Here is a 72,089-nt window from a genome sequence, read left to right as displayed (position 1 = left end):
GAACCTTTCTTGTGTCTAGTGCAGACTGTGAGCAAGGCTTTAGCCTAATGAATCAACTCAAAAACAAGCTGAGAAACCGTTTAGGTGAATGTCATTTGGATATGTTAATGAGAATCAAAAGCTATCAAGTGGATGGAAGTTCTATTAGTCTAGATAGAGTTTACAAAGAATGGGTAAATGCCAAAGACAGGAGAGAGAAAAAATAACTGAGTGACTTAAATATGTATGTTATTTTTTTGTAATTCCGTGCAGTTTTATGTCAAATATCTTGTAAACCTACATAAACTGTGCCATGTGTGCATTCAGTGCGCACATACTTCTGTCACAGGAAAAAAAAATTGCACAACATAAGATTTTTGCACACACTGACTACTAAAAATTAGAGAGAACATTGGCTACAACCGGTTCTCCCCAGCATCTTCTCTCTTTATTTCCTCTCCAACTAAACAACATCAAGCTCAACTTTATTGTCACTCACCAAGAAAACCTCCCGCTAATTGGATGGTACTCATTCCACATCATCCCTTATCTTCAACAATAATCCATTCAGGCTGAAAGCAGAACAGAGCTGCTAAATGAAATAGCTACAGCATGGCAGTAAAGATGTGAACCAGGGCATTGCACTAAGTATGCTGAATATTGTAATTTCTTCACTGTATCGTCTTCAGTACAGTACTCCTCTCTCCTCCCTTACCCCCTCCGAACACATTGCTCTCCATTCTCTCTGCACCAATCCTGAAATTACCATCAAGCCTGCAGATGAAGTGGGTGCAAAGACTTCCAGCTTGCTGAAGCCAGGCAGCAACTCTCAGACACCACCTCATACCTATCCCCCTCCCCGCCGAGGAGGATCCCACTCTACACCATCAGAAAACTGTCTCTGACACAATCTCTGACTTCACCCACTCTGGAGAACTCCCAGCCACTGCCACCAATCTTATAGTTCCCTTACCCCACACTGCTCGCTTCTACCTCCTACCCAAGATCCACAATCCGGACTGCCCAAGTTGACCCATTGTCTGTGCCTGCTCCTGCCTTACTGAATTTGTGTCCTTATATCTCGATTCTATTCTATCCCCCTTGGTTCAGCCCCTTCCCACCTACATCCGTGAAACTTTTCATGTCCTCGATCTCCTCAATAACTTTCCATTCCCTGTCCCTGACCGCCTCATCTTCACCAAGGATGTTCAGTCCTTATGCACTTCTATCCCACATCAGGAAGACCTCAAAACTGGCCACTTCTTTCTTGATGAAAGAACCAACCAATCCCCCTTCAACACCACCTTTCGCCGCCTGGTCCTCACCCTAAACAACTTTTTCTTTGGCTCCTCCCACGTTCTTCAAACCTGAGGGGTAGCCATGGGCACTTGCATGGGCTCCAGCTATGCCTGTCTCTTTGTTGGTTGTGTAGATCAGACCATGTCCCAAGCCTTCTCCAGTTATACTCACCAACTCTTCCTCTGCTATTTTGGCAACTGCATTGGTGCTGCTTCATGCACCCTTGCTGAGCTCATCAATTTTATTAGCTTTGCCTCCAACTTCCACCCTGCTCTTAAATTCACTTGGTCCATTTCTGACACATACTTCCCCTTTCTCGATCTCCCTGTCTCCATCTCTGAAGACAAACGGTCATCTGACATCTTTTATAAACCTACTGGCTCCCACAGATACCTCGACTAAACTTCTTCCCACCCTATCTCCTGTAAAAATGCTATTCCCTTTTCTCCGTTTCTTCGCCTCGACTGCATCTGTTCCCAGGACATGGCTTTCTATTCCAGAACATCAGCGGTGTCCTCCTCCTTTAAAGAACAGGGGTTCCCTCCCTCCACTATTGATGCTGCCCTCACCTGCATCTCCTCTATTTCCCATATATCCGCGCTCACCTTATTTTCCTGCCTCCTTAATAGTGATAGAGTCCTTCTTGTCCTTACCTACCACACCATCAGCCTCCACGTCCAATACATTATCCTCTGCTAATTCCACCATCTCCAAAGAAATCCAAACACTAAACATATCTTTACCTCCCCTCTCCCCACTTTCCTCGGGGATCGCTCCCTCCACGATTCCCCTGTCCATTCGTCCCTCCCCAATAATCTTCCTCCAGGAACTTATCCCTGCAAGTAGCCTAAGAGCTGGACCTGCTCATACATCATCTCCCTCACCTCCACTGAGGGCTCCAAACAGGTCTTCCAGGTGAGGCAACACTTCACATGTGTATCTGCTGGGGTTGTCTATTGTGTCCAGTGCTCCTGATGCAGCCTCCTCTACACTGGTGAGACCCGTCGGAAATTGGGGGACCGCTTTGCCAAGCACCTCCGCACCATCCGACACGAGCGGGACTTCCCAGTGGCCAAACATTTTAATTCCCTTTCCCATTCTTGTTCCAACGTGTCGGTCCATGGCTTCTTCTCGCACCAGATAAGGCTACCCTCAGGATGAAGGAGCAACACTTTATATTCTGTCTGGGTACCCTCTGACCTGATGGCATGAATATCAACTTCTCCTTCTGGTAAACAAGTTCCCCTCCCCCCCGTCCTCTGTTGCCCCATTCTGACCTCACCTGCCTATTACTTCACCGTGGGTCCCCATCTCCTTCTCTTTTTCTATTGTTCCACTCTCCTCTCCTATCAGATTCTTTCCTCCCTAGCCCTTGATCTTTCCCACCCACGTGGCTTCACCTATCACCTTCCAGCTAGTTTCTTACCCCTCCCCCACCTTTTTTATTCTGGCATCTTTCCCCGTCTCTCTCAGTCCTGAAGAAGAGTCTCGGCCCGAAACATTGACTGCTTATTCACTTCCACAGATGCTGTCTGACCTCCTGAGCTGCTCCAACATTTTGTGTGCATTGCTTTGGATTTCCAGCATCTGCAGTCTTTTCTTGTGTTTACAACTTCATATAAGCATTTTACAACCCCTCAGGGATTTTAATTTACATATTGTAATGAGTACTCTGCATGATTCTCAATGATCTCAAGACAAGAACCTCAAGTCCATCCGATTCAAAGCTAACAATCAGATGCTGGGCCATCACGTTTGTAAACCTATTTTGCAATCAGCATCCTGAGAGAATAAGAAAGTGTAACACTAAGGAGAAAATCAAATGCCTTCTTAAAAACAGCTACATCCAGCTTTTCACTAAAATAGATTGGGCCAGCCAGTCCTATTCCCAACAGAAGTTATATTTCCCTGTATTGATGTTAGGCCTGACCGATTCATAACAGTATTGCACCAGTTAAACTAATTGTTCCTGAAATACAAAATAGAGTTTACCAGGAGAATGTTGTTGATTATCTAAGATAACAAGGAAATTAATTTAGACTTAACCCCCATTTCCAATCAACTGATCCCGTCAATCTCTCTGGCTATTATCTGAAGGTGGATCAGACTGTATGCCAGCTTCTCTCTACTTGACCCTTAGCTGAGCACTAGAACACGGACACTCCCTCACCAATGCCACATACTTCTGGCTCTACAGCAAGGCCTCACTTCACTCTACAATAATGTACCTTGTCCTGAAACACTCCTATCATGTGTTTATTAAAGCTGGGCTTAAATATTGCAATGCTCCTGCAGCTCTGTAAAAATGAACCTATGTTCTAATATGCTCAGAACTACCCCTGCAGTTACTGGGCTTCACTGGCTCCTGGTATGGCGATATTTCAATTTTTAAATGCTCATCCTTGATTCCAGATTTTCCACAAGCTCGCTCCTTGTTAACTCGATAATCTCACACAGCCTTACAAAGCTCCAACATCTCTGCACCTTGTTGTATCCTTCTTACAAGCTCTCCAGGCCTCGATATCTAAACTCTGGAATTCCCACCAAAAGCTTCTCACTCTCTCATTACTTCTCTCCCTTTTGTTAAGATACTCCTTAAAATCTACTACTTTGATCATTTCTGCTCGTATTAGGCAGGTCTATTTGAAATGTTCATAATGCTTGTGAAATTGACATATAAATAGTTATATAAATGTAAGTTAATTCCACTGTGAACTTCCCAGGCCCAGCTGTGAAAGGGGCAGGGTTGGGCACAGGGCTAGCAATCCCATCATGTAAAAACCAGTGCTACAGAAAAGCAAACAAGCTCAGGAGACCTCATCCCTGGGAGAGGAAGGATCTTCGAAGATGGGCTACACGGACACCTCAGCATAACTTGAAGGACCAGCCAAGGACAGAGGACTCTGCCAACGGCCTATGCCCCAGTAGGGGTGACGGGCTGAAGTAAGTACAAGTTGTTGTTATTGTTGTGGTAACTTGCCCTAAACCCATATCATACATACAGATGAATAAAACATCATTCTGTTTAATTTGAGTTTAGAAGATCTGTATAATGTGAGTTTAAATATGTAAAAATTCAAAAGGTATCCATTGTATAAAAATTCTGATTATATTAAGTTCTAAAATAACATGTTTATCATACAATTATCATTTAACACTTAGAGCAAAACTTGCCAAAAAATTGTCAAAAACCAATTCCAAACGAACAAAGCATATTTTACAGTACAAATTGAGAAGTTCTGAGTAAACAATGTGTATATTTATATAGGAATATATTTTGGATCTCACCATATGCCACAATTATGTGTACATACAGAGATGTTGGTCGATAATCCAAGGTCTTGGATCACTACATAAATTTTCACCTACTTAGTAGGTTCAGTTTCTCACCTCCACAGCTGCTACCAGATTGAAGTCTGGTTTAATAAATGACAATAGCACTATCTGCTGGCTCAGTGTTAGTATGACAATCCTGTACTGAATTTAAATACTGTTCTTTTCAAGATTCAAGTGCATTTATGATCAAAGAATGTATAAATTATACAACCTTGAGGTTTGTTTGCTCGCAAGTTGCCACAAAGAAAGAAACCTGAAAGAACCTAATTAAAGAAAAAAATAATAAAAATAAAAATAAAAGACCAACTCTCAGCGCACGAGAGAAAGAAAAAAATACAAATCATGCAAACAATTGAAGTGAACAACAGCAAAATTGAGTCCTCTGAACCGAACCCCAGAGAGGCCTGGAGTAGGCCTGAAGCCTTGTTTATCAGTTCATCATATTAGCGGGCATGGAGCAAAGCAGACGGAGCAACCTTCATAGCCTCAGTGTTATGTAGGTGACCATCACGAAGGATCCCAACATCCAGTCTTTTTAGTCTACTTGGGCCAGAATTTAAATTGATTAAACAATGGAATAGCGAAAGACTCTGGAGCCCAGGAGAGAAGAGTGACGATTGTGGAAAGTGAAAAAAATCAGCTCTCGCCTCTGATCTGGGCTGGCGTTTAAATTGTCTTAACAGTGAAGCATACCTTGCACTAGGACCCAGACACCAGTGCATCAAAAGGCTCCAGGCCTAGACCATGCCACCCAGCAACTCACTCTGGGCCCAGATTTTGTCACCCAGCCCAAAGCCGCTCTTAAGTTCTTCCAATCAGCTTGCTCCCCACAGCGATCCAACCCCATGAGCAGGCTAGTTGTACGGGCACTGAATCTCGTCTGCCTGGGACCTGACTTCTCCTTTTGGGGCCCAGAGCACCCAGCCTCACTCCTAGGCTAGTTATACGGGCATCAGAACTCCATCTGCAAGGATTCTGCAAACGCATTATCTCAGCTCATTCCCTGAACTCGCCTCACCATCATTCATCCTTTTCACTGTTTGCAGCGATAATTGAACACAATTTACCTCAGAAAATGTATTTTTGATGATGCTTTTAGTTGGATTCCTTAGCTTCTTAACTACCAGAAAGCTGTCGCACACGTTTAGTAGCACCATCTTAACCGGAAGAAAGTTGTTAAGTTTTAAGTAACTGCGACATTAATCACCCCTGATTCTACTATTTTACCTACCTTTGATGGATATGACTTGCATCCGCAATGATGAAGTGTTTTGAGAGACTGGTGATGAAACATATCAACTCCTGCCTAGGAGGCTACTTGGATCTGCTCCAGTTTGCGAAATGGAGCAACAGGTCCACAGCAGATGCCATCTCATTATCTCTTCACTCAATCCTGGACAACAAAGCTGCATACATCAGGAAACACACATCAAAGTTGCTGGTAAACGCAGCAGGCCAGGCAGCATCTCTAGGAAGAGGTACAGTCGACGTTTCAGGCCGAGACTCTTCGTCAGGATTAGCTCTGACGAAGGTTCTCGGCCTGAAACGTCGACTGTATCTCTTCCTAGAGATGCTACCTGGCCTGCTGCGTTTACCAGCAACTTCGATGTGTCTCGCTTGAATTTCCAGCATCTGCAGAATTCCTGTTGTTTGCATATATCAGGATACTCCTTATCGACTACACCTCAGCATTCAATACCATCATAACCTCAAAATCAATCAAGCTCCAAGGCCTTAGCCTCTATGAATCCTTGATTTCCTCACTTGTAGACCCCAGTCAGCTTGGATTGGCAACATCTTCTCCACGATCTCCATTAGCACAAGTGCACCACAGGGCTGTATGCTTAGACCCCTGTTCTACTCACTTTACACCTATGACTGTATGGCTAACCACATCTCCAAGGTCACATACAGGTTTGCTGATGACACCACTGCTGTGGGCCGGATAAAAGGTGGTGATGAATCAACATACAGGAGGGAGATTGAACATCTTGCTAAGTGGTGTCATAACAACAACCTCTCACTCAATGTCAACAAGACCAAGGAATGGATTATAGACTTCAGGAAAGGAAAACCAGAGGTTCATGAGTCAGTCCTCATTGAAGGATCAGAGGTGGAGAGGGTTAGCAACTTTAATTTGCTGGGTGTACCATTCCAGAGGACTTTAACTGGAACCAGCACATACTGTAAGTGCAATTGCGCAAAAAACACAACAGTGTCTCTACTTCCTCAGGAGTCTGCGGAGATCTGGCATGACATCTAAAACTTTGACTAACTTCATGTGCAGTGGAGAGTGTATTGACTAGCTGCATCACAGCCTGGTATGGAAACATCAATGCCTTTGAAAAGAAAATCCTGCAAAATATAGTGGATTTGGTCCAGTACATCGCAGTAAAGCCTTCCCAACCATTGAGCACATCTATATGAAACGCTGTCATAGGAAAGCAGCATCCATCTTCAGAGATCCTTACCACCCCCCAGGTCATGCTCTCTTCTCACTGCTGCCATCAGGCAGGTGGTAAAGAGCCTCAGGCCTCACACCACCAGGTGCTGGAACAGTTTCTACCCCTCAACCATCAGGATCTTGAATAAAAGGGGATATCTACACTCATTTGCCCCATCATTGATACATTCTCACAACCAGTGATCTCACTTCAAGGACTTTTTATCTCATTATATCATGTTCTTGTTATTTATTGCTATTTATTTATATTTGCATTTACACGGTTTGTTGTCTTCTGCACGCTGGCTGATCTGTTGTAGTTACTATTCTATAGATTTGCTAAGTATACCCACATGAAAATGAATCTCAGGGTTGTATATGGCGACGTATATGCACTTTGGTAATAAAATTTACTCTGAACCTTGAACATGGTGGGCATGCTTCATTGGCGCCAGAGTGTGTGGGCATCATTGTGGGCTGCTCCCAGCACATTCTTCAGTCGTGTTGGCTGTGAACACAACTGACACATCTCACTCTGTGTTTCGATGTACATGTGATGAATAAATGAATCTGAATCTGAAAAGTAGGTTAATACTTCATTGAAGCATAGAACAGACACATGGACAACATAATGCTCTAATGATGAAGGGACAGGAGCTGCTTGCTGAGGGAATGTACCTAAGGAAACATGGAAAGGAATTTCAAGGCTAACCATTCAGCTCCTCAGGCCTGCTCCATCATCCCATTACTTTTTATTTAATCTGATTTTTGCTTGATTTCACTCACTTGCTTCCATGTGACTATGCATAATTAAAATATATCAATTTTTAAGTTTTCAGTTGAACTAATTTCAATTATGTTTTGTGGGAGATTATTCTACATCCATGTTGGCCTTCAAATAAAGAAGAGCTCCCTGATGCCCCTCTCGAAGGGCTTGGCTCTAGGTTCTCGATTGGACGCGCCATCAAAGGGTAGAGGGAGACGTCCAGGCAATGGAGCTGAGGAGGGGAAAGAAAGGATCAGCCATGATTCGATGGGCCAAGTGGCCTAATTCTGCTCCTATGTCTTATGGTCTTATGTAAAAATTCATGCTGTATGGAGAGATCCAGTTCCCTCACACTGGGTAAAATGAAAAACATTAAGCATGCTTCCATCTTTGCGTGGGTTTCCTCTGGAGTGCAATGATTGAAGTTAACAATCTCATGCCCTCTGGGGGAAAATGTTTAAAGTCTTGAACACAACCAATGTTTTTATGTATGTACCATTTCTTAAGACATGACTGGAGGTGTGGTTGTGGAACGGTAGGTAGATGGTGATATTTCTTATCATCAGTGAACCAGACAGAAATCAGCTGTGATTGCCTAAAAAACATACAAGCTCAACACTTTAACATGATGCAAGTCGTGTGGTCAGCCACATAATGTGAAGAGCTTCAAATCCACAACTTCACCGACAATGGGAAAGAGCAGAATATTTCGGGGGACATCAGAAATTCTGTAATTCAGCAATCTTCAAAAGAGGAGACAGGCCAGTCTTGTGTTTACAGAAGGGTATGCGCTCCCTGTTGCGTACCACCGGAAATGTTGTCATCAGAGTCCTCTTCACCTGAAATGCAATCTGGATTTAGTCCATCCAGAAGCACATTGGACATGAATTTTGCTGCGCAACAGTTCCAAAAAATGCATGGAACAGCAAGAGCCTTCATCAACTTCATGAAAAGCCTTTGACTCTGGAAAAACTGTTGAGCAACATCCTCATATCCAACTGACCAGCTCCCCAGAGTTTACAGTCAATGGAGAACCAATGGAGCTTGCTACAGATCTTGAAGCACAACCGTCTAAAAATCCCTGAGACAGCGGCAACCTCTTTTCCAAAGTCATGTGAACACAAAAAAGAGCTCATACAGCCATTCATGTCTGCGCTGTCATTCAATATGGCCATGGCTAATCTGATTTCTGGCCTCACATATTCATGCCCAATCCCAGTAACAATTGATCCTCTGTACTCTATCCATCTTATTCATAAATACAGTATATTTAAAGGCTCAGCATACATATCTCTCTGGGTTAAAGAATTTCAGGGATTTGCAGTCATCCAAGAATAGAAATTCCTCTTCATATTAGCTTTTAAGTGCCAACTCCTTATCTTGATACTGTGCCTCATAGTTCTAGATGTCCTTATGAGGGGAATCTCCTGCAAACCTTGAATACTGAAAAGTCTTTTAAGAACCTAATATTTCGAGAAAAACAACTCAGGTCCTTCTAAAGTCCAGCTCTAGATGTCCTTATGAAGGGACGTAAGGAAGGGACTCCTGCAAACCTTCAATACTGAAAAGTTCTTTCAGAACCTAATATTTCAAGAAAAACAACTCATATCCTTCTAAAGTCCAGACTCATAAGAAAATCATCTCATTAGAGAAATGTTTCATGAAGTCAACAGTTCCTGGGCGTGAAAGATCTGTACTGTAAGAAGTGCACTGAGCATCTCATCACATTAAAGGTTCTTTGCCAGGAAGAAGTGCAACATTTGGCTAAAAGATTTCACTGGGCACTAGATTACCAGTGGAAAATGTATGATTAATATAGATGCTGAAGTGCAAAATATTTTTAAAAATAAATACTATTTTTTTTAATATCTATTACATATTTAAATATAAACCTGAGAGGATCACACTGCTCAAATATGGTTAGATTTAGTTGCTAAGCAAGCAAGTAAATATGTTGCTAAGTGATATCTAGTGTGATAAGAAAAATAAACAAAATCCTCATGCAACAGAGCTGAATTACTTCAGAATATTTTGTAGTGAGATTGAAAGGTAAATACTTTAGTTTCCAATTAAATTTGGTGGATGAGGCTGAGTAACCACAGTCCGTAGAATAGGATTGAGAATAACTAATGACAAATAAGGTACTTGTCATGATCTACGTGTATGCAAATTTGTGCCCAGGTCTCTTGGTTTCAGTGTCTAGTGATGGTGGCACCATAATACACTCACAAGTTCCATGCTGGTATTTTTAGATTATGAAACACTAGAACAGAGTTCTCCAGTGAATGCCTTACTGAGAAGGATTAATGATTTATCTGAGCAATTTCCAAAACTTGAAATAAGTAACAATAATCAATATTTCAACTGAATTGAATTGACTTTACTTCTTAGATCCTTCACATACACGAGGAGTAAAATCTTAATGTTACATGTCCATCTAAATGTGCCATGTGCAATCATAGTAATTTATAATAAATAGAGCAGTCCATGTAGTATAGAGTACACTCAAATCAGTGTGAGTTCATCAGTTTGATGGCCTGATGGAAGAAACTGTCCCGGAGCCTATTGGTCCTGGCTTTTATGCTGCGGTACCACTTCCTGGATGGTAGCAGCTGGTGTAGATTGTGGTTGGGATGACTTGGGTCCCCAGTAATCCTGCGGGGGCTTTTTACATACCTGTCCTTGTAAATGTCCTGAATCAAGGGAAGTTCACAACTACAGATGCGCTGGGCTGTCTGCACTGCTCTCTGCAGAGTCCTGTGATTAAGGGAGGTACAGTTCCCATACCAGGCAGTGATACAGTCAGCCAAGATGCTCTCAGTTGTGCCCCTTTAGAAAGTTCTTACGATCTGGGGGCCCGTACTAAACTTCCTCAACCGTCTGAGGTGAAAGAGGTGCTGTTGTGTCTTTTTCACCACACAGCTGGTGTGTACAGACCTCAGTGATGTGGATGCCAAGGAACTTGACGCTGTTTACCCTCTCAACCCCAGATCCATTGATGTCAATAGGGGTTAGCCTATCACCATTCCTCCTGTAATCCACAACCAGCTCCTTTGTTTTTGCAACATTGAGGGAGAGGTTGTTTTCTTGACACCACTGTGTCAGAGAGATGACTTATTCCCTGTAGGCCACCTCGTTATTGTTTGAGATAAGGCCAATCAATTTTAATGCAAGGTTTTATATTAGCCAAGTGTCTGTTGCTTAGGAATTGATTATCACTCATGTTAAGAATTAGTGTCTTTGGATATTTACATTTTAAATAGAAAATTTTAAAAAATATTTCAGCATTACCAATCTTCAATATAACCATATAATGCTGGAAAGCTAGCTCCATGGATTTGCAGCATAATTCCAAAATCTGCCTGATTAACTGCCCTCTGGTTTGTTTTACCCACTGTAGTGGTAGATAAAGTTGTTATTCCTATACCACTCAGTTAGCCACTCCCACAAGAGAGGAGTTCACGTACTGTACAAGCAGGGTTATCAATAAAATTCAGTTGAGTATCCTTCATGCTGGTGTTCTGATGTGCTCTGCACTGTCCCTCAATAACAAACACAACGTGGTGCCAGAATTGGTTCTATAGACTGTGAGATCGCAACAAGAAATCATTTACAGGAAGACTGTTCTTGGTCACATATACATTAATAAAGAAATATCTAGAGCCTTATCAACCTAAACTACCTATGCTAATTTGCTAATTGTATGCACCATGAGGCATAAGCTTAGAAAGGGCCAGGGTTGCTAGGCAACACCTTCAAGCTACACTCAAAAGTGGATACACTGTAATAATCTGTGGGCCACTAGGCTGGGGAAGTGCACAGGGACACAGACACAGCTGAGAAGTCAAAGAAGTCAGTCAGACTGTCAGGAGAGAAAATAAGTCTTTTGTAATCCAAATAAATATAATAAAATAATAAATAAACAAGCAAACATGAAAGTGGAGTAAGTATCCACAGTACTGCATCTACTTACCCAATAAATCCTCCCGAGACATTTGATTTCTCTAAACCAGGGGACTTTGAGAGATGGCTCAGACACTTTGCAAGCAATCTGACTCAGGCTTCAGAAGAGCATTGAGTACACACACTGATATACTGCATGGGTGACAAAGCAGATGCCATCATGGGTGGATTAGGACTTACATGCTCAGAAAAAAAAGAGTACAAAGCGGTGCAGGACAAATTCAAAGAATATTTCACAGGAAAGCAAAATGGGATATATGCGAGGGCAAAGTTCAACTCCAGAAAACAGGAGCCAGATGAAAGGTAAATCGCTTCATCACAGCATTGTATGCCCTGTCAGACAACTGCATATATGGAAATCTGAGAAATGAGTTCATTGGAGATAGGATTGTTGCCAGGCTACTAAACAGCAAATTAAGCTAAACGCAACAAAGAAAGTGCTCATGGGATCAGGGAAACATAAGCTCAGTGTGAAAGGAATGTTTACGACTTCCATCTGTAAAAGTGAGAAACAGTTAAAAGAGGATGCAACACTACATCAAAGTTGCTGGTGAACGCAGCAGGCCAGGCAGCATCTATAGGAAGAGGCGTAGTCGACGTTTCAGGCCGAGACCCTTCGTCAGGACTAACTGAAGGAAGAGTGAGTAAGGGATTTGAAAGCTGGAGGGGGGGGGGAGATGCAAAATGATAGGAGAAGACAGGAGGGGGAGGGATAGAGCCGAGAGCTGGACAGGTGATAGGCAAAGGGGGATACGAGAGGATCATGGGACAGGAGGTCCGGGAAGAAAGACAAGGAGGGGGGGGTGACCCAGAGGATGGGCAAGAGGTATATTCAGAGGGACAGAGGGAGAAAAAGGAGAGTGAGAGAAAGAATGTGTGCATAAAAATGAGTAACATATGGGGTACGAGGGGGAGGTGGGGCCTAGCGGAAGTTAGAGAAGTCAATGTTCATGCCATCAGGTTGGAGGCTACCCATACGGAATATAAGGTGTTGTTCCTCCAACCTGAGTGTGGCTTCATCTTTACAGTAGAGGAGGCCGTGGATAGACATGTCAGAATGGGAATGGGATGTGGAATTAAAATGTGTGGCCACTGGAAGATCCTGCTTTCTCTGGCGGACAGAGCGTAGATGTTCAGCAAAGCGGTCTCCCAGTCTGCGTCAGGTCTCACCAATATATAAAAGGCCACATCGGGAGCACCGGACGCAGTATATCACCCCAGTCGACTCACAGGTGAAGTGATGCCTCACCTGGAAGGACTGTTTGGGGCCCTGAATGGTGGTAAGGGAGGAAGTGTAAGGGCATGTGTAGCACTTGTTCCGCTTACACGGATAAGTGCCAGGAGGGAGATCAGTGGGGAGGGATGGGGGGGACGAATGGACAAGGGAGTTGTGTAGGGAGCGACCCTGCGGAATGCAGAGAGAGGTGGGGAGGGAAAGATATGCTTAGTGGTGGGATCCCGTTGGAGGTGGCGGAAGTTACGGAGAATAATATGTTGGACCCGGAGGCTGGTGGGGTGGTAGGTGAGGACCAGGGGAACCCTATTCCTAGTGGGGTGGTGGGAGGATGGAGTGAGAGCAGATGTACGTGAAATGGGGGAGATGCGTTTAAGAGCAGAGTTGATAGTGGAGGAAGGGAAGCCCCTTTCTTTAAAAAATGAAGACATCTCCCTCGTCCTAGAATGAAAAGCCTCATCCTGAGAGCAGATGCGGCGGAGACGGAGGAATTGCGAGAAGGGGATGGCGTTTTTGCAAGAGACAGGGTGAGAAGAGGAATAGTCCAGATAGCTGTGAGAGTCAGTAGGCTTATAGTAGACATCAGTGGATAAGCTGTCTCCAGAGACAGAGACAGAAAGATCTAGAAAGGGGAGGCAGGTGTCGGAAATGGACCAGGTAAACTTGAGGGCAGGGTGAAAGTTGGAGGCAAAGTTAATAAAGTCAACGAGTTCTGCATGCATGCAGGAAGCAGCGCCAATGCAGTCGTCGATGTAGCGAAGGAAAAGTGGGGGACAGATACCAGAATAGGCACGGAACATAGATTGTTCCACAAACCCAACAAAAAGGCAGGCATAGCTAGGACCCATACGGGTGCCCATAGCTACACCTTTAGTATGGAGGAAATGGGAGGAGCAAAAGGAGAAATTATTAAGAGTAAGGACTAATTCCGCTAGACGGAGCAGAGTGGTGGTAGAGGGGAACTGATTAGGTCTGGAATCCAAAAAGAAGCGTAGAGCTTTGAGACCTTCCTGATGGGGGATGGAAGTATATAAGGACTGGACATCCATGGTGAAAATAAAGCGGTGGGGGCCAGGGAACTTAAAATCATTGAAAAGTTTAAGAGCGTGAGAAGTGTCACGAACATAGGTCGGAAAGGATTGAACAAGGGGTGATAAAACAGTGTCGAGGTATGCAGAAACGAGTTCGGTGGGGCAGGAGCAAGCTGAGACAATAGGTCGGCCAGGACAGGCAGGTTTGTGGATCTTGGATAGGAGGTAGAAACGGGAAGTGCGGGGTGTGGGAACTATAAGGTTGGTAGCAGTGGATGGGAGATCCCCTGAGCGGTTAAAGTCATTGATAGTGTGGGAGACAATGGCCTGGTGCTCCTTAGTGGGGTCACGATCGAGGGGTAAATAAGAGGAGGTATCCGCGAGTTGTCGCTGCGCCTCGGCAAGGTAGAGGTCAGTACGCCAGACTACAACAGCACCCCCCTTATCAGCGGGTTTAATAATAAGGTCAGGATTAGTGCGGAGGGAGTGGAGAGCAGAGCGTTCCGAAGGAGTGAGGTTGGAATGGGGACAAGGTGCGGTGAAGTCGAGATGGTTGATGTCCCGTCGGCAGTTAGCAATAAAGAGATCCAGAGCAGGCAGAAGACCAGAGCGGGGTGTCCATGAAGAAGAGGAGGGTTGAAGACGGGAGAAGGGGTCATCGGAGGATGCCTATGTTGTTCAGAATCTCTTCTTGCCATTGTTGGGATGATGTGCATCCAGAAGCTGAACCTCATTGTAAGATTGAATTCACTAAACAATGTCCAGTAGCAGGAGAAGTCCCCAGATTTGTTCACAGGCCTGGGGATACTGAAAAAAGAGTACCTTATCCAACTGAGGCCAGGAGTGATGCTCTACTCTCTGACTATAGCGAGGCATATACTAGTCCCACTGATGAACAAAGTCAAAGTTGAACTTAAGAGAAGGCGCTTGACAACATATCTAGAGTGAATGGACTGACTGACTGACTGGTGTATGAACATTATTTTTGTTCCCAAGCCAGATGGCACAGTTAGGATCTGTACTGATCTAACAAAATTGAATAATGCAGTGAGGCAGGAGAAGTTTATTCTGCTCTCTGTTGAGCACACATTGGGTATGTTGGGTGGAGCAAAGTTCCTCACCAAACTAGATGCAAAGCTCAGGGTTCTGGCCAATCCTTTTCGCTCCTGAGTCACAGAAACAAAGAACTTTTATCACACCTATCACACACTATGCCACGCTATACCTTCAAGAGCCTTAGCATCTCTCAAAGTCCCCTGGTTTAGAGAAATCAAATGTCTCGGGGGGCTTTATTTGATAAGTAGATGTGGGTACTGCAGTATTTGCTCCATTTTCCTATTCATTTGTTTATTTATTATTTCATTTATTTTGACTACAAAAGTCTTTTTTCCCTTTCTGAGAGTTTGACTGACTTCTCTGCTGTGTCTGTGTCTCTGTGCACTTCCCCAGGCTCGTGAACAACAGATTTTTACAATGTATTCACTCTTGGGTGCAGCCTGAAGGCGTTGCCTAGCAACCCTGGCCAGTTCTCAGCTCATGCAGTACATACAGTTAGCAACTAGCACAGGAAGTTTCGGTTGATAATTCTCTGGATATTTTTCATAGATATATGTAAACAAAAACAGACTTACTGTAAATGACTTCTTGCTGGGGATCTCACTTGGTATGTAGCACCAATTCATCAATGATCAACCACTTCTGACACCATGTTGTGCTTGATATTGGGGGACAGAGCAGGGCACACCAGAACACCAGCCTTGTAGGATATTCAACTGAACTTTATGGATAACGTTGCTTGTACAATATGTGATCTTCTTCCATGTGGGAATCATTAAGTAAGTGGCAAAGGAATAACACTATTAACTACCACAACATCCTGCATCCAGACTATTGACCTCCATATCTTTCTCATCCATGTACCTATCCAAACTTCTCTTAAATGTTATAATGGAACATGCATCTACCAGTTCCACTGGCAGCTCATTTTACCACATTCTGAGTGGAGAAGTTCCCCCTCAGATTCCCCTTAAATATTTCACCTTTCATCCCAAACTATGACTTCTAGTTCCAGTCCCTCTAATCCTAAGGAGAAAAGGCCAGAATGCATTCACACTATTAATACTCCTTATAATTTTGTATACCTCTGTATGATCTCCCCTCATGCTCCTGCACTCCAGGGGACAAAGTCCTAACCTATTGTTGTAACTCAGATCCCAGCAACATCCACATAAATTGTCTCTGAACTTTTTCCAGCTTACTGATATCTTTCCTGTAGATAGGAGATCAGAACTGCTTGGAATACTCCAAAGTTGCCCTCACCATCATCTTCTACAACTTCACTAACATCCCAACAATGTGCCAAAAGCTCTCTTTACAACAATAAGTGGATGTCACAATAAACAATTGTTCACTGAACTTTTAATTTGACAGTAATGCATAGGAGCAGAATTATACCATTCAGCATGGGTCTGCTCTGTCATTCAGTCATGGCTAAAGTATTTCCCTTCCATCCCCATTCTCCTGCCTTCTCCCAGTAACCCTTACTAATCAAGAAGCTATCAACCTCTGCTTTAAGTATACCCAATTACTTAGCCTCCACAGCCACCTGTGACAATAAATTCCACGGATTTACCACTCTCTGGCTAAAAAAATTCCTTCTCATCATTGTTCCTGTACTTGGAGGCTATGCCCTCGGGTCCTAGGCTCTCCCACTATTGGAAACATCTTCTCCAGGTCCTCACTGTCTAGGCTTTCAGTATTTGATAGACTTCAATGAGATTTCTCCCTCCTTCTTCTAAACTCCAGCAGATACAGGCCCAGAGCCATCAAATAGAGGATACTAAAAGCTTTTTGAGGATACTAAAAGCTTTTTCAAGTATATAAAGAGTAAAAGACAGGTGAGAGTAGATATAGGACCGATAGAAAATGATGCTGGAGAAATTGTAATGGAAGATAAGGAGATGGCAGAGGAACTGAACAAGTATTTTGCATCAGTCTTCACTGAGGAAGACATCAGCAGTATACCGGACACTCAAGGGTGGCAAGGAAGAGAAGTGTGCGCAGTCACAATTACGACAGAGAAAGTACTCAGGAAGCTGAATAGTCTAAAGGTAGATAAATCTCCTGGACCAGATGGAATGCACCCGTGTGTTCTGAAGGAAGTAGCTGTGGAGATTACGGAGGCATTAGCGATGATCTTTCAAAAGTCGATAGATTCTGGCATGGTTCCGGAGGACTGGAAGATTGCAACTGTCACTCCGCTATTTAAGAAAGGGGCAAGGAAGCAAAAAGGAAATTATAGACCTGTTACCTTGACATCGGTGGTTGGGAAGTTGTTGGAGTTGATTGTCAAGGATGAGGTTACAGAGTACCTGGAGGCATATGACAAGACAGGCAGAACTCAGCATGGATTCCTTAAAGGAAAATCCTGCCTGACAAACCTATTACAATTTTTTGAGGAAATTACCAGTAGGCTAGACAAAGGAGATGCAGTGGATGTTGTATATTTGGATTTTCAGAAGGCCTTTGACAAGGTGCCACACATGAGGCTACTTAACAAGATAAGAGCCCATGGAATTACGGGAAAGTTACATACGTGGATAGAGTGTTGGCTAATTGGCAGAAAACAGAGAGTGGGAATAAAAGGATCCTACTCTGGTTGGCTGCCGGTTACCAGTGGTGTTCCACAGGGGTCCGTGTTGGGGCCACTTCTTTTTATATTGTACATCAATGATTTGGATTATAGAATAGATGGCTTTGTGGCTAAGTTTGCTGATGATACGAAGATAGGTGGAGGGGCCGGTAGTGCTGAGGAAACAGAGAGTCTGCAGAGAGACTTGGATAGATTGGAAGAATGGGCAGAGAAGTGGCAAATTAAGTACAATATTGGAAAGTGTATGGTTATGCACTTTGGCAGAAAAAATAAATGGGCAGACTATTATTTAAATGGGGAAAGAATTCAAAGTTCGGAGATGCAACGGGACTTGGGAGTCCTCGTACAGGATACCCTTAAAGTTAACCTCCAGGTTGAGTCAGTGGTGAAGAAGGCGAATGCAATGTTGGCATTCATTTCTAGAGGAATAGAGTATAGGAGCAGGGTTGTGATGTTGAGGCTCTATGAGGCACTGGTGAGACCTCACTTGGAGTACTGTGGGCAGTTTTGGTCTCCTTATTTAAGAAAGGATGTGCTGACGTTGGAGAGGGTACAGAGAAGATTCACTAGAATGATTCCGGAAATGAGAGGGTTAACATATGAGGAACGTTTGTCCGCTCTTGGACTGTATTCCTTGGAGTTTAGAAGAATGAGGGGAGACCTCATAGAAACATTTCGAATGTTGAAAGGCATGGACAGAGTGGATGTGGCAAAGTTGTTTCCCGTGATGGGGGAGTCTAGTACGAGAGGGCATGACTTAAGGATTGAAGGGCGCCCATTCAGAACTGAAATGCGAAGAAATTTTTTTAGTCAGAGGGTAGTGAATCTATGGAATTTGTTGCCACAGGCAGCAGTGGAGGCCAAGTCATTGGGTGTATTTAAGGCAGAGATTGATCAGTATCTGAGTAGCCAGGGCATCAAAGATTATGGTGAGAAGGCGGGGGAGCGGGACTAAATGGGAGAATGGATCAGCTCATGATAAAATGGCGGAGCAGACTCGATGGGCTGAATGGCCAACTTCTGCTCCTTTGTCTTATGGTCTTATGGTCTAAATGCACCTCATATGTTAACTCTATCATTTCTGGGATCATTCTCGTGAATCTCATCTGGACCCTCTCCAATGCCAACACATCCTTTCTTAGATAAGGGGCCTGAAACTGTCACAATACTCCAAGTGCAGTCTGACCACAGCCTTATAAAGCCTCAGCATTACATCTTGATTTTGTATTCTAATCCTCTTGAAATGAATGTTAACATTACATTTGCCATTACTAACTAAAACTGCCATTGCCACTACTAACTCAACCTGCAATTTAACCTTTAGGGTACCCTGCACTAAGACCCCCAGGTCCCTTTGCACCTCTGATTTCTGAATTTGCTCCCCGTTTTGAATACAGTCTTTGCCCTTAATCCATCAAAGTGCATGACCCTACACTGTATTCCATCTGCCACTTCCTTGCCCATTCTCTTAATCTGTCCATGTCCTTCTACAGACTCTCTGCTTCCTCAACACCAGCTGCCCTTCCATCTGTCCTTATATCATGGGCAAACTTGGTCAAAAAGCCACCCCATTCCTTTCCATCTGTGATGTTCAAAGGTACCACTAACCACTTGCGTGTCCGATGCTGATTGATTTCAACTGACCTTGATTACTTCTGCGAGGTTGTGGCAATCCATCCAAGAGGCCTATCTCCTCTGACTGCCTATTAACTGGTCTCTGATTCCTCTGCAAACAGCATCTATTCTCATTTCCATGTTAGTGCACCAGAACAAAGTTGCATACCCATTTTTTCCCCCTCTCTCTTTTTGGGCAATAAAGCTCTCTGCAAGTTACAATCACTTCAGCCAGGACACTTAGCGCCTGCTGGAAACCTACTGCACCTTCCCTTGAAGAAAGTAAGGTGCGTTTTAAGTAGTGTGGTCTCATGTTAATTGGTGCAAGATGTACAAACGTTTGTACAAAAAAAAATAGGACTTCTGGTCAGACAGTAGGTATTTGGCATCATGGTTAATATTGGCTGGATTGTGGTATTACTACAAAGAGAACACAGCATAAATGTTGCGTGATGATTGTATCATCTGACAAATGAGAGTTATTTATGCATTTTGATCTCCTCATGTAGTTTTGAGGACCAGTAACTTATATCCCCCCGATTTCCTCCCCAAATTTTTAAATGAATGATCCCAAAAGAGTGGAGTCAGCCAGAGCTGCATTCAAAGCAGCTTCTCAAACTTCAAGCTTCAATATAATATTATTATCCAAGTTTAAAATAAAATTTATTATCGAACTACATACATGTCACCATATACAACGCTGAGATTCTTTTTCTGTGGACATACCCCTTTGCAATTCTACAGGACAATAACTGTAAACATCGGGAACTGTAAACAAACTTTGCAAATGCTGATAATAAATAAATAATAATAAATAATGAACATGAACTAACAAGATAAAGAGTCCTTAAATGAGTGTAATTATCCCTTTTTATTCAAGAGCTTGATGGCTGAGGGGTAGAAATGGTTTTTGAACTTGTTGTTGTTCCGAGTCCTGAGGCACCTGTACCTTCTACCTGATGGCAGCAGTGAGAAGAGAGCATGGCCTGGGTGGTGAGGATCTTTGATGATGGATGCTGCTTTTCATGTACATATAAACGATGGTTGGGAGGGTTTTACCTGTGATGTATTAGGTCAAGTCCATTACCTTTTGTAGGATTTTACACTCAAAGGCATTGGTGTTCCCATACCAGTAGCGTCATCAGCAAACTTAAACATGGTGTTGGGGTTGTAGTTAGCCACACAGTCATAGGTGCAAAGTGAGTAGAGCAGGGGGCTAAGTAATCATCCCTGCGATGCTCCTGTGCTGATGGAGATTGTGAACAAGATATTTTTGCCAGTCCAGACCGACTGGGGTCTACAAGTGAGGAAATCCAGGATCCAATTCCACAAGGAGTATTGAGGCACAGGTCTTGGTGTTTACTAATTAGTTTTTTTAATTAAAATATTTATTATTATTTATTCTTATTTTACAAAGCAGCACAGCATATCACAGAGCAGATACAGTACAGCATATTTACACAGCCATGCCATGACAGGAAAACAAATAAAACTTAAATTAGAACTTCTTTCTGTCTCTTAAGTTCAAATAAACATACAACCAAAATTGATCCCACGCACCTTGCACTTTTCCCTCACTGTTAATTCTTCCCAACATGTGTTCATATGATGAAATCTTAATCATTTCCTCAGTCCATTCCTTCACAGTGGGACATCTTGGTTTTTTCAAGTTTTGCAATATAATTCTTGCAACTGTGATGAGACCCACCTTTAAAATAGTAAATTTGTCATTGTTTACATTAGGTATCATTGTCCTATCACCCAAGAGACAAAGCCGTGGGCACAAGGGCAGTGTGGAACCCGACCAATTCCACAACAGATCAAGAACTTTACACCAAAATGGACAAACCATGGAACACTCCCAAATCTTGTGAAAATATATGCCCACCTCATTTTTACATTTCCAGCATAAATTATCATCAACAATCCCCATTTTGTACAGTCTAGTTGGTGTCCAATAATATCTGTGTACTATCTTATACTGAATAAATTTCCCTCTCGCTTCCCTAATATGTTTACCCACATTTGATAAAATATTTGACCACTCATTATCTTCACTATCGCTTCCAAGATCCTTCTGCCATACTGCTTTGAGATTGTTACATGATTCGCCCACAGAGTGCTTGAACATTTTATAAAACACTGATGCGTTATGAACTTCCTGTGGTAGTGTAAAGTATTCAGTTAAAGGGTTACTTTGTGGGTCACCGTTCTTAAATATGCTACTAATGCAATGTCTTATTTGTAAATACTTCCAAAAATTCCCTTTATTTACAAAGTTATCTTTCCTCTGCAAATCCACATATGACATAAAAATCCCATTCTCATCAAGATCACCTACTGTATTTACACCTTTAATCTTCCATTCTTTCCAGTACACCATTCTTTTCCCAGTGCATATCTCAGGGCTATTCCAGAGCAAGGAGTATAACTGGTTTAAATGTGACATTCTACAGGCTTTATGAATTGTACTCCACACACTCCTTGAGTGAAATAGTATAGGATTTAGATTAGTCTTGTTTTCCACATGTAGTGAGAGGATGTTAAGGAGTGAATGTGGTGCAGCCAGGTTCCGTTCTATAATTACCCAATCTAAATCAACATCAGCCCTGTCCCAATGTTTAGCTAATTTGGTCATTTCAAAGGATAATTTATTGGCCCTGACATCTGGTAGACTGAGCCCACCCATGTCCCTGGACAGACACATCTTACTCATTTTAATTCTGGGCTTCTTCTTATCCCATAGAAAATCATTGATAATTTTGTTGTATTGCTTGTAGATCAAATCTGATATATTTAAAGGAAGCATCATAGAAAGATAGTTAAAATGAGGTGCTATGACCATTTTACCTACATTGACTGTACCCCAGAGTGACAGTCTCAGTGCCCCCTATTTATCCAGATTATTTCTTATCCTACTCAATAATGGATCATAATTTAAAGTAATTATTTCACCCAAATTCTGACTGAGTTTGACCCCTAGATACTTCATTCCAACTGGCACCCATCTGAAATTAAACTGAGATACTGAATTTGAATAACACAATTTTGACATTGGCATAGCCTCAGATCTATTGCTGTTGATTTTATAACCAGATACCTCAGAGTATAATTGAATTGTTTTCATTAGTGGGGGTAAGGAATTAGGAGGGTCACTAATCAGTAATAAAATACCGTCAGCATATAGCATCAGTTTATGCTCCTTTCCACCTCCCTTCACCCCTCTAATATTTGGATCTGCTCTCATCATGATTGCCAACAGTTCCAAAAAAAATCATAACTAACAGTGGGGAGAGGGGGTAGCCTTGGCGTGTACTCCTTGAAATGTTGAAAAATGGGGATATGATACCATTTGTAATAACTACAGCCTTAGGGTTTTTATATAAAATTCTAATCCATGATTTAAAGATAGAGCCAAACCCAAAGAATGACAAGGCTGTGATTAAAAATCTCCACTCAACCCTGTCAAAGGCCTTTTCGGCATCCAGGGAGATGGCAGTAACTGGGATACTGCTTGAGGAGTTCAGCCATGTTAAGTACAGTAATCTCCTTAAATTGTCAGCTAGGGATCTGCCTTTAGTGAAGCCAATCTGGTCAGTATTAATTATAGACGGCAATACTTTCTCTAATCGCGAAGCCAGTATTTTAGATAATATCTTACAGTCCACATGAATTAAACTTATAGGCCTGTAATTGAAAGGATTTATTGCATCCCTGTCTTTTTTTGGGATCAACGATATTAATGCTTCATTAAATGTATTATGTAAAGATTCCAAATTAAATGCTTCTGAATAGATTTTTGTTAGAATAGGAGCCAATATATCCAGAAATTTCTTATAATATTCAACTGGGAAGCCATCCATACCTGGAGATTTCCCCATTTTCATAGCCGCAATAGCCCGTCTGACCTCATCCTCAGTAATTGGGGCATCTGAGTACTCAGCTTGTTGTGGGGATAATGCAGGCAATTTTATGTTAGCAAAAAACTGATTCAGCTCCTCCTGGTCATGGTTAAACGGTGATGCATATAAATGTTCATAGAACTGTTGAAAGAGTTTGTTTCTTTCTTTAGATAATGACACTAATGTATCCCCTTTCTTAATTACAGGTATAACACTATTCATATTCTGCTGCTTTAAATATCATGACAGCAGCTTACCAGCTTTGTCACCACCTTTGTAGAAACTTGTTTTTAATCTAAATAATGCATATTCAGCTTTTTGTTTTATATATATTATTTAGCTGGAATTTCAAATTGCACAGATCTTTGTATAAGTCATCGGTATATTGTCTTGATAAGACCTTTTCCAATGTGGTTATTTCTGCTTCCAGTTTTTTTTATTTACTCCATGCTTTCTTTCTTCCTTTTAGATGTTTGTGCTATTAATTTTCCTCTTATATATGCCTTGGATGCCTCCCATACCGAGGACAGCTTTACTGTGGTCCCTACGTTCAATTCAAAAAATGAAGTCAGATCCTCAGCCAACTTATCACTAAAATCCTCATCTTTTAACAGCATAGTATTCACTCACCATCTACCCCTCCTTCCCCTTTCAGTATTTAAATCAATTTGAATTTCAACCGGTGCATGGTCTGATAATGCTTTCGGGCCAATTTTACAGTCTATCATCTGTTCTACAATGGAGTTGGTTATTAGAAAAAAATCTATTCTAGAGTAGGATTTATGTCAGTGAGAGCAAAATGTATATTCTTTTCCGGATGGATTCACCAATCGCCATATATCCACCAGACTTGTATCCTCAATAAGTTGATGTAAGGCAGCCCTGTCCCTAGGTACTGGTGGATGTCTGAAATTTGCTTTTATCAATAACAGAGTCCATTACTTGGTTAAAGTCTCTTGTTAAAGTTATTTTTCCTTCCTTGGTACCTAAAATTTCGTTCACCTTGTTAAGAAAGTCTGGGTCTTCCTTATTAGGTGCATATATGTTACAAAGTACTACTTTCATCCCATTAATAAGTGCATCTGTACAAATTATCCTGTCTTCCTTGTCTTTAAATTCCCCAAACAATACAAAACTAAGTTTTTTGTTAACTAAAATCATTGTCTGATTTTGTTTGCTATTAAATGATGAATAGAATACCTGGGCCACCCAATCTCTTCTAAATTTCAGTGCTTCAACATCTTTAAAATGTGTTTCCTGGACGAATGGAACATCAATTTATTTACCTTTAAGGTATTATAAAATCTTTTCCCTCTTGATTGGATTTTCACACCCATTAATGTTCCATGATATGAAATTAACCATTTTCAATGTTCTAAACATCATGCACACATGTGCGAAAATATACATTGACCCAGGTGGCTGAGTCTGGAATGCAATAAAATGAAAACTCAAAAACAAACCTGTACTCTATCCCCATGCTCAATGATTACCAACAAACACTGCAAATGCCGTGCTCTCAAACAACAAGTAAACAGCCAACATAACCCAAAAACGTAGAAATAAGATATTTCTGCCAGTTTAACTAACAAATGAAAACAAACAGGTAGGATAAACTCCACAAAGAAACAGAAAAGAAAAAGACACATGATATGGTCTGCAATGTGCCGCGCCAGCTAGTAAGCCTAGCCCTAATCAGACCGCTTTAACCAGCTCCCCACCCACCTTGTTATACCTAAAAAGTTATCTCCACCTATTACAGTAATCATGTCCTGTCTCTCAGTCAGTGCCAGCGCCGCAGTTTTTCTGAATGAATTTCTCTGCTTCTGCAGCAGGAGTAAAGAACTGTTTTTTCCTTCCCACGTGAAGCGTAGAACTGCTGAATAAGCGAGTGTATACCTCACGTTGACTTCTTGCAGCATTTTCCGAGCCGTAGTAAATGCCCTCCGCTTTTCAGCCAATTCTCTGGACATATCTGGAAAGAAGGAAACTTTGCATCCCTCCCACTCAACTCCTCTCTTTGCTTTAGCCAGTTGTAGTACTTTCTCTCTGGCCAAAGAGCGCAAGAATCGTATTAGGACCAGCCTGGGAGGGTGATTCTCACCCGGCCTAGGAGCCGAGACCCGATGTGCCCTCTCAGTCTCAAACTCTGCATTCAGTTCGATGCCAAATCCTTCGGACATGATCCTCTGCACACACTTAATCAGACTTCCCATTTCCGCTCCCTCCTTTAGACCGATCAGCCTGACGTTGTTGCCTCTGCTCCTGTTCTCAAGCTCCTTGACGCGGTTCCACAGCAGGTCCAAGCGTTTATTATTCTGCTCGCTGGCAACCACCAGTTGCCCAGTGGTGTCCTCCACACTGGAGAGGCGGCCCTCGGCTTCCGTCAGCCTCTCTTGAATGGCATTGACGGAGTTCTTCAGCTCTGTTGTCGTTTCCTTAATGGTAGATACATCAGCAGCCACCACGAGTAGAGTGGAACTTATACGACTAACCTCAGCCAGTAAATTTTCCATGTTGGAGCTTTGGTCCGTCTGCGTCGCTAGTGTGGCTTGAACTTCGGACTGTGGGCTCTGTCTTGTAGCCACGTGGCTCGTTGTAGCGTTCTTAGAAGGTCTTGACATCGTACAGAGTTATCTCACAAAGTTGTTATTAGCACTTTAGTGAAGAAAACAAACAGTTTCTAACTGTGGGACAGCTGTATCTGGAGAAGGTGGGATAAATATGCTCTAATTAATAGAATTTCATAGTGGGTTGTTGGAGCTCCACTAACGTGCGGCCATCTTGCCTGGTGCCCATGTGACTCTACTAATTACAAACGCTTGTAGTTTTGAGGGGATGATGGTGTTAAATGCCTAGGTGTAATCGATAAAGATCATCCGGATGTATGCATCTTTGCTGTCCAAATGTTTCAGGGTTGTCTGAAGAGCCAATGAGATGGCATCCGCTGTGAAGTTGCTGCTCCGGTAGGCAAATTGGAGTGGACCTAAGTCACTTCTCTGGCAAGAGTTAATAAGTTTCATCACCAACGTCTCAAATCACTTCATCACTGTGATTGTAGGTGCTACTGGGCGATAGTCATTGAGGCAGGCCAATGCACTTTTCTTGGCCACTGCTATACTTGATGACTGCTTGAAGCAGATCGGTACCTCAGACTGCCGAAGCAAGAGGTTAAAGATCTCAGTGAACACACCAGCCAGTTGATCTGTACAGGTCTTCAGTACGAGGCCAGGTACCCCATCTGAGCTGATTGGTTTTCAGGGGTTCATCCACCAGAAGGCTGCTCTCATGTTGGCCTCAGAGACTGAAATCATAGGATCATTGCGAGCCGTGGTAGTTCATAATGGCTCCTCTGTATTTTGATGGTCAAACTGAATATAGGAGGCATTGAGCAAACCTGGAAGCAAAGTCCAGCCATTTCCCATGTTGCTTGATTAACTTCAAAAGGAGCAACAGTATTCAAGCCCTGTACAACTCTCGAACATTCTACATTGGTTCAAGTTTGGTTCAGAATTTTCCCTTTGCCTATGAGATGGCTTTCTGGAGATCATACCTGGACCTCTTGTAACTTTTCTGATCACCAGACGCATGCCTCTGATCTGGTTCTCAGTAGATTCTGGATCTCATGGTTTGTCCAGGGCTTCTGATTGGGGAAGACTCTTAACGATTTTGTGGAAATGCACTCATCTACAGCTGTTTTAATAAAGTCTGTGACAACCATGGTCTATTCAGTCATATCCCTAGATGAGTGCTTGAACACGGCCCAGCCCACTGACTTGAAGCAACCCCATAGATGCTGCTCTGTCTCCTGTGACCTCTTTGTTGTCCTAATTACTGGACCTTTGCTCTTTAGCCTCTGCCTGTATGCAGGTAGAAGACAGCCAAGTGATCAGAATTATCAAAATGCAGTCTGGGCAAGGAACGGTAGGCATTCCTTATCTTAGTATAACAGTGGTCTAGTATGTTAGCATCTCTGGCAGCACAGGTTATTATGCTGATGATGATTGGTCAGCATTTTCTTCAAGCAAGCCTGGCTGAAGTCACCAACTATGATTTGAACTGCATTGGGATGAACTGTTTCTTGTATGGAGTCGGCATCATACGGTATCATGAGCGCTTGATTATAGTTGGCCACTGGTGTATGTAAACTGCAATCTGAATTACAGAGAACTCTCCAGGTAAATAGAATGGATGGCAAGTGTTCAAGGTCGAGGGAATACAATTTCAACAAAACCGCCACATCAGAGCACCAATGAGAGTTTAGTGTAAAACACACACCTCCTCCATTTGCCTTTCCTGAATTAGTAGTTTAGTCCATTCTGTAAACTGAGAAGCTTTCGAGTTTGATCATTTTATCTGTTGTGACCGGTGAAAGCCCCATTTCAATCAGGCATACAATGGAACAGGCTTTCAGTTCTCTCTGACAGAGCAGCTTGCCCTCAGCTCTTCAGTTTTGTTCTCCAGCGACTGCAGATGCTGGGTAGAGGGGGCCTCATCCCTCTGCGTTTCAGCCTGGCTTGGAGTCTCCCCACCTCCTGGCTCACCTTCGGCCATGATGATGAACCTTCACCCTCTTAAAGGTGCCATGCCTGTCTGGGCCGCTGAGTCTATCAGTCGGTTGTGAGATCAGAAGATCATTCAGTTGATTTAAAACTTCATTGCTTAAAGACAATATAGATGCTACAGATTGCAGTGAGGTATATTTAAGAGAATTTTCTGCAGCCCACAGAATGTCACCAATGATCACCAGCATCATCTTGTACCTAAAATGCACAGATAACTAATATACATAAGACAAACTGTGAAATTACAATTACCTCATTCTCCCTTTAGAATTATTCTTCTTTTTTGGGAAAAACCAATCCTGAACCTTACAAATTAGTTCCAGAAACTCCAACTATTGCTGCTCTGTCATCTAACCTGCTAATGCCCCCTTCCTATCAACTTGGGTCAGCACCTCTCTCATGCCTCTGTAGTTCCCTTTAATCCACTATAATACCAATACTTCTGTCAGTTTATCCCTCTCAAACTGCAGGGTGAATTTTAATATATAATAATCACAGCCTCCAAAAGGTTCCATAAGAGATAGGAACAGAACAAGAACGTTTAACCTATCAAGTCTGCTCCACCATTTCACCATAGCTGGTTTTCCCTCTCAGCCCAATTCTCCTGCCTTCTCCCAGTAAACTTCACACCTTGACTAATCAAGAACCTATTAACCTTTGCCTTAAATACACCCAACGACCTGGCTTCCACAGATTTGCCACCCTCTGGCTAAAGAAATACCCCATCATCTCCATTCTAAGTGGACGTCTCTCTATTCTGAGGTTTTGCCTTCTGGCCCTAGACTCCCCCACTATGGGAAACATCCTCTCCACATCCACTAGGTTTCAAATGAGATCGCCCCTCATTCTTCTAAATTCTAGTGAGCCATTAAACGCTCATGCGATAACCCTTTCATTTCCAGAAACATTCTCCCCTGAATCCTTTCCAATGTCAGAACATCCTTTCCTAGATAAGGGGTCCAAAACTATTCAAAATACTCCAAGCAAGGCCTCACCAATGCCTTATAAAGTCTCAGCATTACATCCTTGCTTTTATATTCTAGTCCTCTCAAAATGAATGCCTTCTTCATCACTGATTCAACCTGCAAGTAACCTTTAGGGAATCCTGCACAAGGTCTCCCAAGTATATTTGCACCCCAGATTTTTCAGTTTTCTCTCCATTTAGAAAACAGTCTATGCTTTTGTTCCTTCTACCAAAGTGTATGACCATACACTTCCCTACACTATATTCCATCTGCCACTTTGCCCATTCTCCCAATCGGTCAAGTTTTTCTACATACTCTCTGCTTCCTCAGCACTACTTGCTCCTCCACTTATCTTTCTATCATCTGAAAACTTGGCCACAAAGCCATCAACTTTGTCCTCCAAATCATTGACATAACATAAAAAAAAGTCAATGTCAGCCAACCAAGAAAGGCCCCCTTTGTTCCCATTCTTTACCTCCAGCCAATCAGCCAATCCTGTGTCCATGCCAATATCTTTCCTGTAATACTCTGGGCTCTTATCTTCTTCACAGCCTCAGGTGCAGCACCTTATCAAAGGCCTTCTGAAAATCCAACTCCACAACATCCTCAAAAAATTCCAAGAGATTTGTTAGGCAAGACTTTCCCCTTAAGGAAACTTTTCTTACTTTGGCCTATTTTATCATGTGCCTCCAAGTATCCTGAAACCTCATCCTTAGCAATTGACTCCAACATATTTCCAATCCAATCACTGAGGTCAGACTAAGTGGCCTATAATTTCCTGCCTCCCTCCCTTCTGTCATGGTCCCGTCCGGCAATGCCCCATCTTGCTATTGTCTCCTTGATTAGGTCTTAATCCCCTCGTCTGATTTCCAATTGTCTGTCTGTCTGTATCTTGTTTTACGGCGGTTGGCATCCAGCTTAATGGTGCATTACCGCCACCCTCTGCTCCAGAATGTGCACTATACATACATTCTAAATCCCTTCACCCAATCACACACACACACACACACACACACACACACACACACACACAAACCTACACTTCACCCTCCCATCTTTGACCATCCTAGTATCCTATTCCTGTTTATTCGTCATATTCTATAAAAAAACCCCTGTACCCCTTAAAAATGCTAAAAATACCCGGACTTGTGCTCTCTCACCCATGCCCAGCAACCCTTTTAATGTGAATTCCTGCATCCCCAACTCCCTTAATTTATTTCTCATCATCTCTCTCTGTATCCCATACTTCCTGCAACACAAAACTACATGTTCTACTGACTCCTCTTCCTGACATTCCTCACACAATCCTGTCTGGTGTTTCCCTATCATTTTCAATGCTTTGTTTAATGCACAATGCCCCAGCCTTAACCTAGTCCACACAATTTCCTCTCTTCTGTTTCCATTACCTACCCTAGTAACTGCAACACTGTTTTGTATTTGATATAAATGCCTCCCTTTCCCCTCCCTGTCCCATCTTTCTTGCCACATTCGGTTGACTTTTTCCCAGATTACACACTTAACCTCCGCTTTACTGATACTAATGTGCATTTCCACATTTTCTTTCTTTAACACCCTCTTTGCCAACTCATCCACCCTCTCATTCCCCTTCACCCCTACATGTGCTGGAACCCATAGAAATTTTACCTGACCTCCCTGATTTGCAATTCTTGTAACTAACTGAAGGACTTCATAAAGTACATCTTGCCGACTGTTTGTGTGAAAAGACCTTAAACTTGCTAGAACTGAGGATGAATCTGAACATATCAATGCTTTGGATGGTCTGGCTTTCTGCACCCATTGCAACGCAACCAACACTGCCAGCATCTCCACTGTAAACACCCCTAACTTATTAGATGTTCTTCTGCTGATTCCAATTTCTTTTGCTGGTATTACCACCCCAAACCCTGTCACTCCTGTTTCAGGTTCCTTCGCACCATCTGTATAAATGTGAGTATAATCACTATACTTTTCCATCACATGACAGTTAAATGCATTTACCAAATCTGTTTTATATCTTTCTTTCCTTTTTACCTCTAACAAATGCCAGTCTATGTCAGGCCATACAAGCTTCCATGGAGCTACAACCGGATAAACTACTGAAGGACTTATCCTCAGATCAAACACTCCACATTCTTTCGCGATATCATTCCCTACCCGACTAAAGGTATCCCTCTGAAACCTCCCATTTTCCCAGAACTCCTGCAACACTCCTTTAGTAGGGTGAGAATCATTGTGCGCCTGCAAGTTAGCCCAGTAGTTTGCCATCAGTTGCATCCTTCTTAGTTCCAAAGGCATTATTCCCATTTCTACCTGTAGGGCTGACACTGGTGACGTTTTAAAAGCCCCACTGCACACTCTCAAGGCCTGAGCCTGAATCACATCCAGTTTCCTTATAAGAGACCTAGCTGCTGATCCATATACTATATTTCCGTAATCCAATACAGATCTTACTAAAGCCACATACATTCTCTTCAAAGCTGAACAACTTGCTCCCCATTCCCTACCAGTCAAACATCTCATCACATTTATTACTTTTTTACATTTCTCCTCAACTTTCCTGATATGGTCTGCCCATGTTAATCGTGAATCAAATATAACTCCCAGAAATTTAAATGATGCAACCCTTTCTAATTCAACCCCATACATCCTTAACTTCTTCCCTACCTCAACCCTTTTCCTGGTAAAAAATACAGTTTGAGTTTTATCTACTGAAAATCTACATCCCCAATCATAACCCCACTCCACCACTTCATCAATTGCTTCTTGTAGTTTCCTGATTATATAGTCCATGTTCCTGCCTCTTTTCCACAAGGCCCCATCATCCGCAAACAGTGACCTACCTATATCCACTGGTACCTTTGTGAAGACATCATTGATCATAATGATGAAAAGTAACGGGCTAATCACACTACCTTGAGGTGTGCCATTTTCCACTATGTACTGTTTTGATCATTCTGATCCAATCCGAACTTGAATTTTTCTACCAAACAAAAAATCTTTAATCCAATTAAAAACTCTGCCACCAACCCCCATCTTGTGCAGTTTAATTAATAATCCTTCCTTCCACATCATATCATAGGCTTTTTCAATGTCAAAGAACACTGCCACTACTGACTCTCTATTTGCCTGGGCCTTCCTTATTTCAGTCTCTAACATAATCACTGAGTCCATGGAATTCCTTCCCTTTCTAAAACCACTCTGATAACTTGCCAGCATTCCCCTTTTCTCAAGCTCATATGATAACCTTTCTGTTATCATCCTTTCCATTATCTTACATATACTTGATGTTCATGCAATTGGTCTGCAGCTAGTGGGTTTTGACAGATCCTTGCCAGGCTTCCTTACTGGAATTACTACTGCTTCTTTCCATGCACTTGGTAATCTTCCCTCCTCCCACACTCTGTTATAAAAATGCAGCAACTTCAAGAGCGCTCCTTCTCCTAGATTTTTTAGCATCACAGAGCATATCAGATCTTTCCCTGGGGAGGTTGGTCTCGATCTCTTTATTGCTCTCACCATTTCTGCTAATGTAAATGGATCATCAATTATATCATCTGTTCCTTCCCTCCTGCTTAACACACCTGGGTGTTGGCTCATTATTCTTTCCCTTCTTCTTCTCCCTTCTTCAGACAAATTTTCTGAACTGTGTATCAGTACAAATGACTTGGCCATGACCTCAGCCTTATCCCTACTGGAGACTGCAGTTTCCTCCTTAGATATCATTACTGGATATTCCCATTCCCTTCTATCTCCTCCCATCCTCTTAGTCATTCCCCATATCTCTCCCACAGGTGTTGTTCTTCCTACCTTGTCGCAAAAACTCCTCCAACTTGCCCTTTTAGCTTGACGTATAGTTCTTCTCACCACTGCCTGTGCTTTCTTATATTGAACCAAATGCTGCATATTATGGGTTCTTTTAACTAGCCTGAATGCTCTATTTCTGTTTTTTACAGCCTGACAACATTCCTCTGTCCACCATGGTACCAGTTTTCTATTCATCCTATTTTTACTCCTAGGTATAGATCCTTCTGCTGCCATGATAATTGCTGAAGTCACCTGACTGTTTAATTCATCTACATTTCCAGAAATATCAATCTTTGTCAACCCTTCTTCACTCAACTTCTGGAACTTACCCCAATCAGCTTTTTCAAACACCCACTTTGGGGTTCCACCACCTGGTCTTATTTCAATTCTTTCACCCACTGAACACAAAACTGGGTAGTGTTCACTGCCTACTGTTGAAGCAGTCCAAACTCCCCAGTCACTAATGCCAGCCAAGGTATTAGACACTAACGTAATATCTAACACTGACTCAGTTCCTGTTGTTATATCTATCCTTGTGCCGCTACCATCATTCATACACACCAAATTCCTTTCTTCCATCAAATCTTCAATTACCTTCCCATTTGGATCTGTAATCTGATCCCCCCATATTGTGCTATGAGCATTGAAATCTGCACACCACACTACTTTATGTCTGTTTTGTCCTTGTATCTTTAATAGGCTGTCCAAATCCAACCTTTTACATGGATTGTAGTAGTTAATTATAACCACTCCCTCCCCTCTCTCCCACACTTCCACCACTATGTATTCCTGATCATCTCCTTTCTCCAGTACCCTATATGGTATACCTTGCTTGATTAACATAGCACAACCCCCTCCTCCCCCTAGATTTCTATCTTTCCTTATCATTGTATACCCATATACCACAAAGTCTAAAGTTGGTTTCAACCAAGTTTCCTGAATACACACTACATCCGGTTTTACAACCATTTCTTTAATAAAGTGCTTGAATTCCTGGCTATTGGCCAGTAAGCTCCTTGCATTCCATTGTAAAAGAATCACCATAATTAGTATTAACCAACACATGACACTTCCTGGCTTGACTGATTACTGAGGTTCTCCCTCACTTCCTCCCATGTCAGTCCTACTAACCCTAAATGGTTTACTGCTGCTTTTACCACCAGCTGAATTTTGTCACTTTTTGACTTTACCTCAGCAGTACTATTAATCACTCCTGCAATGAATGTTACTAGAGCCTTTTTCTCTGCATAAATCCTGTCATTTGTTCTTTGTTGCATCTCTCGTATCCCTATTGCTCCCTGTTCATTAGGAGCATTATTCTGTTCTCTTGACATTCTTACAGCTTCTGCATAAGTGATCTTTCTTTTCACTCTTATTTCTTGAATTTTAGTCTCCCGTCTCACAACCTCACACCCACTATATGCAACATTATGAGCTCCTCCACAATTGCAGCATTTTGGTTGAACTCCTGTTCCGCACTTTCCATATTCATGATCATCCCCACATCTAGCACATCTCCTCTGCCTTTTACAGTTTTTAGCCACGTGTCCAAACCTTTGACAATTATAGCACCTCAATGGCTTTGGCACATACACCCTTACTGGGTAACTCATGAAACCCAGGAACACCTTCCTTGGCACTCTTTCTTCTTCAAATTCAATCAATACAGATTCACTTTCCTTTTTCACTCCCTCCTTTGTTGTTTTCAGTCTTTGAACATTCATTACTTTCCCTCCTTTGATATTCCTCTTTATCTCCTCCATATTTATACTCATTGGTATCCCCGTGATCACTCCTTTACAACCACTGTTTTGTGCACCCACCCTCCCAGTGTATTCCACCTTGCATTTTCCTATCTCTTTTAGCTTGAGTGCTTTCTCAAGTTGTTCCTCATTCGCACATCTTACCAATAAGTTGCCATCATTAAGGACTTTTGCAAATACTATTTCCCCTATCTTATTTGTCAGAGTTGTTGTTAGGACAAACGGGTTAATTTTCTTCATATGTCCCTGAGCCTTCTCATTAAACCTAATTATGACAACACCTCCTCTCTGAGCTTGTTCATCTTCCTCACTTTCAGGGCTTTCTCCACTATCATTTCTTATTCTTTTATTCCCTTTGTCTTGGTTTTTATTCATCCGACCCCTCACCACCTCCTCATTCCCTTTATTTCTCCCTTCACAATAATCCACCTCTCCCCAGCTGCCTACCTCTGGTCCCAAGTCTCTATCCCTCTCCTTCTCCACTTTCTTTCCCTCAACCCCGCCTCTTATCTTGTCCGCCATTACTGGACCCACACGACCCCCTCCCAGCAATTTCCGTTCCTTCCCCACTCTCTTTCCCTCAACAGGTTCCAAAACACACTCATGCATCAAGCAAAACACAGCCAGCTTCCAGCAGCAGCCCACACTCCTCAGCCCAGCCTGGCCAACCCACCCGTACTGATCCCCTGATTTCCAATTGTTCTCAGTTTTCATTAATTACAGCACACCTGCTTTCCATCAGTGACCTGAGGATAAGAACCCTGGCGTCACTGCCATGCTTTGCCAGTTTGTTTGTGTAAACCTCGTTTCCTGATCCCTCGGGACTGTCAGTTTTAAGCTCCGTATCATTCCCTGGATCATCTCTGTAAACCTTGTGTCTGTGTAAAGATTCTCCTGAATACCTGTTCCACCTCATGAATGACCCTGTCCCCGTGCCTGTGTCCTACTCTTGGGTTTGTCCCCAGCCACGTCCTTGCAACACCTTCATGAAGAGTGGAGTGACTTTTGCAGTCTTCCAATCCTCCACAACCATGCCAGAATCTAATGATTCTTGAAAGATCATTAATAATACCTCCACAATCTCCCCAGCCACATCTTTCAGAAGCCGATTGCACTCACGTCTCACCTCTGACACTCCAAATTGCAACATACTGCAAGTGTCTTCCACAGTGAAGACTGATACAAAATACTTACTGTATTCAGTTTGTCCACCAATGTCTTGTCCACCATCACTATCTCTTCAGAATTATTTCCAGTAGTCTGATATCCATTCTCACCTCTGCTTTACTATACATATATATATAAACTTTGATATTGGCAAGTTTCCTTTCATGTTTCACCTTTTCCCTTCATATGGCTTTTGAAATTACCTTCTGTTTTGTAAAAGCTTTCCAATCCTCTAACTTCCCAATAATTTTTGCCCTACTATATTATGTTGTTTTTGACTTGCTTTGTCAGCCACAGTTGTGTCATCCTGTCTTTCTAATACTACTTCTTTGAGATGTATCTATACTGAGCCTTCAGAATTTCTCCCAGAAACTCCCGATACTGCTGTTCTGCTATCATCCCGGCTGCTGTCCCCTTTGGCCAGCTACTCTCTCATGCCTCTGTAATTCCCTTTACTCCACTGCAGTACTGATACATGTGATTTTAACTTCTCCTTCTCCTATTGCAGTGTGAATTGTTTCATATTATGATCACTGTCTCTTCAGAGTTCCTTTATCTTAAGCTCCCCAATGAAATCTGGGTCGATGCACAACATCCAATCCAGAAAAGCCTTTCTACTACAGGCTGCTCTATAAGGCCATTTCCTTGGCTTCTACAAGTCCCTTCTCTTGGGATCCAGCACTAACTCGATTTTCCCAATCTACATGCATATTGAAATCCCCCCCCCCCACCATAGAAATATTGCCCTTCTTACATGCTTTTTCTGCCTCCCTTTGTAATATGTACACCACATTCTAGTTACTGTTCAGGGACCTGAATACAACTGTCATCAAGGTCTTTCTACTCTTGCAGTTTCTTAACTCTACCCACAAGGACCCCACCTCTTCTATGTCGGTTGAGGCCAGTTCATTGGCCATATTTAAGAGGGAGTTAGATATGGCCCTTGTGGCTACAGGGGTCAGGGGGTATGGAGGGAAGGCTGGGGCGGGGTTCTGAGTTGGATGATCAGCCATGATCATAATAAATAGCGGTGCAGGCTCGAAGGGCCGAATGGCCTACTCCTGCACCTATTTTCTATGTTTCTATGTTTCTATGTCACTTTTTTTTCTAAGGGTCAGATTTCATTTTTTTTTTAACCAACAAAGCCAGCCCACTCCCTCGAGCCACTTGCTTGTCCTATCCATACAATGTGCATCCTTGGGTGCTAAGCTCCCAACTAAGATCTTCCTTCAGCCACGACTCAACGTCAGAGCTGCCAATTTCTAACGGCGCTACAAGCATGCCTTATCGGGCATCGTGCATGCATTCAAACATAGCACCTTTAGTTCTGTATTGATCACTCTTTTCAATTTGAGTGAATTATATGATATCAAAACAAGACATCAAGGAAGCAGAGTGGACAATAGGGCCATTTCTTCAGTGGTTGGGGTCAATCAGTATAACTCAAAGATTTTGGATGCATATTACGAAAATGTAGCCACAAATCGTTTGGTTGCTCAGTGTAGAACCTCACCAGGGGCGAGGTGATAAACTTTGAAAACCATCTATAATGAATGATTAAAACAGATGATGCCCAATTTGCGGCGCTGTTCCACTATTTCGCTGCACTCTGTTTCAAAAACAATAAACTTGGTGATCTTTAAATCCGTGCCTTCTGGGTCAGACATTTCTCTCCGCGAGATCACAAAATCATTGAAACAAAAATAAGTCAAGATACTGAAGGGAGTCATTCCGCGCACCGTGTTTGTACTGGTCAGATTAATCAACCTTATCCCGTCGAACATCTTCAACTTCATAGCACTGCCATTAATACCTATTCAACTACACGCCCAATTTAGCGCGTTGCTTTAATGTGAGGGGCATTTCTGTCTCTTTCGTCCTTTGCGGGTGAGTTTCCAGACCCCACCTATACTGTATTTTATCTCTTCGTCCCCCCTCGTCTTTTTACCTATTATATTTCTATATAAGTTATCCCTTTACAAATGTATACACTTCCACTCTCCCTCCTTGCGACCTCCTGGCTTATCCAACTGTTCTGCATGGATCAGGTCAAGCGATGCTCTTTCTGACCACGGTACCACTTGCTCCTGTTTCTGTTCCCTGCAGACGCTGCAGCTCTTCTTAGTTGCCCAAGAGTCCCGCCTCTGCTTACTTCCGATTGGTTTACTGCTTTTGCGCAAACCCGGCTCCTCTTTCGGCCAGTGGGCGGATTGACTGTCCATCATCTGATAGCTTTAGGGAGGGGAGGGGAGGTGTTAATTGTTCCACTGTGATACCGGGGAAGAGAGAGCGAGGTAAGAGAGGGATGGGGTAGGTATAGTTATTTTTGAGTACAATTAGATTTGCGTTAAGGGGGATGACTTCGGGAAGGTGCAGTGTGTGGTTTGTTCATGTGTACAATTACTTCCTGGTATTTGGAGCTCAACACCGCATCTACGCTAATCTGTTGCATTGAATAGTTTGGTAATTGTCTAATGAATTTCCGGGGACTATCTGGTTTTAACCCCGACTTTCATCGATAGGCTTTCGTTTTATCAAGACTGGGAGCAGCTCTAAAAATATGATTTGTTCTGTTAATAAAACGTAATGAGTTAATTTGAAAGCATTCACAAGAGCTCTGAAACCTAGTCCGATTAGACACAGTGGTGTGTTCCATCAGCGGGCCATTGAAATTACATGTGCATTGAAACTGGGTTCACTTCCTATAAGATAGCTCTTCAGTAACTTTTTTGGCGGGGAGAAAATTGTTGCGAACTATAGGTGTTTCCTATAAATTATTGGCACAGCACACACCTTGTTTGTTTTTGACTTGTCTCTGCAATGCCCGTGGTCATTGTGCAGTTTAAGATAAAATTTCAGGAATGTAAATATGGGAAATAATTGAAAAATCTAACCTAAAATTTATATCTGGTATAAAGCGGAAAAATATTATGTAAATTATATTCAATGCGATTATTCTTTATTAACCATTATCCTAACTACCAATCCTTCCAGTGTTGTCATTATTTTCTCATTTGCTGGAATATTGATGCAGGATATTTGCATCACAGTTGTCTTGTGTTGAGCCTCTATCACAAGCACAAAAGGCTCAGTCTGTTCTTGTGGTTACCAGCAGGTCTGTGGAGCACTTTGAAGTGAGATTTATATTTGGTGTTTTTTTTTAATGCTTCATTGAACTTTTTGGGAAAATCAAGTCAACTGGACTTGCTGCATTGTCTTGAAGACATTTCACCACTCAAGGAAAGGCTTCTTCAGTTCTAATCCATGATGGGTAGTTTTCCAGCTTTTAAACTCTCTGAGTTGTTGAAAGGTATAGCAATCACTTGAAGGTTGCTAAGAGTCAGAGAGGTAATGAGAGGTTCGTTAGTCTTACCTTTGAATGGAGGTGTGAACTGTTGTGGAGATGCTGGGGTAGCGTTAGGACTACATTGTAAGTAGCCGATCAGTGGTGTCGTACCCCACCCCGTCTGTTTAGGGATGGGTTTCCAGTTTGACAAAGGTGGCTTCCTTAACCTCTCTTTCAAACCACCTACTCTCCCTGTCTAAAATGTGCATATTATTATCATCAAAGGAGTGTCCCTCATCCTTTAGGTGTAGATGTACAACCGAGTCTGGACCTGAGGGTTTAGCCCTCCTATGTTGGACCATCCTGTTTGTGAAGTGGTTGTTTTGCCTCACCAATATACAGATCTGTGGAATTCTCATTGCAATGGATAGCGTGTACAACCTTGGATAGCATGTACAACATTGTTCTGTTTATATTTGGTTGTAGGATCTTTAGGGTGGACAGGTTTCTGTCTGAATATGCTTGTAGGGATTTGGTGTTTGTTGAAAACCCTTCTGGGTTTCTCAGAAACCGCAGCTACATATGGGATGACTATGTTTTAAGACCATAAGGTATAGGAGCAGAATTAGGCCATTGAGTCTGCTCCACCATTTAATCATGGTTGATCCTTTTTTTCTCTCAACTGCATTCCCCAGCCTTCTCCCCATAACCTTTGATTTCATATCCAATCAAGAACCTATCAGTCTCTGCCTTAAATACACCCAACATCCTGGCCTCCACAGCTGCCTATGGTAACAAGTTCCACAAATTCACCCCCCTCTGGCTAAAGAAATTTCTCTGCATCTGTTTTAAATAGACACCCCTCTATCGTGAGGTTGTGCCATCTTATCCTAGCCTCCCCATCATGGGAAACATCCTCTCCTCATCTACTCTGTCTAGGCCTTTCAACATTCGAAAGGTCTCAATAAGATCCCTCCTCAGCGAGTACAGATCCAGAGCCATCAAATGTTCCTCGTATGACAACTGTCTGCTTTGTTTCTTACCTCTGTCTGTTGGGCTGATACCCCTGCTGGTTTTTGTTGCTGTCTTGATGAAGGCTATGAGGTGCAAGCCTTCACAAAAGACATCAACTCAGTGGATAATAACATCAAATTTACATGAGAAGCCATCAAGAACAATAGACTGGTGTATTTAGATAGTGCAGTACTTGTCAAAGAAAATGGACAACTAGATATTGAAGTTTACAGGAAACCAACCCACACAGATCAGTATCTATGGTTTGACTCTCATCACCCATCAGAACTTGATGGTTGGGGTTTATCAGACCTCTACATCATCGTGCCGAGAATGTGCCCACCAACATTACAGCTAAAGACAAGGCGCGCAAGTATTTGACAGAAGCCTTGAAAGCTTGCGGCTACCCTTACTAGGCCTTCATCAAGGCAGCAACAAAAACCTGTAATTGAAAGCAGAATAGTCCAGTTGAGGCAATATTACAATATCCTGGAATGAAAGTATTGTCCTCAATAGGCATTGAGAAATGTTCTCTTGAAAGAGATAAAATTGAGATTGAACAGAATTATGTATGACTGAAGAGCCTAGAGGTTATAATTTCAAAATAAGATGTTGGACATTAAAGATTTTGAAGGAGAAATTCTTAGAGGCTCAGCGATATTTGGAATCTTAAATCACAGGGTCTGTAGTTATTAACTATATTTGAGATGATGTCTCCTCGACAAAAAAAGGAATCCAGGAAAACGTGAAATTGTGGAAAAGGAAGTCATTAGAAAAGGTCTGCATGATCGTATGATAGAGTAAACTTGGGGCAGAGTGGGGGGAATGTTGTCCTCCTGTTATTATTCCTTGATGTGCTTTATCGAATAGCAGACACACAAGCAAATTGCCTCAAATGCAGGAGATCAGTTGCCCACAAAGCTGACATTTGGAATGGATGGAAGGAAAGCGTGCTGACATTGCATGGTTAAGATTGTAGCAGAGAAATATGTGAGTTTTTATGACTGATTATATCTCAGATGTAAACTTGGATTGCAACATTTTTCTATTTGGTGCCCGGGAGCTGGCCATTCCTAGTAAAACACAGGCTGATCCATAAGAACCAACTCCTGAAATTATTGGTCAAGAATTAATATTGTTAAATTTTGGAGGGAAAATAGAAGCTTCTGCTGAGCCACTCTGTGAGCCTCAAAACCATGCCCCTGTGGTCTCGAGTAGAAAATTGTGGTTAGCCCTGCTCCAAAGGTATGAGTGCATAATGCAATTTGATACTTCCTTGCAGTTCTAAGAGAAACACGAAAGACTAGATGTATTGTAATCTGGAGCAAGAAACAAACTGCTGGAGGAACTCAGCAAGTCAGGCCGGTTTCGCCCTGAAGCATAGATCATCCCCCTGTCTCCACAGATGCTGCCTGACCTGAATTCCTTGAGCAGTTTGTATTTTTTTTTGGCTCCTGTTCTAAGAGAATGCTGCACTATTTGAGGTGTGGCTCAAATTTAATTGCCTTGGTTGCAAGTGGCAAAATTTTTGTGACCTAAGCTATGCCAACCAGTCTTCCTCTCCCAAACATCAGGCGGAGGTATCTTGGAGTGGGCAGTCTCTAGAATTTCAGAATTCCTTACAGTGAGCCAGAGCCAAGAAGGGTTTCCATTCCTGAAATACCTGTCCTCCTGCTCCCCTTTCCTCATGTTGAGCACGGATTGTTTTCCGTCCAGTTTTGTGGAGCTGGTAATAAGACCAGCGTGCAAAGCAGGGACAGCCAAGGAGCGTGCTTGCAATCGTGATGTGACCCTTCTTATGGTTCCTCAATTACTTTTGTTTCTTTTCGAAGATGTTTACAAGTGCAGCGTGTTCCCCAGCACGTCCATCTTTTCCCAGAGGGCAGACTGTGAACTTGTGATCACATTCCTGTCAGCCAAGGTGTTCAGCACCGTTCACCCCAAGCAACTTTGAATGGGCAAAGACAGGCTTACCAGAATTTCAAAAGGGGTTGACAGGAATCTCTAAATACACCAGCGGTGTGTGACCATCTATGCACATCCTATCAGCAGGCACTTTGTTACAATCTTTATGTCATGGGCCTCTACAATAAGCCAAATGGTGTTGACTGGGTGTTGATACAATCCCAATTTTCCAAGTTGTTTCTTCATGTTACTTTACCCAATTTCTAGTCTTTGCAATATTTTTACCAATGCAGTACAAAAGCCACTGAAGGAAACATTCTGCAAAAGGCAACTTTATGCAGTTAAGTGCCAAATGCCATACACCCAACGATAAATTATTCTTTTACTTTACCCTTCGTGATGCCTTCTGTTCCCTTTTCCTACCAGTGGCTGCAGCACATTGCAGGCTTAGAGGAGACTGCAGTGGGACTTGCAAGTTTTGGCAGAAAGCCAAGTGTATCAGTATGTTTTGCAGGGACAAGCACTGGCTGGCAGGCAATATCAAAGCTATTGGTGTGGTGACATGACACTGTTGGACAATGCAGGGCCTAGAATGTGTCCTAAACCCAGACAGCAATATTTTAAGGAATTTTTCTACTGGAGGTACTTTAATAAACTTACTTTCATCAAAAAAAAACTCACCTAAAGCACATAAAATGTATGCCCAGGATAAAATGGGTTAGATACAAAGTGAAACTCTCTCTACTACGGTGTCCCATTAAAAACTCGTATGCCATTTTAAATGTAGGTTTAAACCAGTGAAATACAGGCAGATTTCCACATGAAATAAACTACCACTGTTGCAGAGAAACCCTATAACAATTATTGTTATCTGTTAGGGCACCACTGAATGCAGGTATCCTGAGATGCGGCAAGAGCAGTATGAACTTACACTGCAGAGCATTGGCAGTTTGGCAACTTCCATTTTGTGAGCAGTGGTAGTTGAGCCATCATAAGACACAGGAGCAGAATTAGGCTATTCAGCACATCGAGTCTGCTCTGCCATTTGATCATGGCTGATTTATTTTCCCCCTCCTCCCCATTCTCCTGCCTCTTCCCATAACCTTTGATGCCTTTACTAATCAAGAAACTATCAAGCACTGCTTTAAATATACCAGTGACTCAGTCTCCACAACCATCTGTGACAATGAATTCCAAAGATTCGTCACTCTCTGGCTAAAGAAATTCCTCCTCATCTTTGTTCTAAATGGAAGTCCTAATCTGAGGCAGTGCCTCTGGACCTATAACCTCCCACCAATAGAACCATCCCTCGTTGAGTTCATGGCTAGCTGCAGAAGCTGTCCACCATTCCATTTGGAAAACGTGACTTCCAAGCTCTGCCAGAAGTTTTCTGCAGTGGTGGTGCTGGTTTTTTCCATACTCCTTGGGATAGCATGCAGGCTTCCTGGCACCTCTACCAAAGCACCAAGGGTTTTAATGTCCATAGTCTGTAGATGATGTTAAAATAGTTGGCACTGTAGAAAATGAAGAAGATTATCAACAATTACAGGGGGATCTTTACAGCTATTCAGTTAGCCAAGGAATGGCATTCAGATGTGTGAAGTGTTGCATTTTGGGAAGTCAAACCACAGTAGAACGTACACAGTGAATGGTAGTGCCCTGGGGAGTTCTGTAGAATGAGACTACGCACATATTATTCCCTGAAAGTGGTGTCACAGGTAGAAAGGGATGTGAAAATGCGTCAATCAGGGCTCTGAGTACAGGAGCAACAAACAGTCTGTTGGTGGAAGTCAGCAGGTCAAGCTGCGTCGGTGGTTGGCAGGGTGGGTGGGGATACTATTCATATTTCAGGCTAAGGTCCTACATCGGGACCTGATGCGGAGTGTTGAGCTAAAACAACAATAATTCTTTATCCCCCAGTGGTGCTGCTCAACCCACAGAGTTTCACCAGCAGATTGTTGATCCAGTTTCCAGCATGTGATTTCTTGTGTTTCCATAGAGTACAGCAGCCGAGATGTTGTGTTGCAGCTGTACAAGACATTGTTGAGGCCCCACCTGGGGTATGGTGTACCTATAACCTTAGTTCCCCTGTAATACAAAATTTGTCATTAATATGGAAAGAGTACAAAGATTTACAAAAATGTTGCTGTGATTCAAGGACACCAAGGCTTCTCAATACACAGGATGGACCAGACTGCTGACTCAGAGAGGGCAAAAGGTGGAGGTCTGTGTTTCATGGTAAACTCTTTGTGGTACTCGGATGATTCAGAGAGGGCAAAAGGTGGGGGTATATATTTTATGACCTGAGGGCTTCTCAATACATAGGATGGACCAGACTGCTGATTCCGAGAAGGGAAAAGGTGGAGGTCTGTGTTTTATGGTAAACTCTTTGTAGTACTGGGATGCAGCGGTCTTGTTGCAACTCTTGTTCCCCCAACCTGGAACATCTAATGATTAAGTTCTGGCTGTTCTACTTGCCGAAAGAGCTCTCCTTTGTGACGCTGATCACAGTTTACATACAGCCAAAGGCTGCCTACTTGAGGTTGAAATTTTGAAGTTTTCATCAGAGTCCCTTTGTGACATTATCATCCAAGGATTAACTTTTATGCAAACCATCCCGTCTGCCATGGATGCAGATGAAATTTGTCTAGTGATTTGCCATTTGCCTGACTCTACACTATGTGAAGTTTATCTGAGCTGATCACTGGGATTGATGTATTCAGTGAAACTATCCTTTCATGTTTACTTTCCCCTTAAGTGGGTATCACCGCCTGGCCAGGTTTGAAAAGTATTCTGAATGGGAAGGGGAGGTCAGTAAAGAATATGTTGAGTTCAAGAGTTGGGACATTATGTTACAGCTATATAAGAAGCTGGCAAGATTGCGCCCTGAATATTGCATGCACTTCAGGCCACCGTGCTCCAAGAAGGATGTGACTAACACAGAGAGAATAAAGAAAAGATTCAGAAGGTGTTTTTGGGATTAGAGGGCCACAGATATTTGGAGAGACTGGACTATTTTCCCCTAGAGCAAAGAAAGGCTATAAAATCATGAGGGAGATAGTTTCGATGGATTGCTGCACTTTTTTCTCCCCAGGCTAGAGGAATTTAAAACTAGACAGCATAGGCATAGGGTGAGAAGAGAAAGATTTAGAAGGGACCTGAGAGGCAAATTTTTTCAGAGAGTGATGGGGATATGGAAGGAGCCTCCAGAGGAAGTGACAAAGACAGATATAATCCACTATTTGAAAGGTATTTAAGTATGGACATGGATTGGAAAAGTTTAGAAGGAAAAGAAAATCTACCTTGGCAGTTTGCTTTTTTTTGCTTTATTCCAAGATCCTGTCAGCAAGAGGTATTTTGGCCAAATGCAGGCAAATAGGACTAACTGAGGAAGATAGTTTGGCTGACATGAAAATTGGGACAGCAGGCCTGTTTCTGTGCTGTATAACTCAGTGACTGTGGTTTAGCCCACCCACTGGCCATCAAGATCTCTGCCAATGTAAACTCATTAATGAGCTGCTCTACCTCCTTTACAGTTGTTTAGTGATATATCAATAACTGGCCTGATAGTAAGTGTTTGCTGGCGTAATTTTTATTTCATTTTAGAAAGATACTGGATGATGCCACAGCAGTGTTTAGGGATGGCACTGGAAAACACAAGGGTAAAATGGTGTTAAATAAAAATGCCACACCCAAGTTTTTACAAAGCCTGTTCAGTTCTTTATACCGTCCTTGATAAAGTAGCCAGCAATTGGAGGCTGAAGGAATTCTTTCCAAGGTTGAGTGGAGCCCATGGTTAAAGCCAGAGGTCCCAGTAGCCGAGAAGATTGGATCTGTCAGGATCTGTGGTGATTTTAAGGTCACCATCAACCCAGTACTGAAAGTGGATCAATACCCTCTGCCCAGAATAGAGGATATATTTGCAAACCTTTCTGGAGGAAAACACTTCAGCAAAGTAGACTCAGCCGAGCCTACTTGCAGGAGGTGGAAGAAGAGTCCAAAGTGTTTCTCACCATAAGCTATCACAAACTCAAAGTTAGACACATATTTCAGACTCCTGTGCCTTCCCTGGAATTAGTTTAATGTTTTGAACTTACAAAACATGGCAATTATATTTTATTTAGTGATACAGCACAGAAAAGGTCCAACAAGCCACACCATCCAGCAAGCCACCCATTTAACCATAGCCTGCCATTTCGTTCTGTGGAAAACGGGAGTGAATGACAGAGTGCTGTCATGATGAAAGATCTCCTATCTCATTTTTTGGTCTACTTGTGTGTTTATTGTGAGATTGAAAGGAAGTCTTTCTCAGGAAATCTCTTCATTTCAAAACTTGGTGAGGTTTCAGGAAGTTGTGCAGCTTGTGTCACCACATTTGGATATGGCCCAAGTGCAGAGTGAAAGACACTGAAGCAGGGTGATAGTTCACAGACTTTAATACGAACAGAGTTAAAGGGGAAAAAAAAACAAATTCTAGGCCAAACAAGGCCATTAACTAAAACTCTCACATGGAAAATGAAGCCAACACTATGGCTGAAAGGAATTACTAAATATTTATTTAGATTATGAAGACACGCAGTCCTCTTTTATTGTCATTTAGTAATGCATGCATTAAGAAATGATACAATATTTCCTCCGGTGTGATATCACAAAACACAGGACAGACCAAGACTGAAAAAATTAACAAAACCACATAATTATAACATATGGTTACAACAGTGCAACAATACCATAACTTTATGAAGAACAGTCCATGAGCACAGTAAAAAGTTCAAAGTCTCTCAAATGTCCCACATCTCACGCAGACAGGGGAAGGAAGAAAAACTCTCCCTGCCATGCCCGACCACAGTCCGACTCTGAGTCGTCTGAAAACTTTGAGCCGCCGATCAGCTCTCCGACACCGAGTACCAAGCACCATCTCTATCTGAACGATTTGACCTCAATCTGGGTCGCCAACAGCAGGCAAAGCCGGGGATTTTGAGGCCTTCCCTCCAGAAGATTCTCGATCGCGCAGTAACAACAGCAGCGAACGGGCGTTTCAGAAATTTCTCCAGATGTTCCTCTGTGCTTTCACGTCTCTCTCCATCAAATCAGAATTGTCCATATATAAAATGAATACTGCTAGTTTTCAGAACCAGTTGACTCGACAGTCCAATTTCTCCAGCAAGGCCGAATGCAATCAGGCCGTGAAACGTTGCTGTGCTTCGCTCAAGTCTCGACAAGCAGTGCAATGAAAAGGATGGAGTTAAATACCATCACAATGAAATAATAATTAGCTGACACATGTACTTTCACGAGCACAATTGCCGTATCTGCTGCGCTGCTAAATCCGTGGTTGTGACAGCTTGTTTCAGTAAGATCTTCAGAGATGGTGATGTGTCCATTGTTAACTATGAAGTGTTATATAAGACACAGAAGCAGAATTAGCCCATTTGACCCTTCGTGCCTGCTCTGCCATTTCATCATGGCTGATTTATTATCCTGAAGATATACTGACTCAATTACTCCAACTACAACAACTTGGTTCTTCTTGCACACTCTCTTTGAGAACTGTGTCGAAGTGTTTCACTGTAACTTAACAAAGAAACAGTGGACTAAAAGAATGTCAAGCAGGTATTTATTTATTGAGATAGTGTGGAATAGGCCCGATCAGCTCTTCGAGCCATGCCACGCAGTAATCCCCCGATTTAATCCTAGCCTAATCTTGGGACAATGTACAATGACCAATTAACCAACCAACTGGTATATCTTTGGACTGTGGGAGGAAACTGGAGCACCCGGAGGAAGCCCATGCAGACACAGGCTTCAGAAGCCTTTGATTGGAAGAGATTTTTCAGCAAAGAGTTTACACTGCTGAAGTGGTAGAAAAAATGCTGTATTCAAGAGCTGATTTGAAGCACCCTAGCACTGAAAAAAGTTTTATCCTAAAAACAAAGTCTGGAATGAAAGTCAACATAAGGAAAAGGATATTAAGTTTTTGTAGAGCAAATCTCAACAAAGTTGAGACGATTTGAGCAGGATTTGGCACAAGGTAAAGTACGGAGGGGATTACTTTGGTTATTTTGATGGTAACACCTGTTGTGTACCAGAAGATTGTAGTGCAAGACGTATTCCAGGAACTAGAGCCTTTGTCTGGGCTGACAATCTAGCATGGTACTGAAGTGCAACATTTGGAAGAGATATCTGAATGTTGAAATGAATCTCAGGGTAGTATATGGAGATGTGTTACAGATTTTGGTAATAAATTTACTTTGAACTTTGAATATGAGACTAATGCTGGTTTCAGATAGAAAGGACAATATGCTGCTGTTTGAAGAGAAGGGTAGACTTACCCAATATTAATCCCAAATTCAAGATCACCAAAAGTGATTAATTTATTTTGACTTTTTTTTGTGCGACAACTTTAACTGCAAAAGCTGTTTATTTGGTTATTAGGGCAGTATGATAGCGTAGCGCTTAGGGTAATAATATTACTGTGCCCGTGACCCGGGTTCAATCGGGTTATTAGCTGTATGTTCTCACAATGACTGTGTGGATTTCCTCTGGGTGCCCCAGTTTCCTCCCACATTCCAAAGGTGCACGTTTTACTAAGGGGTAGGAAGTTTTGGGCATGGTATGTGGGTGCTGGAAGCATGGCAACACTTGTGGGCTGTTCCCAACATGTCCTCAGAATCTGTTGGTCATTGCCGCAAATGACGAGTTTCACTGTATGTTTATATGTACGTGTGACAAATAAAGCTAATTTTAATGCTTAAATCTGTATTGTTGTATTATCTACTATTAGCAGCAAGAATTGCACAGCACGCGACTGAAAGTCAGTGGGACAAGGAAGTGTCCTGTACAGCTGCAGAGCTTTTCGGTTGCCCTCTGGCTCTGCTTAATTTGCTTTCATTTTGCAACCTTTCAGCTGTTGGATTTTGGAGGTTTTGCTGGCTTTTCTGTAGGTGTTAATCAGGCTTTGCTAGCCTCCTTGTTGGCCAAAGCTTCAGAACCTCGGTGAAGTCAAGATGACGGGCTGCTTGCCAGGGTGACGTTTACTTGATGTCATTAGCCCTGTGATCTATGCTATCTCATTAACTAAACTTTCAATCAACAGCTCTGGTATTTCATTATGTCGCCCATTCAAACTTCGTTTGAAAACATTCCTTTGAAATGCTCTTGGATGATTTGCATCGTTTATGGCATTATTTATACCTTTTCTGGTAAAGTCTGAATCTACTGAACTGCCATTTAACAACTGTCTTGCTAATTTTATCATTTTGCTATCTTGTATTTCAGATATACTGATCACTATAATATCAAGTGTGGCCATGAATTGGAAAATTGAAGACTATATAGCAAAATAGCTGTGCATTCTGATTTCATCTAAATGCAACCAAATAGTCCTCGATCTTGGCAAGACTGAGTTCTCTTCTCCAAAACACTGTGAATGAGGGTGATTGGTTCTGGTGCAGATGCAGAATATTCTAAAGAAAATTTTATTTGGCAATGAGTAATTCTTCGACGACCGTGCCGCCTACTGATGAAAGTAATACAGTTGCGGGATTTATTCTTATACCTTTCATTGTTCTGACATTAATTGGATTTGCTGTTGCTATGGTAAAGTAGTTTTTCATATTCATACAATCAATTCAGTTTTGACTTTGTAAAACAGCAGGGTGACAGCTACAATCTGTAATTATGTCTAATTTTTTAAAAATGGGGCCCAGATAAAATAACAAATTTAACAATATTTTGTAATATCTGAAGAAAATAATGCTATTAAAGCACATTAAATGATTAAATCAGTTTTGGGGCTCTTGCTCAAAAGCCTCATTTTGTTTACTGATAGAATTTGCTGGTTTCACAGCTATAACATCTTTCTTATAAACTCAGCAGATTAACAAGGTTATTCAAACAAAAGTATTATAACCAATTTTGTGGATGCTAAGACAAGGACTTTGCTGGTAAATGTCAAGCCAGGACAATGGTTTTGACCCCCCCCCCCACAGATGCTCTTTGACCCATTGAGTTCCTCCAGCACTTTAATGTTTTACATTCCAGCATTTGCATTCTCGTGTGTCTCACATGGTTTGTCCCGAATTTGCTGGAGAATTCAGAAGTCCGGCTCTGTTCACAGATAGAGTCCAACAGTAGCTCTTTGTATTCCATGTATTTGGCAGAATTTGTGCTCAGTGGCCACTCACAAGATTTCTTTTTTTGTTTTTCACACAATTCTTTGTAAATTCTACTGACTGTTGTGCTAAGAATCTCAGGGGATCTTCAGTTTCTCAAACCACCCCATCTGGCACCAGCAGTCATTCCACAGTCAAGGTCACTTGGATCGCATTTCTTCCCATTCTGACGTTTGACCTGAACAGCAACTGAATCTCCTGACCATGTCTGCATGCTGTTATGAACATAGTTGCTGCCATACGATTGTCTGATTAGATATTTGCATTAACGAGCAGGTGTACCTAATAATATGGCCACTGAGTGTCTGCTGGTGGATCCCCTCTCAAATCCCGCATCGGAGTTAAACTACTCAGAGGATCCATTAGTTTCAATCAATGTTAAAAGGATAACATTGATGGTTTAGCTAACCAAGTGTTGCTTTATAATTTAATACTTGAGGAAAAGGGCATGACCTGACCAGTTTTTATATGGATAATGACCATTGTTAATTACCTTGGGAACCACAGCAAAATCCCAATTTTTTTTTTATATTTCAAAAGGAATCAGTCCAGTGTTGCATTTTCATTATGAAGTCCTACATAACGTTAACCGAACAAATTTGCCAGGCACCACATGCTTCTGAGATATTTCTGATTGTGAGGTAAATTATGTCATTATTTTATACAGTTCTCAGCATTTAATCATTTGGTACTACTTAGACCAGAAACATCAGGCCATTCATTCTTATTCCCTTAACAAATGGTTAATAACCATTTTGACTATTCAGACAGTTCCTATGTGTGATTTAAATAGTACTCTGTTAATCCATCAAAATATGATGGTGACTATTCATTTGAATATTTTTGCTGTCACCATTGTGGTCTGAAGCTACCTATCTACCTAGATATACTTAAAATGAAATGTGTTTTTACAGTTATTTTTAGAGAGTAGATGTCGGTTGAAGAAGAAAGTAACACAGCAGGCAAATTCTAATTGTATTTGAGACGAGTAATCAGCGCTACGGACTGATTACTCTGTTATTTCCATTCAAATTCTGAGATAATCGAGGATTTTTTTGTAATTATTGTGAAGATCATTGAAGGAGAATTCTGTCTGTCTTCTACTAATTCTCAAATATGCTGCATTAAGGGGACAATCAGCCACTTTGCTACATGAAAACTACTGCTACTTATGTCAAACAAATCTTTAACGAGGTCTTTCTTGACTGACTGACGGACTTCATTCTCATCACTGAAAATCCTGCTAGTCTAAGTATTTTATTCTCCCATTTCCTTGCATTTGTTCTGCTCTGGTTTTCAACTCGGGGTTAATGAATGTCAGATAGCAAAAGAGGAGTAGCTGTATTTATTCTAAATCTACGCTTTATTGTAACCTAGACATATTTGTTAGACATATTTTTACATCAGTGATTATCTTTACAATAATACCTGGTGTTTTGCTGCAAATACTTAAAGAACCATTTTTACTGAACCTTTTCCTTTCTTTTAACCCAGGTGATGTACATTCAGAAGAGACGCAGGTAATTGATATTTGTCTATGGTGACTAAATCCAGATGCTTCATTTAGGTTTTGTATTTAAAAATAGATTAGCTTATTGATTTATACCAATAGCATGTCTGGTAAACGTGTTTAATTTGGCTGTTGTCTTAATAGCTTGAAGAGATCCAGCAGGTAAAGATAGGATGAGAAAACCTCATCATTGTAGTTTATCCACCAGTTTATCTCAGTCTGTCTGTTCATCCAACGTTCTGTCAGTTTCTGCATGGCAACAAATAAACGCACTGTCGCATATGGTAGTCTTGTACATAATGGAGTGGAGTTTGCTGAGTTGTAAAACTGAACTTCAGCACCGGATTCCCCATGGAATCAAGCAATGGTGCTCAGTTTCACTGAGACTTCCTAAAAATATGTTGGCAAATTGCCTTCCACATCCTAATGCACCATGCCAGACCTGAAGTGGAATCCATTTCCACTTTGATTTCAATGGGGATTTGTATGGCAGATGGTGAGGAAGTGAGTCTAGTTTGCTTCTTAAACCCATTTGCCTAACTGATGTGTCTCAGTTAAAGTTCCAGGCTTTTTCAATTTACATTCAGTTATACACTCAGTTGCCACTTTATTAAGCACCATTGGTGTGATGCTTGGTTATTTGAGTTACAGTTGCCTTCCTGTTAGTTAGAACGACTCCAGCGATTCTTCTTTGATCTCTCTCAGTAACAAGGCATTTTCTCCCACAGAATTGCCACTCGTTGGATGCTTTTTGTTCTTCACAACATTCTCTGTTGTATGTGAAAATGCCTGGAGATCAGCAGTTTGAGTTACTCAAACCACCCCATCTGGCACCAACAACCATTCTAAGATCAAAGTCACTTAGATCATATTTCTTCTTATTCTGATGTGTCATCTGAACAACAATTGAACCTCTTGACCATATCTGCATGGTTTTATGCATTGAGTTGCTGCCACATACATGATTGGCTGATCAGATATTTGCTTTATCATTCAGGAGTAGCTAATAAAGTGACTGCAGAAATTATATTTAAATTTTATTGGTTTGCCATGTCTCTGAATGTGACAGACATTTTAAAGCACCTGTAGCCTGACAAACTTCTGGCTCCCACTTTGCCAACTGTCAGGAGATTTTTTTTTAGAGTGGGGCTTGTAGAGGACGCCATGGGACTTCTGACTGCAGAGCTCCATGAGATGCACCCTCTGCATCCAGCCCAGGAACGTGTGCACAAAGGGGGAGTCTGTGGACAGCAGTGCTGTTGGTCTGCAGAATACAGCCTGTTGTAAAAAGTATCTCATTGAGAATGAGATGTTCTCATTGAGTAGTGAGCGATCTCAAGTCTAATTTGGATGGCAATCAATATCTTAGCCTTAATTAATCCCTGTGAAATTATATTTATTCAGGATTATCACCTTATCAGAAATAAAGAGGTGAGGTCATGGTGGTAGAAATTTTTAAGACAGGCTTTTAGCTTCCAGATATACTAGTGGTTGTGTAAGGACAGCAGCTCTAAAATTTTCTGAAGCTTAAAAAAGATCTAGTGGTTTCCCAGCGTATATGACGAGTATATGAATCCAGAGAAGAGCTTATTTTGTGAAGCTTGTTTATCAGCGCATTCTAACCACTACAAGACCATGGATATTCTGATTTTATGCATGGCTCAATTTTACTTCCAAATACACACATTACAAGCAATATGTATAATAAATCCCAGAGCCAGCTGCTCAACTAAACCAAGTAACAGAATGTATTGTAGATGCCTTGCTGGAGTGATAGCTGGTGTTGCAGTGACCAGGGAGTGTGTATTGTTTCCCGTTCATAGTAGGAAATAGTTAACACCGGACGCAACTGTATCATTTATAAAAGACAAGTGTCATAGCATGTTGTGCGTTCCCCTAAAGCTAACATGGAATTGAGGTGGTGAGAAGGTATGTGAAAATGAGCTAACTCATTAAAGTGCTTCCCCTTCTTCCCCTCTGTCCCATCCCTTGGACTTTCCCAGACAGACAGCTGACCTTGCAGCGTGAGGCAATCGATGGCTGGAGCTCACAGGCTCTGAAATCCTAGGGTGACAGCCAAGAATAACCTAGCCTTCAGAGAGCAAATCCAAGCATCCAGCTTTGAAAGCTACAGCCCTTACATCATTTAAGGCTCTTTAGAAAATCTTACATTGTGGACAGCTTGGGCCTGTTTCTGTACTCTATGTCAACTGAAAATGCATCCAAGTGACTTACTTTCAGTGCATGTGATGGGAAATGTATTTTTTTCATGAATCTGACATAATTATGACAGCTCCTCAGTTTCACATTGAGGAATGTTCTCTTCCTGTCATAAGTAGCCTTGTGACACCAACACTATTTCCACATTGGGGATACATTGCTAATGTCATTCTCAGTCCTTTTGGAGCATGATAAGACATCTTGGATCGTGTTATACAGTGGATGCCTGTTCTTGGGCATTCCTGGGCCTATTCGCACAGTGTAAACACAGGAGGTGAGCAAAGTAAGTACAATACTTATGTCACTGCCCATCCCAAGTATCCATTCATCATCAGCCCCACCCCTCCTAATTTGTCACCCCATCCAGACCCTGCATTCTCCAACTCCAGCTTCCACTCCCCACCCATAATACCATAAGATATCACAGTTCAAAGGACCGACCATTTGTTTTCTTTACATAACCCCATTCTCTTGCCTTTTCTCCGTAAACCTTTAACCCCCGCCCCACCCCTTACCAGTGAAGAAACTTCCAATCTCTGCCTTAAATCTGCCCAATGACTTGGCCTCCATAGCCCCCTGTGACATAAAATTACACAAATTTAACAGCGTCTGACTCAAAAAAAAATTCTTCCTGATTTTAGTTTTAGTTTTAGATGACTCTCTTGCTCAGTTCCACATCTGTCTATGTCTCTCAGTATCCAACAAATGTAACCTCTAATCCCCTGCTCCCCCATTCCAAAAACCCTATTCCACTCCCACACCAGGATCATGTCCCCAAGCCGTGCTGTTTTGTAGATGACCTCCTGATCCTGGCCTTGGAGGAGGAGGAGAAAGCGAAGGAAGAGAAGAAGCATAGGGCAACACACTATTACCTCAGATGCAACTAAATTTTCATGACAATTTTCGAGACAATAGGCAGAAAAATTGTGAGCAAACCTCACCCATGCTATTCTAGCATACACTTTAGGAATGGTAGGTTTTGGTAGTTGCATGAAGATATGATAATAATGTTCCTTTTATATCTGTGACATTAATGTTTGCTGAATATCGAGTAACGTCATAACATGTGGATTACAAACCAGTGCTGAAGAATGGGTTGAGGACAAGACGTGTAGATTGGTGTGTAAGAGACAGTGTGCATTGATGTAAGGTGGCTTGGCAAAGTTTTTGCCTGCTTTTCAGAAGGATGAATTCTGGAGGCTAATTTGTCTTTGCCTAAATGAGTTTGGTGATGTCCTCCACTCTCTTGCCACTGACTGCATTAACAGGCTTTTTTGAAATGTTTGCTCCTCATTCAAAGGGGTAGTGTCTCTCCTGCTATCTCTGTTGTGTTTCCCATTCCCATTGTCACAACACAGAGTAAATGGCCATTCAACATAAATCCTGACACACTGAGGCTACATCCACACTATGCTGGATAATTTTGAAAACGAAGCTTTTTCCCTTCGTTTTGACCCTCCATCCACACTGAAATGGCGTTTTCATCCCCCGAAAACTGAGATTTTCTAAAACACTCTCCACAGTGCGTAAATTTGAAAACGATTGTTTGGCGTTGCAGTATGGACAGGGTAAATTGAGATATCTGAAAACGCTGTCATGACAACACCACAAGAACAATGCTTTTTCTGCTTCTGCTTGGTACTGTGCAAGCACTGCCGGACGGCTGTTATAACGCGCAGCAGGTGTGAACGGCGTGAAAGTTAAATTCTAAAGTGAGCTTTTATGACTAGATCCCCTAAATTGATTTGATTTGAGTCTATCTTTAAAAATATTAATGTCAGAAATACTGCGCAGGTCTGGCGGCAGAAGATTCCACTCTCTCGTTGATCTTGGGTAGAGGACGGCTTCATGCGTGTGTCGTTTACTTTATTGTCTACGTTAATAGTTTGTTTGGAATTAAACATCTCCACTGCTTTGCTGACTTTGTAGTCGTTTGTAACTCGCAGAAACAGCTGGACTTCATTGTCTTTCTAAACGAAGAAGTCCGGTCTGCTTTTTCCAGCGGAGGTTTTCTTTGTATTCCTTGAAGACATTGTTGAAAACTTGCTTTCGCTGTTGTTATTGGTACTCTAGTTTTTGACCAATGAAAATAGCACAACGCCGCCACGGAAATGTAAATATTATACTGTTTCCTCTTCGCTTCTGTAGATATGTCTGCGCATGCCCAGTAGGTGTAGATTCGCCCAAATATCTGTTTTAGTGTGGACAGAGATATTTTGAAAAATGCGTAGTGTGGACGCCTGTCGTTTTTACTTGAAACCGGCGTTTTCAAAATTATCCAGTCTAGTGTGGACGTAGCCTGAATGGCTCCTCCGGATACCTCAAGGCAATGAATATGTATTGTCTGTGGCTTTAGCTAAAATATTCCTTCAGAGCTATCAATGTTCCTAAATAACCGGTCTAAACCTGCCTGGAGATGTGAATGATCAAGGAATGTCAGCTTCCTGGAAACCTGGTCCATACCTACAAAGTGTTTCTCCACGTTTGCCCAATTAACGAACTGGAACAACTCTGTGAAGAAAGCTGAAGTTTCGTAAGAAAACAGCAGTGAGGATGCATAATTTATTGCTGTGCTTATTTATTCTGCCGATCCTGTTTGACAATGCCACATTCATGCCTGGGTTTCATTCCCGAGCTCCATGATCAGCGTTTGCGAAACTTTTAGTTAATGATTAACCTATTCAAATTGCCAGCCAGCCTGCCCCAAGGGTGGTTTCTGATTGCAGTCTGACGGGCCTGTGTGAAGCACGGGTACCTGCTGGAGTTGAACTGAATTGACTTTATTACTTGCATCCTTCATATACATGAGGAGTAAAAGTCTTTGCGTCACGTCTCCATCTAAATGTGCAATCATAGTAATTTATAATAAATATGCGCAACAGGACAGTCAATATAACATAGAAATACAGATGCATCAGCATGAATTAATCAGTCTGATGGCCTGGTGGAAGAAGCTGTCCCAGAGCCTGTTGATCCTGGCTTTTATGCTGCGGTACCGTTTCCCGGATGGTAGCAGCTGGAACAGTTTGTGGTTGGGGTGACTCAGGTCCCCAATGATCCTTCGGGCCCTTTTTACACACCTGTCTTTGTAAGTATCCTGAGTAGTGGGAAGTTCTTCACATCTACAGATGCACTGGCCTCTCCGCACCACTCTCTGCAGCGTCCTGCGATTGAAAGAAGTACAGGATGCTCTCAATTGTGCCGCTATAGAAAGTTTTTAGAATTTGGGGCCCACACCAAAGTTCTTCAGCCGGCTGAGGTGAAAGAGGTGCTGCTGTGCCTTTTTCACCACACAGCCAGTATGTACAGACCACGTGAGATCCTCGGTGATGTTTATGCTGAGGAACTTTAAAGCTCTTCACCCTCTCGACCCCAGATCCATTGATGTCAATAGGGGTTAGTTTGTCTCCATTCCTCCTGTAGTCCACAACCAGCTCCTTTGTTTTTGTGACATTGAGGGAGAGGTTGTTTTCTTGACATCACTGTGTCAGAACTACTTCTCCATAGGCCACCTCATTATTATTTGAGATAAGGTCAATCAATGTAGTGTCATCAGCAAATTTAATTAGCTGATTAGAGCTGTGGGTGGCAACACAGTCATGGGTTTACAGACAGTAAAGGAGGAGGCTTAGTACACAGCCATGAGGGGCTCCTGTGTTGAGAGTCAGAGGGGCAGAGGTGCGGGAGCCCAGTCTTACAGCCTGCCAGCGATCTGATAGGAAATCTAGGATCCAGCTACACAAAGCAGGTTGAAGGCCGAGGTCTCTGAGCTTCTTGTCATGCCTGGAGGGAATTATGGTGTTGAATGCTGAACTGTAGTCCTAGAACAGCATTCTCACATAAGCATCCTTCTTCTCCAGATGTTTAAGGACGGTGTGTAGAGCTGTGACTATGGCGTCATCTGTCGATTGGCTGTGTCAGTAGGTGAATTGTAGGGGGTCCAGTGTGGGTGGTAGCAAGCTGCAGATGTAGCCCTTGATCAGCCTGTCAAAGCATTTGCTTATTATTGAGGTGAGTGCAATGCCAGTTGTACAGACATGTTACCTTGGTCTTTTTAGGTACAGGGACAATGGTGGGCATTTTGAAGCAGGAGAGCACTCTACACTGGGAGAGGGAGAGATTAAAAAATGTCTGTAAACACACCTGCCAGTTGTGCTGCGCACATCCTGAGTACTTGTCCTGGGATGCCGTCCAGTCCCGTGGCCTTGTGACTGTCCACTCGTTGAAAACACCTGCATACTTTGGCCTCAGATGACCAAACTGCCAGTCACATCATCTGCAGGTCTCCTCAGGGGCTCAGTACTGGCGACATCGAATTGAGCGTATAAAATAAAAAAAGATTTAGCTCATCTGGGAGAGGGGCAGCGATGTGGGAAACTCCACTGCTTTTAGCTGTGGTGTGCAGACCCTGCCACGGATTGGCATAAATGTCACATCACTTCTTACAGACTTCACAGCCTTCCCGTTCTATTCCTAATCCAATCCATTCAGAAATTAAATTCTCCTCCTTCCTTCTCCTTCTACCCCAGAATGAGCATTAATAATGCTCTAAATATGAGATATGTTCATTGAGACAGAAATATTTTAGCTACTTAGACCATTTCTGCATTCTACTGAAATGAGTGATCTAACTTTATCATAATCTATACTTTTGCTCTATATCTCTTAATACAATTTACAAAAATCTAACCACACCCAACTTAAAGTTGACAATTGAACAAGTACTGGTTGACAATTATGAAAGACAATTCATACCTCTTTAGACTGTTGAAAGATCTGGCTCTAATTTTTAAACAGAGTCCTTGGATCTAGACTTCCCAACTACTGGAAATAGTTTCTCTTTATCAAGAGAATGGAACTGAGATATTGTAGTTCACTGCTTTAAACTAATTGAAAGAGATAAGCTTGTGATTAGTTAACAAACAAGCATGTCTATTTCTTCATTACAGTTCCCTGAGAGAAACAAAACTTGGTATACAAGGTGTTTCCTGTTCTATGAGAAAATTAAATAAAGCAGCTGTTTATATCTAGTTCATATGAGACTTAAAAAAAAATTTTCTTAGCAAAGGACCGTTGGAAACAATTTACTAAAGAAAAAGTTCATGTGTGTGCCCACATCAATATACGACAATAATTGTGCCATATGTATAGATATTTCCAGACAGATTCATATCAATAATTTCATTGCAGTTATTGCTTATGATGTATTCTGTTCTTCAGCAAATGCAGGATGGAGAAAGAAGGAAATGAAGGTTATATTTTTGATTGGACGCGCATGTATTCATGCCTGCCTCACTGCTATGTTGTTCGTAGTACCAGTGTTTAAAGTTTCCTTTTCACCAAATAACTTTCCTTGGCCTCTCCTGATAACATTGGAACACAAAAGCAAGTCCTGGCCAGCCACTGATGCTTCATCCTTCTCCTTGTCCGTCTGTGTAGATGTGTAACCAGGAAGGGGTTAAATGCAAGCAAGTTTTACAACTTTCAGCGGGTGAGGACGGAAAACAAGCTTTACAACTCTGTGTGGGTGAGGGTGGGAAACAACAAACATCCTGTAGCCACGTAGCATAGTTGATAAATAGAGAAATGTGCTGCGGCATTTAACAGGAACAAAAGCAGGTTGAATCTTGATGGAGTAGTTTTTTTCTGAATCAGTCACTGTATCATGGGATGGTATTTGAAATATTCTTTCTCTCAGTGAATATTTGCCTCTGGCGCTCCAGTGAAAACAATTCAAATTTGCTCAACCTCCCCTTCTAGGTAATGCTCATCCTAGGAACATCTTCTGCACCCTCTCCAAATTTTCCACACAGAGACCTGAACTGCACACAGAACTCTAAATGTGGCTAACCAAAGCTTATTTCCTGACTTTTATACCTGGGCATGCCATATGCACTTTTCACTACTGTATCTACTTGTGTTGCCACGTTCAGGGAGCCATAGACTTGTACCAAAGAACCTCTGCACATCAGTGCTGCCAAAAATCCTGCCATTTAATGTACTCTTTCCTCCTGCATTTGACCTCGCAAAATACATCACCTCACGTTTGTCCAGATTAAACTTCATCTGCCCCTTCTCTGCCCAAGTTTCTAACTGATCTATATCCAGCTGCATCACTTGATAATGTTTCTCACTATCCACAAGTCAACCAATTTTCCTTTGTTTGCAAAGTTATTGATCAGGCCATCTACATTTGTATCCAAGTCATTTAATATAGATCACACAGAGCAGAAGTCCCAGCACTGATCCTTGCAAGCACTTTTGGTCATAGACCATGAGTCAGAAAAACACCACTCTATCAGTACCCTCTGCTTTTTATGAATAAGCCAATGTTGTATCCAATTTACCACTCACCATGAAAGAAATGGAGCCCAAATATGACAGCATATCTTTTAAACTAGCTATCATATCATAAAGGGTCAAACCTGGCACATTTCTCTAGCCATGGTAGTGTAGTGGGTAGTGTAACACTTTGAGTGCCAGCGACCCAGGTTTAATTCATGCTGCTGTCTTTGAGTATGTACTTTCTCCCCATCACTTGGTGCTCTGCTTTCCTCCCACATTCCCAAGACACACAGTTTGGTAAGATGTGGGCATGCTATGTTGCATACAGTGGCGGGCTGCCCCTAGCACATCCTCGGACCGTAATGGTCATTAATGCAAATGATGCATTTTGCTGTGTGTTTCAATGTTCATGTGACAAATAACGCTAATCTTTATCTTTAATGTTCTTTAAGCCATTGAATCATTTTCACTCTGGGGAGTATTGTACAGCTGAGTGACTGTGACTCCCTGCAGCATTAATTCTTTATTGGGCCTACAGTGCCTTCATAAACAGAATAGATTTTTTTTGTATTTAACTGGAATACTTATGGGCTTTGCTTACCTAACCAAAAGCAACGACAGACATTGATTGTTTATTTTTGGGTTCTTTTTCTCTTGCCTTTGCTTAGATTGGATATGTTGCGACACCAGTTATTACCTGTGTATGCCTTTGACCCTACTGAGGAGTTGCAAGAAACTGAGGAAGAGCTGCTCCTTGACAGTGATGAGCCAAAGGTAAGCACATCAATTTTATAAGACAATGAGACCATAAGACATAGGAGCATAATTAGCCCATCTGGCCCAATGGATCTGTTCCACCATTCCATCATGGCTGATTTATTATCCTTTGACCTCATTCTCCCGTCTTCTCCCTGTAAATTTTGGCGCCCTTACTAATCAAGAACCTATCAACCTCTGCTTTAAATATACCCAATGACTTGACCTCCACAGCTGTCTGTGGCAATGAATTCCACAGATTCACCACCATGTGGCTAAACAAACTCCTCCTCATCTCTGTATGAAAAAGATATTCTTCTATTATGAGACTGTGCCCTTTCGTGCCACACTTTTTCACTATAGGAACTGTTCCCTCCATCTTCACTCTATTTAGGCCTTTCAATATTCAATAGATTTCAACAAGATCCCCCCCACCAAATCCAGAGAAATCAAACATTCCTCATATGTTAGCCCTTTAATTCCCAGAATCATTCTTGTATATTTTATATTAACAAACATGGAGAAGGAACTTGGGAAAAGTGCTTGAAGACAGTGGAGCATGTGGGAAAAATTATGATCCTAAATTTGATACATAAAGGAAAAGAGAAATATGGAACACTTACTGGATTGCAATCATCCATTCCTTGAACTGCACCATCAGAAGAATGTGAAGGACTTGAAAGGATAAAAGAGAAAGATTTACTAGAAGAGTTTCAGGGATAAGGAATTCATTTCATGTAGACAGAGTGGAGAACAGGGATTATTCCTCTGAGAGCAGAGATCGAAAGATGTGATAGAGGTATCAACATATTAAAGGAATAAAGGAGAAATATTTCATCAGTTAAATGCTTAGGAAGCAGAGAATATACTTGAGAAAATTGGCAAAGAAACTAATGGTGACAAGAGAAATTTTTTAATGTGCTGAATGTTTAGCATCTCGAATGCATTGTCCAACAGGATGGCATAGGCAAATTCAACAATGGCTTTCAGAAGGGTATAGAATCAGCATTTGGAAATTGCCCATTTGGCAGGAGAAGCTTTTTAAAAAAAGACACATCTAAATGGTGAGAGATTGCAGAGCTCTGAGATACAGAGAGATCTGGTGTCCTGTACATGATTCACTGATAGCTGGTGTTTTTTTTTATTTCAAAATATACTTTATTCAAAAATATAATTATATACAATACACCATTCAATAACTTTACATCCTTTACATAGGTTTCCATTATAGTCAGTACATATCCGTACTTATGGCTACTCACGTGGCACTCCAGTTGTTCACCTTATCACATCATTGTTGAGGGGTATACTCCCTGCCACCCGACCCCTCCCACTCCCACGGGTGGAGAAACCTATACCGTGGTCCTTCCCCACCGGGCCCTTGGGGTGGCTGCACCGAGTTTCAGTGCGTCCCTCAGCATGTGCTCCTGCAGCCGAGAATGTGCCAGTCGGCAGCATTCTCCCACGGACACCTCCATGTGCTGGTAGATCATCAAGTTTCGGGCCAACCAAAGAGCATCTTTCACTGAGTTGATGATCTGCCAGCAGCACTGGATGTTGGTCTCCGTGTGCGTCCCTGGGAACAGCCCGTAGATCAGAGAGTCCTCTGTTACGCAGCTGCTGGGGATGAAACGTGACACTAGCCCGTCCATCCTCCTCCACACCCTCTTTGCGAACTGACAGTGTGCAAAGAGGTGGGTCACAGACTCCTCCTCACTGCAGCCCTCCCGTGGGCAGTGGGGTGCGGAGACGACGTTCCAGGCGTACAGGAGGGATCTGACTGGGAGGGCCCCCTCACCGCCAGCCAGACGAGGTCCTGGTGCCAATGCCTCATCGCCAGATCTCACCAACTGATAGCTGGTGTTGTGGTGTGGATGAAATCACCGGCGAGACAGAGACCCTGCTTCTCTATTCAACACAACAAGATACAGGCGGAGACGCTTTCGGTAGAAAGGTCTGCTAGCCCAACGTGGTCTCAATATTTATATGCTAAACACAAAAGGCAATCGCTACTTAAAGTTGTAGACAATGCATAGACAATGCTTCCTTTTGAAGCTACATACAAAACATCACACCTCCTAACTTCATCCTTTCCTTCCGACACCAACATGTGTGGGTTGGTATCCACAGCCCTTAGGAATGCAATGCATTTATTTGGCATTTTACGTGCTAACATACAAGACAATTAATATTTATAAAGTATAGATAATACTATCTTTGAAACTACAGCATCTGGTCAAACTACGGTGCCAGAAGCATCTGGTATTCACACCTTTTTAGGAAGCGCATTGTTGTGAACTCAATCCACAGTACTTTGTCAAATAGAAGTCTGGTGGCCAAAGTCATTTAAGTGTAAACGAATTATCTACCCAAAAAAACTCACTCTAACAGCTGGTTATACTTTATAGCAACCAGATAGGTAAATTTATTTTTTAATTGTTGGGGAAGTGGCACGCAAAAGCAGGGAAGATGTGTTTCACTAATTAATGAGACGGCACCAATGAAAATGTGCACTAATCCTTTATGTTAGAATGGAGTTAATGTGTTTGAAGCAGGTCAGAGAGATGTTACCAGACTAATAGCTGAAAGGGACAGGTTCTCTTATGAGAAAAAGATGGAGAGGTTAGGCTTCTATCTGCTTTGAAAAATGAGAGGAGTGATTAAAATATCCTGGGTAGTCTTGACCAGGTGGATGAGAATGAGAACTGAGAATTTAGAAATAAAGATCTCTGCTTAAAAGGGATCACCCATTCCCACCTGAAGGAATGATTGGCCCGCTTCCACTCCTAATTTGTACATTTTAAAGGTGCTTTCCAGACGAAACCATCCAGAGACCCTGAAGTAGCTTTGAAAGCATGTGGTTAGGGTGGAACAGGCTGGGGATGTTGTTCATTCTGCAGAAAGCCTAGTGCACAGGCAGATACAGGACCATCTTATAGAAACTGGAGCACAATATGGTTTGATGTTTCATTTTGCCCAATAATCCATTTAACCAAGACCTCACCAGAAGGGAATGTCTTTCAAAGGGGTCGAGAGAAAATCCTCTTATCAAATAAGTTAGTTGGAAGTTAGCAGATGCAGGGACGGAATATTGTTGTGTTGTTGTCGTCCCCCTTTTCCCAAGAAATAGGGCAGTCCTGAGAGGAAACAGATAAAGCCAAAGGTCTAGTCAAACTGATTCCCTGAAACAATGGTTTCTGCTCACTAGTGGCAGGTAGTCACCAACACTTAACTAAGCCCGTCAGATCTGCACTCTGTTCTAGAGCTGCCACTGCAGTTCATTGTCCCATACCCCGGAGGTCAGTTACAGGTTGGATCATGAAGGCCACAGGAGGAGCAAGCTGGGGCCTATACTGGCATTGACTCATTCTTCATTGCCTTCTACGTTAAAGGCCAAAGGTTTATTTACCGGGTGATAAGTTCTTCCATTTTCCGGGAACTGAACTATACTGTTTTCGAATAATTTCCCTGAATGTACCAGTAACCTGCTTTAAAGATTTGTGCAGGATCACAATAGTTACTTTTCCAACCAGAGTTCCTGCCTTCTCAAGCGTCCACTCCCTTAGAAGTAGAAAATTTATCGCTGACCATGCCCCCATCTTAATTAAGAGAGCAGACCACTAAAACCATTTAAGACTTCCACTGACATAATTGAAAATCAATTGGAAATTCTATTTCTGTGCTCTGTAAACAAAAGGGTTACGAGTATCCATGCTAGTATCTTTCCTGTAATACTAGGAGCTAGTCTTGTTTAGAAGCATCATGTGCGGCATCTTGTCCAAGACCTTCTGAAAATCCAAGTAAACAATGTCCACTGACTCTCCTTTGTCTATCCTGCCTGTTATTTCCTCAAAGGAATTCCAATGGATTTGTCAGGCAAGATTTGTCCTTTAGGAAGCCATGCTAACATTGGCCTATTTTATCACATGCCTCCAAGAACCCTGAAACCTCATTCTTAATAATGCACTCCAACATCTTACCAACCACTGAAGTCAGGATAACTGGCTGTAATTTCTTTTGCTTCCTTCCCTTAAAAAGTGGAAACATTTTCAGTTTTCTAGTCCTTCATAGCCATTCCAAAATTTAGTGATTCTTGAAATGTCACTACTAATCGCTTCACAATCTCCTCAGCTATCTCTTTCAGGTCCCTGGGTTGCAGTCTATCCGGTCCAGGTGACTTATCTATCTTCAGACCTTTCAGCTTCCCAAGCACCTTCTCCTTAGTAATAGTAACTATACTCACTCTGCCCCCAACCCTGTTGAAATTCTGGCATACTGCTGGTGTCTTCCACGGTGAAGACTGACGCAAAATATTGATTATGTGCATCACCATTTCTTTGTCCCCCAGTACTACCTCTCCAGTGTCATTTTCCAGCCATCCAATTTCCACTCTCACTTCTCTTTTTCTCTTTTATAAACCTGAAGAAAATAATTAGTATCCTCTTTTATATTATTGGCTTACTTTCCTTCATATTTCATCTTTTCTCTTTTATGGCATTTTAGTTGCCTTCTGTTGGTTTTAAAAGCTTCCCAATCCCCCAATTTCCCAGTAATTTTACTCTATTAGGTGCCCTCTCTTTTGCTTTTGTGCTGTCTTTGACTTCCCTTGTCAGCTACAGTAGCCTCATCCTCCCCTAGAATATATCTTTGGGATGTATTTTTCAAGAGGACCACAACCTTGTACCTTGTTGTTGGATTTGGAGGATTGCATGCTTCAATGACCTGGAGGCTATGTTGGCTAGAGTCGGGGCCTTGTGTTTTGACTCCTGCTGGGGTCACCCATACCTAACAGGTCAAAGGGTAGAGGCCAGGATAAAAGTGGTCCACCAGTCCTCCAGGTTCAGGGGTTCAGCTCAGGACTAACAGCCCTGACTGGTCAAACAAAATTGTTACAGAAATGGCAATGGAGAATCCTATATCTGTGTGAGACTATATTCCAGAGTCTCCAGCCAGGACCTGCATGACTGACAGTAGTGAAACCCAAGAGGAAGCTACTGGCACAGGTGAACCACACCTGGAGCACTATAGAGAAGATGGCTAAGGACAGGCAGAGATGGAGGACCTTCGTTGCTGCCCCAAACACCAGCAGTGTAACAGGCAGTAGTTAACTTTGGCTTTCAGAATTGTTCCCACAAACTCCAGCCTTTGCTGATCTGCCATCATCCCTGTTAGTGTCCCCTTTCACTCAACTTTGGCCAGCTCCTCTCTCATGCCTCTGCAATTCCCTTTACTCTACTGTAATACTGATACATATGACTTTAGCTTTTCCTTCTCAAACTGCAGGGTGAATTCTATCATATTACAATCACTAATTTTCAAAATTCAAAGTAAAATTTATTATCAGAGTACATACATGTCACCACATACAACCCTGAGATTATTTTTCCTTTGGCCTTACTCAGCAAATCTATAGAACAGTAACTGAAAATAGAATCAATAAACAACAAACTTTGGAAATGCAAATATAAATAAATAAATATAAATAATGAGAGCATGAAATAACAAGACGAAGGGTCATTAAAGTGGGAACACCAGAAATAGAATGAGAGTAGTTATCCTCTTTAGTTCAAGAGCTTGATGGTTGAGGGGTAGTAACTGATCTTCAACCTAGTGTGAATCCTTAGGCACTTGTATCTTCTACCTGACGACAGCATTGAGAAAAGAGCATGGCCTGGGTGGTAAAATCTTTGATGGATTCTGCTTTTCTAAGACAACATTTCATGTAGATGTGCTCAATGGTTGGGAGGACTTTATCTGTGATGTACTGGGCTGAATCCACTACCTTTTGTAGGATTTTCCACTCAATCATTGGTGTTCCCATACGAGGCTGTAATGCAGACAATCTGTACACTTTCCACTACACATCTATAGAAGTTAGAAACATAGAAAACCTACAGCACAATACAGGCCCTTCAGCCCACAAAGCTGTGCCAAACATGTCCTTACCTTAGAAATTACCTTACCCCTGTACCTACTTCCAAGCTCCTTAAAACTGTGCCCCCTTGTGCTAGCCATTTCAGCCCTGGGGAAAAAGCCTCTTGACTATCTGCACGATCAAGACCTCTCATTATCTTATACACCTCTATCAGGTCACCTCTCAACCTCCGTTGCTCCAAGGAGAAAAGGCCGAGTTCACTCAACCTATTCTCATAAGGCATGTTCACGAATCCAGGCAACATCCTTGTAAATCTCCCCTGGACCCTTTCTATGGTTTCCACATCCTTCCTGTAGTGAAGCGACCAGAACTGAGCACAGTACTCCAAGTGGGGTCTGACCAGGGTCCTATATAGCTGCAATATTACCTCTCAGCTCCTAAACTCAATCCCATGATTGATGAAGGCCTTTTTAACCACCCAGTCAACCTACGCAACAGCTTTGAGTGTCCCATGGATCCCTCTGATCCTCCACACTGCTAAGAGTCTTACCATTAATACTATATTCTGCCATCATACTTGACCTACCAAAATGAACCACCTCACACGTATCTGGGTTGAACTCCATTTGTCAGTTCATCAAAGTTTTTGATGACATGCTAAATTTCCACAGACTCCTAAGGAAGTAGAGGCTCCGACGTGCTTTCTTTCCAATTACATTTATGTGATGGGTCCAAGACAGGTCCTCTGAGATGGTGACAACCAGGAATTTAAAGTTACTGGCCCTCTCTACCTCCACTCCTCTGATGAGTACCGGCTTATGGACCTCTGATTTCCCTCTCCTGAAGTCTACAATCAGTTCTGTGGTCTTGCTGACATTGAGTGAGAGGCTGCCATTATGACACCACTCGCCCAAATTTTCAACCTCCCTCCTCTATGCTGATTCATCACCACCTTTGATACGGCCCACAACAGTGGTGTCACCAGTGAACCTGGATGTGGTTTTTGAGTTGTACTTAGCCACACAATCATAGGTGTAAGGGTTCCTTTGCCTCATGCTTCCTAATCAAATCTGGTTCATTACACAACACTCAATCCTGAATTGCCTTTTCCCTACAAAGCCATCTCAAAGGCATTTCGACTAGTCCTGACGAAGGGTCTCGGCCTGAAACGTCGACTGCGCCTCTTCCTATAGATGCTGCTTGGCCTGCTGCGTTCACCAGCAACTTTGATGTGTGTTGCTCAAAGGCATTTCACAAATGTTTCAAAAGCAACTCAAATTGTTTTGAATTGCTACTGACCTTGTGTCTTTTTTTATATATCTCTTTGGCATTTGGATTGTTGAATCTAAATGGATAACTGAGCTTGAGTGCCTCTGGCAGGATGACGGAGTAACACAGACCTGGCAGAGTGTACTGATATTGGCGGCATTGAGAGATGAGTGCTGTGGGTTCCAAACCACATAAACAAAATCAAATGGTTGCATAATAAGAGCAGCTCAAGTACTAATTGCAATAAAATTGTATATCTGTTCCAACAAGCTGATTCTGATGACACAAAGGTTGGGGGTGTTGTGGATAGTGTGGAGGGCTGTCAGAGGTTACGTCAGGACATCGATAGGATGCAGAATAAGGCTGAGAAGTGGCAGATGGAGTAAAACCCAGATGAGTATGAAGTGATTCATTCTGGTAGATCAAATTGGAAGACAGAATATAGTATTAATGGTAAGACTCTTGGCAGTGAGGAGGATCTGAGAGATTATGGGGTGCATGTCCATAGGACACTCAAAGCTGCTGCGCAGGTTGACAGTGTTGTTAAGGTGTACGATGTGATGGCCTTCATCAATCATGGGAATGAGTTCAAGAGCCCTCATGTAATGTCACAGCTATGTAAGACCTTGGTCAGACCCCATTTGGAGTACTATGTTCAGTTCTGGCTCACTGCAGGAAGGATGTGGATGCTATAGAGAGAGTGCAGAGGAGATTTACAAGCATGTTGCTTGGATTGGAGGGGGCAATCAGGTTGAGTGAACGGGCTTTTATCCTGGTAGCGATGGAGGATGAGAGGTGACCTGATAGAGGTGTATAAGATGATGAGGGGCATTGATCGTGTGGATAGCCAGAGGCTGTTTCCCAGGGCTGAAATGGCTAACACGAGGGGGCATAGTTTTAAGGTGCTTGGAAATGGGTACCGAGGGGATGTCAGGGGTAGTTTTACACAGAGAGTGCTGGGCGTGTGGAATGCATTGCTGGCGGCGGCAATGGAAGAGGATACAGTAGGGTCTTTTAAGAGCCTCTTAGGTAGGTACATGGAGGTTAGAAAAATAGAGGGCTATGAGCTAGGGAAATTTGAGGCATTTTGTAGAGTAGGTTACATGGTCAGCACAACATTATGGGTCGAAGAGCCTACAATGTGCTGTAGAATTCTACGTTCTATGTTCTAACAAGCACTCTATTATTAGTGGCCACTTCATTAGGTATGCATGCTTATTAATGCAAATATTTAATCAACCAATCGTGCGGCCACAACTCAGTACATAAAAGAATGCAGCCGTAGTCAAGAGGTTTAGTTCTTGTTCAAACTAAACTTACAAATGGGGAAGAAATTGGATCTAAGTGCTTTTGACCGTGGAATGATTGTTGGTGCCCGATGGGGTGGTCGGGTATCTCAGAAACTGCTGAGCTCCTGGCATTTTCAAGCATAACAGTTTCTGGAGTTCACTGAGAATGGTGCGAGAAACAAAAAGCATCCAGCGAGCGGGGTATTTCTGTGGCTGCAAATGCCTTGTTAATGAGAGAGGTCAGTGGAGAATGACCAGAATGGTTCAGGCTGACAGGAAGGTTACGGTAACTCTGATAACCAACAGTGGTGTGCAGGTGAGCATACAGTATCTGAATGCCAACACGGTGAACCTTGAAGTGGACGGGCTACAGAAGCAGAAGACCTCACTGGGTTCCACTCCTCTACCTAATAAGGTGACCACTAAGTTCTGATTCTCATTGAAATGACTTCCAGTGTTAAAGATGCCTGTTTCTTACTTTGACAGCTGATACAAGGTTGGGGAGCATCACAACATTATAAAAGAGCGTTCTTCACAAACAGTATGAAGGCTTGATCGATTGGTTCATATGGCACCAGGGAAACTCCTGATCACCGAGCATTCACAGAAGAGCTGCTACACAATCTGGTTTCTGAAAAGCAGTATGCAGAAATGAATGCCTCTGACCCATACACAGCACTGGATTACCTCGAACAGAGACAAAATGTACTTTCGTTGACATGTTTGATCCCAATGCAGAGGATTTGGTGTATTTTGTTTCCTTGCCTTCAAGGCACATATGCATGTTGTGTTCACGCTACATATACAACCCACAGAATTGTGTAGATCCCGGAAAAGTTTTCAACAAATAATGCATCAATGAGCTAGGAAGAGAGGAATCTTTTTAATTTACGATTTCATTTGACATTGTGTGTAATTATCAAAGAAATTTATAGATTTTCAAAACAATGCAATTAATACTAGCTATAGGATATGTGGGTAATTTGGGGGTATTGTAATTGGTTATGACAACCCCACTTCTATTCGGTACACTGAAAACAAAGGAGAATATGTTTTGAGTAAAGCACACATTTTTGAGTACTCAGAATTGAACACTGTGATTGAAGCCAAATCTACTGAGATTTATAGTGATACTTCAAATAACAAACCATCTCATTCCTGGAGGGATTATTGACTTACTGAGATTTTGAATTCAATATACATTGAGAAGTCTTGAATCCCATTTCCTTAGTGGAGGCAAACTCATGGTCAATTACAGTTAAATTAAAAAAAATACAGTAGATACAAGAAGTTGAATATAAAAGAGAATGCAAGCAACCAGCAAGGGAGGCAACATTTCTGGAGGGAGAAAAACAGAGTTAACATTCTCAATCAACCTTTTGAAGATAGTTTTGCTGTCCATGGATGCACTTTCAACCCTTTCTGTTTTTACTCCTGTTGGTTGCTTATTTTTCTCAGGAACTTGCAGTATCGAAAGAAAATCTGTTGCACATACTGTATTTTGGTGCTCTCTGATCGGTTGGACTAAAAAGGCACTGAGAGCGTTACAGCACTGACATATGGTGGCTTAGCACTTCATACTGATACCTTGTGCATGGTTGATAACTGTCCACCATCAGCTGCTTAACTTTATTTGACAAAACTTTATTGGCCCGAAGGGACTTGTTTCAATACTGTATGACTTTTTATCTTATTTAACTGTACTTGTGCATCTGACAGTTTGAAACAGTTACAAACCAGTTACCATACTGTGTCCCTAGAATTCTTAAAAAAAATATTTGCTGCGCAGATATTTAACCCTTGAGTTACTACCATGCCTTATCATTACTGTTGCAAAACCATTTGGGGGCCTCCTAACTTTTTCTTGTGGCACAAGAGCAGTAACTTTGCAAATAACTCAAGTTCAAGCAGAATATGTTTCATTTATTCATGTTGGTGTCTCTTAGTTTCTCAGAGAATTGAGGGTTTTATAACCAACTCAGCAATACTTCTCAGTCCCATGATGGTCATCATCTGTTTTTTAAGATAAGTATTTCTTTCTTTGGAAACTCTGAAGTAGTATATGATGTTGATGAGTGTTTGACTGACCTCTCTATAAGTTCATCCTCTCGAAACGTGGTACAATCTATTGGTTTATATTGCATTATTCATTTTTTGGCAGCAAAGTTCCTTGGTGAGGAAGATGTACACTATTTTATTCATCTGTGCATTTTTGTGAAAATCAGCAATCACTTTAATACTGTTCAATACCAAAAGTCATCATTCCATCTCAGGTTGTACAAAGAAATATGACAAACACAGAGATTCTGGAGATGCTGGAAATCCAGAGTAATGCACACAAAATGCTGCAGGAACACAGTAGGTCAGGCAGCATCTATGGAGAGGAATAAAGAGTCGATGCTTTGCACCGAGACCCTTCATCAGAACTGATCATCCTGAAGAAGTGTCTCAACCCCACATGTCAACAGTTTATTCTTCTCCACAGATGATGCCCAACGTGCTGAGTTCCTCCAGCATTTTGTGTGTGAAACTTTATAAATGCAGATCCCAAAAATGGTTATATTTGTGTCACCAAAACACCCTAAAATGTTGTGCTTCATGCTATATTAAAAATATGACCCTGGGACAATATTGGTAAACAAAAATACAGATTGCAGGTGCCTTCTGCCATTTCTGTGTGAGCATTGTCATTCTTGAATCTTACAGAGCCTCTGTGAAAAAGGTATTTGAGTAATAAAGTTTTTTTAAAACTGTAATTCATTATTCATTAGTTTCAGATGTTCAATGTATATTCATGTTTCCACTCTCTCCTTTCAATGAAATCCCTACTGTTCCTCACATTTGTTCTGGAAGCCTGTTGATGGTGTCTTTCAAAGGCACTGCATTGCTCTGACCGTAATGATCACTTCCTCAATAATGACTGTAAATGGAGAGGTCATATCAATACAAAGGCAGAATCAAGGCACAGATGCTTTCAGATTTCCAGGCCTATATCAGATGATAAGTGACACTCCTAAGACTAC

General features: G+C 42.1%; 1 protein-coding gene across 2 annotated transcripts; it reads left to right on the top strand.

Moving 5' to 3' along the window:
• Window positions 1-37,739: 37,739 nt before the first annotated feature.
• LOC134355938 (small integral membrane protein 29-like) lies at window positions 37,740-71,782 on the top strand. 2 transcript variants are annotated; one of them, XM_063066476.1, is made up of 5 exons: window positions 37,740-37,777; window positions 48,967-49,287; window positions 51,357-51,382; window positions 60,546-60,651; window positions 69,553-71,782. In XM_063066476.1, exons 2-5 carry the CDS (start codon window positions 49,177-49,179, stop codon window positions 69,619-69,621), a joined length of 312 nt encoding a protein of 103 aa, XP_062922546.1. In that variant the 5' UTR covers window positions 37,740-37,777; window positions 48,967-49,176; the 3' UTR covers window positions 69,622-71,782. The 2 variants fall into 2 exon arrangements, with proteins under 2 accessions (XP_062922546.1, XP_062922547.1); XM_063066477.1 differs by having other exon boundaries at window positions 37,763-37,793.
• Window positions 71,783-72,089: the final 307 nt, after the last annotated feature.

This window comes from Mobula hypostoma, chromosome 13, assembly GCF_963921235.1.
Source record: "Mobula hypostoma chromosome 13, sMobHyp1.1, whole genome shotgun sequence".
Classification (NCBI taxonomy): domain Eukaryota; kingdom Metazoa; phylum Chordata; class Chondrichthyes; order Myliobatiformes; family Myliobatidae; genus Mobula; species Mobula hypostoma.
Note: the sequence above shows the minus strand (reverse complement) of the source record. Positions and strands in the feature narration are given on the sequence as shown.

Excerpts from the sequence above, each read along its gene's own strand:
- LOC134355938 (XM_063066476.1), top strand. The coding sequence starts at position 49,177 with ATGAGTAATTCTTCGACGACCGTGCCGCCTACTGATGAAAGTAATACA. Across the intron at positions 49,288-51,356 it reads TTGGATTTGCTGTTGCTATG|GTGATGTACATTCAGAAGAG; the intron begins GTAAAGTAGTTT and ends CTTTTAACCCAG. Across the intron at positions 60,652-69,552 it reads TTGACAGTGATGAGCCAAAG|CTGATACAAGGTTGGGGAGC; the intron begins GTAAGCACATCA and ends TTACTTTGACAG.